The 72089-nt window shown below is 45.9% G+C and overlaps 1 protein-coding gene across 1 annotated transcript; it reads right to left on the reverse strand.

Moving 5' to 3' along the window:
* Positions 1-23596: 23596 nt before the first annotated feature.
* LOC146188211 (uncharacterized) lies at positions 23597-58444 on the reverse strand. The gene is made up of 5 exons (XM_084603688.1): positions 58089-58444; positions 45882-46780; positions 30992-32263; positions 28903-29139; positions 23597-23832 (listed from the first exon to the last, which is right to left on the reverse strand). The coding sequence occupies exons 2-5, from the start codon at positions 46482-46484 to the stop codon at positions 23635-23637; spliced, it is 2310 nt and encodes a 769-aa protein (XP_084459814.1). The 5' UTR covers positions 46485-46780; positions 58089-58444; the 3' UTR covers positions 23597-23634.
* Positions 58445-72089: the final 13645 nt, after the last annotated feature.

Raw genomic sequence — 72089 nt, forward strand, 5'->3', positions numbered from 1 at the left:
CCTGCAGTGGCTAGGGGGCCCAGCATTCCTTCCTCAACGCGCCTTAAAAATGTTGCTGTTTGCCGCTTGGTTCGCGATAAACGACTGAGCTATCACTGTTATTGATACGCATGTGACAGATAACGTCCTTGCCTAGGCGCTCTCGATGTAGCCCACCTATGTGACACGCCACGCAAAGCTTCGACAGAGCGTGCAATCTGATCCTTGTAATCTCATGCAGGTGGCGTGAAAACGCCCTGCGAAGACGCCTTACAAGTATTATGGCGCGGTGATCGACGCTGCAAACTTCACTGCAGGCTCCCTGTAATCCGTCACGGTTCTATCCATCAAGGTTACAGGACCCCCATAGGTCCGCTAGGAACTGATAATTCTTATGTGTCGATGTAATACTTTAAAATATTAGGTAAAGCAGTACCAAGTGCGAACGTTTTTTTTTATTTACCTCCTTCAATAACTACATTGCGAACGCACAAGATTGTTAGTCTGGGAGTGTTTCGAGCGTTTGTGCCGGCGCCAAGAATTACTGCAGTCTCGCCAGATGTAGCCAATTCTCCCCATATCCAAAAGAAAGTCGATCGTTGTGGAAAGTGCCAACACTCCGTTTCAAAGGGTACGCTCATATTATGCATCCATCCATCGAGCACTGCGCTGCTGTCGACTCTAAGCCGGCCGTGTAGGGTGCTACGCTCCCACAGGCGCTTGGTTTCTCCGCAACCAAGTCCGCATAAGACGACAGCGTCGCTGCAAACGGCCGAGGAGGTAATAGCGGTGTAATGATTAGAATATGGTGCCTAGGTACAACAGTATAGGGCAAAGCTGCTCCGGTGAGGAAGGGGAAGTTCGCCGAGCGGTGGAGCGCAGTTCGACGCTTGTAACTATGTCTCGGCCATGTGTGTGGGTATGTGGGCACGTGCACGTGCACGGGTTCATCGCATTCTTCGAGCACTTCCTTGTTCTCTGTCTCTCTTTCGCTCTTTTCGGGTTGGAACACCAAACCTCTGTCTACCTGCTGCTACTATTATAACCCTTGGGAACAATGAGCGCGTCGAGAATTACACCGGTAATTCTGTAATTTATTGTTATTTGTTCAACATTTTCTCCCCTATGGACATTGTAAGCCAATTAAGACCGAAACACAACAATGTTTGTTTTTTGAGGACCTTTAATACCTTGGGGGCTTGGGCCGGGCGGGGAAGGAGCAGTTTCAGGGAGGCCACCGTCAGAGGCCTGCAACGATGGCAAAGCAGTGCACATTGCATGTTCAACTTTCTAGAGCATCACTTTTATTATAGAGGAAAATGTCAGATGTTCTAACAAACGTTTACGCATAGGCTGACGGGAACAGTCTAATATTGTGGTGAATAGCAAAAAAATTTGTTCACATTTGTCTTGCGCGCTTACGCTGAGCGGACAAAATATAGAAGCCCATTGAGCTAGAACACTGTATAACTGGAAATCATCTGTGAAATATTGTAAGAAGGTGTTAAAAAATCCGATAGAAAATGTCTCTGTTTAAAAAAAAAACAGCAAAACCATAAGCCAGTCGGCGGAGTACGTGCAGATATAACGATTATCAAGCTAGGGTTTCATAATACGAGAAAAAAAATTGTTTTGAAATTGTCTTCCCAGAATTTATTCAAATTTTCTGGGCTTTAACAAAAAGCTACTGGAAGTTAATTCTGCTTAGGAGGAATCAGATTTGGTTTCGTTTCATGGATGTGTGCCGGCTAAAGTCAGCTCTTAAGACGTAATTCGAAGAACTTACGCCGTCCTCCGTCAAATAATGGGTCATCGCAGTCTCTTATGTGACTAATAGCCATAATGAACCACAGCTACTTGCGTTGTTTAAAGGTCAGTCCTTGGTCATAACTGCTGATCGAAGCCGACTTGTGTCAGAATTGTTCTCCCGCTTTAGGTGAGGTTTGATGCTATCTGCTGGACAGCATATTGCGTCAGCAAAGCCCCAGATTGTAAGAAGCCGTCGACGAATTCATAAACAGGAATAGGTTCATTACGCTTAGAAAAGTGTATTTATGGTACTGTTGTGATATTACCAGTAGGTCTTCAAAAGTTTTCCCATGTCAGAATGCAATTATGTCCATGTCATACAGTTCATGTCCACTCCTTTAAAACCCCATTGGGGTTGACAGTATATCAAAATAAAATAAAATAAATAAAATAAATACATTACTGCCCGATCTATCGAATGTTTGTAGAATAGAATAGCTCAGAAAGACAGCCAGGACACGGATTTATTATGACAACACCACGCGCCAGTCTTCGACCCGAGCCTATTTGTTTCGCGTACATTTGTCTTTCCTCTACTGCATTATTCAGATGCGCGCAGCGACTATTTATAAAAAAAAAATGTGCAGTGACAAGCAGTTGATCTGTTGACAAAACGTAATACCGCTTTGCTGGAAAATACCGACTTCAGTACTATCGACGTCCAGTCTCACATGTCAAGAAGAGAAAAACCTGTTTGTTTGGAAATTTGTGTTGCAAACCACAGCACTGTCAAAAGCATTATTCAAATTGCAGCCATTTTGTTGAACACCTATCTACGATCAAATGCATTAACCCAAGACGCTCAGAAAGCAACCAAACAACGTCTATTAAACTTACTAACCGTTGTTTTATTCATAACGGGACCTCTAATTGCTCTTATAACTTCTTCTGTTGGGCGAAGTTTACTCTTATCTTTACTGATACTTCGTGGCGACCTAGAGTCAAATCCTGGCCTCACTAAGAAGGAACTACTGCATTAAATCTGCTCAAAAAAACGCTAGCCTAATTTTTGCTAAGAACTAGAAAATGCTGATGTTGCCTATTACATCAACCTTATAATGCTGATGAAGAAGAACATTATGCTTAAGTCGCCTATCCTCAAAACCAAAGGTAAAAGTCTTAGGTTTTGGGCCCTAGCAAGCACCTTTGGAAATTAAATAACCTTATCAAAATAAGTCACCCGACCTTCGAAATAACTGTCCTATAAAAGAAGATTTATTGGCGGTGCTGTCCATTACCACTCTTGCAATGGTGTAATCGTGATATTTATTAAGCCATAATATGTTTGCTAGTGGCATTGCTCAAGGTACGGCCGCTACAGGGGTGACGCATTTCACCGGGTGTTTTATTTTGCAAACAGCAATTCAAGTACGAATGTTTTATAGTCTATATTTGGTATTCCGGTTCGGTAGCATGCTTTGCTGTTTCGCTTAGCGCTGGAATGCAGACATATAAATGCGTAGAATTTGGATCAATCTTACGTTAGTGCATTTGGACGTAATATATTTCATTTCGTGCACTGACATTTCCATCGGTGTTCATCGTCAAGCTGAGCGACACCGTAACCCAATCCGTAAACAAATTTTCATGAGTGCACCGATCAATACTATATATTCTCGGCTAAGTTGTGCTACGCAACCGCTAGGAACTGGGAGCTACTGCCCCAAGAGGCTTGTCGAGAGCACTAGTCGTCAGTACCTTATTGCAGACTTGGTACATATTCATAGGTTACCTCCAACCCTCTCTATCTTCCTTGGTGGTGTCTTTTGGCCGTAAGAAAGTGCTACTAAAGATTTGTGCAAATAAGGCTGTAGGCTCGAACGGTAGAGAAGAATATTGGTACTAATAGCGTGCCGAGCACTGGCGAGGTACACGATTTAAGAATCTGTGGCGATACAAGTTGTGTCAAAATCGCATGCGCATTATCGCCGGTTTATTTGCAACCCTTGTAGAAGGTGTTATTTTCCCCTAGAAGTCTAACGAATAGTAAATATAGTAAAACAATGCTAATTACTAGACGTTTTGACATTTATTAAAGGAGATGTGAGCCTCCTCCTGGGGATGGAACATTTCTTTTACACATGCTCCTTCGTTGCCGCTCCCTCTGCAGAGGAGACGGTAGACCATTTCTTGGCACTTTGCTTCGAACTTCGGATAGCACGGAAGCTGTGCCTCGGCATCAAGCACTGCCGACCACCGGACGCAGTAGTCACGACACACTGCCTCAACACAGGACCGTGTACGAATTCATAGCCGGCATAGGTCTGCATTTGTACATCTAACCAATTTCAACTTTTATCCATTTGCTTACTGAAAATAGAGTGCAGTCGCTGCTTCCTTGGCTGGTTAAAGAATTTAAGAAACCACTAATAAACCGGCAGATTAAGGAAAATACGGGAACGGCCCTTTGTTACACTGAGCTTACAAAAACGACGCACACACGTTCTATCTTACAAGAGCACACGTGCAGTTCAGACACCACAGCCTCAGTCGAAGACTCTCGAATCGCCGCAACACAAAAACGGTGCCCTCTGAAGCCGGGTAGATGTAAAGTCACTCACGAGAATAAAGAATTAAAGACACAACCGGGCTAACGATATGAAGAATATATTTGCGCAATTAAATTAAACACAAATCACAGACTAACTATAGTCCGTGAGGATAACGATTATCAAAAATTTATTTTTACATTCTTCTTGCGTACTTACGCATGCAGAGTGGAAACAATGTAGACGTACATGGACAGCAAACTAAAAACAAAGAAACACGTGATTTCTCAATGCATCGCCGTAATGTCAGTGGTTCGTGCAACCTTCCCTTATTATAAAGAGCGAATGCTTCTCCGAACAAATAAATAGACCGTTTGCGAGTCTTGCGAATACGAAGAAAGAGTTATAGCACATCCTGTAATGAAAATATCGAGTCTCTCACCGAGAAATATTGGTAGCATGTAAATTTGATAAGCGATGAAGGACCGGTGGTGAGAGCGTTACAGAGGCGATGAGTAGTGGCACTTCCTTTTTTTGCGTGTGTCGTTGGTAGGACGAAGTTTTGCATAACGGTTTTTCAGGGGCTGTTCCAAGACGTATCGTCTACATACATCTTGCTTCCCGGTTAACATGCAAGTTGTAGACATTTTCCACACCGATGCATTTTACGAATCAACAACGCGCCTAAGTGTTTGTTGTCCTCGGCTTTAACAAGCGGTGCTAGAACACACGCAGCAGAGATAATAATTCCACGTTACCAAAGAGGAACTGTTGTATGAGGACTGTGCCCCCTCAAATTAGACAGATTAGCAATAAGGGATGGTGCCGTGAAGGGCTCTGATGACAACCCAGGCCTCTAAATTGCGTCGTTATTGTATTTTACCTCTATATCGGGCTACCGCGAAGGCGATTCTATCCCACTAGCCTGACATTAGAAGCCGAAAGCCAAATTTGCTCATTCACTGAAACAGGAGAGTGCTCAACCACTGAAGCCAGTGCTTTGACTACGCTTCTAAACTATAATAAACTAAAGGCATCTTGCATCATCAGAAGGTTGCGTGTCAATCCAAATCTAAATAATTTTATACTTCTCAGCGAAACAACGAGTTTTCGATTTGATGATGGATCAGCTCCAGACTAGCACTCTTGACGTGACGGCCCAGAAGAGTATATAATGGTACAGAGAATGATTTCATCTGTGACATTCCAGTGATACTCCTGGATCATATGCAGTGCATGAAGGTGCTGCGGTGCACATAGAAGGCAAGCTGAAGGGTGGCGTGGGAAAAGAAAATTACCAGAGAAGGGATTTGGGCACACAGCCAGATCTATTTATTTTAGCCCCTGCTCCCCCCCTCCCTCCCCCTCCCTGGTATTATTTTTCGGTAGGCCGCACATAGAGGACGATGTTTACTCAGAAAAAAAGAGCGAACACTCCCATGGCCTCAAAGACAAAAATAGCTCAAGTGGGCAGCTCTTTTCTAGGAGCGTACTGTTCAATCTAGACAAAATGTGCTGCATGGGCCTCATTTTTGCAAGTGGCTAATAATTGGCCCAGTGTATGAGCGCATGTTAACAGCTAACATTTGAGTATTTATTTATTTGTTAATTTATTTATCTAATATGTTACTATCAGGGCCGTTGAGGCGTTACAGATAGGAGTCGTAACTACCTATACAAAACTCAAAATAAGGAGAATATTTAACGTAGGTGATGAAGAAGCGCAGAATTGAATGCTTCGAGTTCAGAAATGAAGACGATACAGGCTGGCAGGTGTTTCCAGTCTGAGCTGGTCCTAGGGAGAAAGGAGTAGATATATTGGTTAGTCCTGCAATTTGGAACATCAACTTTGAAACGATGCTCAATGTGGGATGATACGTAACTCGGAGCAGTGAAAAGACTTAATTTCAAAGATTCATTTGTGTAATATATTTTGGGGAATGTGGAAAGTCTAGAAAAATGACGAAGCATGGAAAGATCTGGGAGATCTATGGTGATTTTCATGAGTGTTACACTAGATAAATGGGAGTATTTATTCAAAATAAAAGAAGCTGAAGGATTCTGGACAGATTCTAAAATAATAAGATATTTGATGTTAGAATCCCATACAGAAAACGCGTATTCCATCTTACTACGAACGACTGTTTTGTACGGAAGTAGTTTTAAAGCAACCGGAGTAAGTGAAAAGTTACGGCGAAGGAAGCCAAGCATGCGATTATCGTTGTTATTTACATGTTCGATATGAATTTTCCATTAGAGGTCACTGCTGATGTATACGCCAAGATACTTATATACTGAAACAAACTCTAAAGCAGAGCCATTAGGAACGAATGGATGTGGGGTAGCCTTGTTACGAAGTCGTGTTACTGTGTTTTACATGTCGATACGTTAAGTTTCATTAGCAAGTTTCACACCATACAGAAATGTTATTAATGTCGTGCGACAGAACAACAGTATCAGATGAGCTAGAAAGTTTCCTATATATAACACAGTCATCAGCGAAGAGCCAGACAGATGAATTTACAAGATCAAGAAGGTCATTAATATAGATTAGAAAGAGGAGAGGTCGTGATCCTTGAAGAACGCCCGATGTTACTGATGAAAGATTGGAGTTATGGTATTTAGCTGTCATGTATTGGGTGCGACCCCCCAAATATTGTCGCGTAAACAGCGACCTTTACAGTTGCGTCCGAGGTCCAAGGCGTGGCAAAGGTTCTACGAACAGCGTCAGAGTTCAGGCTAGAGGTTAGCACACTTCTTCCTCTCACACTTCTGCGCTTCTTTGTCGTCAACGCATGCTACATTAGCCCCCCCCCTCCCCCCCCGTGCGAAAAGCATCGTCCCGATGCTATATTGAAAGAGGGACAGAGTAAAAGGGGCCGCTATCTGGCATGAAAAGGCTTCAAGCGGACCACGTGGACCACTTCAGAACGCTTGGGACGCCGGGGCTCTGGTTCCTCGTGCGGAACGACTTCATAGTCCAGTTCACTGACGCGTCGAAGAACGCAGTAGGGGCCGAAATAACGGCGCAAGAGTTTTTCGCTGAGTCCGCGTCGTCGAATGGGGTACCAAACCCAGACAAGGTCACCTGGCAGATAGTCTGCAGTCCGCCGCCGCAGGTTGTAGCGTTGTGCATCTCGGCCTTGCTGCTGCTGTATTCGCACCCGTGCAAGTTGACGGGCCTCTTCGGCACGCTGTAGAAAAGAGGCGACATCATCATTTGGACCTTCGTCTATGTGGGGCAGCATGGCGTCGAGCGTGGTCGTCACTTGTCGGCCGTAAACTAGGCTGAATGGAGTCATGTTGGTAGTTTCCTGAACGGCGGTATTGTATGCAAATGTTACATACGGCAATACTTCGTCTCATGTCTTGTGATGGACGTTCACATACATTGACAACATATCGGCAATGGTCTTGTTCAAACGTTCTGTCAGGCCGTTTGTTTGCGGGTGGTATGCAGTCGTGCGACGATGATTGGTGCGACTAAGAAGAAGGATATGCTGGATGAGCTCTGCAGAAAATGCAGCTCCTCTGTCAGTAATGAGTACTTCTGGTGCGCCATGTCTCAGGACAACTTGAAGAACGAAAAATTTCGCAACTTCAAAAGCGGTAGCACAAAGAAGAGCAGCGGTTTCTGCGTAGCGAGTCAGGTAGTCAGTAGCTACTATAATACACCTGTTCCCACAGGTGGAAGTAGGGAACGGTCCGAGCAAGTCCATCCCTATTAGCTGGAATGGACTGGACGGTGGCGTAATGGGCTTTAAAAGACCGGCTGGCCTCAGAGGCGGAACCTTTCGACGTTGGCAGTCACGGCAAGTTCGAACATAATGCGTTACATCGCTTGGCAAACGAGGCCAGTAATACCGTTCTTTAATTCTGGATATCGTCCGAGTGACTCCCAGGTGGCCGGATGTGGGTTCGTCGTGGCAGGCTTGAAAAATCTCATCCCTTAAGCTTGCTGGTACAACGAGGAGGTATTGGCGACTGTTGGCTGTAAAATTCTTCTTGACGAGAACGCCATCACGGAGACACAGAGAAGACAAAGTACGACGGAAAGGGCTAGGGACCATGCTGCCGGCACCTTGAAGAAAGTCGATTACCTGGCGAAGTTCGGGATCATTCCGTTGGGCATCGGCAAAATTGTCTGAACTAATTGCACTCAGAAATGCGTCGTCGTCACCTGAGGCGTCCGAAGCTGGTTGTACAGGAGCACGAGACAGGCAGTCAGCGTCTAAATGCTTACGACCTGACTTGTAGGTTACAGTGATGTCGTATTCTTGAAGTCGTAGGCTCCACCTGGCGAGACGTGCAGAAGGATCTTTAAGGCTTGTCAGCCAACAAAGCGCGTGATGGTCGGTCACTACTTTGAAGGGTCTGCCGTACAGGTATGGTCGAAACTTCGAAATAGACCACACGATGGCCAGGCATTCCTTTTCAGTGGCAGAGTAGTTTGTCTCAGCCCTAGACAAAGCCCGTCTAGCGTAGGCGATCACACGTTGTTCACTGTTCCGTATCTGTACTAGGACAGCGCCCAAACCGACATTGCTTGCATCCGTGTGGAGTTCGGTGTCTGCGGTTTCATCGAAATGTGCTAGAACTGGAGGTGACTGCAGGCGACGTTGAAGCTCCTGAAATGCGTCCATTTGCTGGTCGCCCCATGTGAACGGCATATCAGCCTTAGTAAGAAGTGTAAGGGGGGCGGCTATTTTAGAAAAGTTTTTCACGAAACGTCGATAATATGCACATAGCCCAAGAAAGCGTCGCACCTCTTTCTGGTCCCGCGGCGTCGGAAAATTGGCGATGGCAACTGTTTTTTCAGGATCCGGCAGAACTCCCGCTTGGTTCACGACATGGCCCAAAAACTTCAGCTCTTCATAAGCAAAATGGCATTTTTCGGCTTTCAGAGTGAGGCCCGACGTTTGGATGGCGTCTAGTACTGCGTCTAGGCGACGGAGGTGCTCCTCGAAATTCGGGGCAAACACAATTACGTCGTCCAAGTATACAAGACATGTCGTCCACTTCAGATCTCCAAGAACGCTGTCCATGAGTCTCTGAAAGGTTGCGGGCGCGGAGCAAAGGCCGAAGGGCATGACTTGGAATTCGTATAGCCCGTCAGGTGTAATGAAAGCAGTCTTTTCGCGGTCCCTTTCATCGACCTCTATCTGCCAGTATCCAGACTTGAGATCCATGGAGGAGAAGTATCTTGTGTTGCACAGACGATCTAAGGCGTCATCTATTCTGGGCAAAGGGTAAACATCTTTTTTCGTAACGTTGTTCAGTCGGCGATAGTCTACGCAGAAACGAAGTGTGCCATCTTTTTTCTTCACAAGTACCACAGGTGCAGCCCAGGGGCTGCGGGAAGGGCGAATGACATCGTTATCGAGCATTTCCTTCACTTGGTCTCGGATGGCAGTACGTTCTTTAGGGGAAACTAGATAAGGCGACTGGCGGAGTGGTCGAACAGTTTCGTCTGTAATGACGCGGTGCTTTGCAAGGTGGGTTCGACCGATGCGTGATGATCTGGCAAATGCATTAGAGTAGCGATGGAGAAGGTGCCGTAGTTTCTCTCGATACTTTCGAGGTAAGGCCGGGTTTATATCGTACAGAGGTTCAGTGTTGTCGGAGGGTTCTGTTGCTGAAGCGCTGGTGAAATTGCATTCATAACTAGTGTCAGTTATGGCGTCGAGATATGCGACAGTTGTCCCTCTGTTCAGATGTTGATGTTCATTGCTGAAGTTCGTGAGAAGGACATCAACTTTGCCATTTTCAACAAAAACAACTGCCCTGGCAACGGCGATGCCTCTTTCAATAAGCAGTTTCTGTTTTGTCTTGACGACACCTTCTGTATCTTGGATTGGGAGGGAACCCACGGAGACCATAATGCTTGAACGTGGGGGCACACTAACATGGTCATCAATAATGTGGAGTGCAGCGGGGAGCAGGCTGTTGGATTCGATAGCATTCTCAACAGAAAATCTCACGGACTTATTCTGCAGATCGATAATGGCGCCATTTTCGGTTAAAAAGTCCATACCGAGGATGACGTCACGGGAACACTGAGCCAATACGATGAACGTCGCAAGAAAAGTTTGCCCTTGTGCAGTGATCCTCGACGTGCACACTCCCGTGGTCATAATTAAATGTCCGCCAGCTGTGCGTATTTGCGGGCCACCCCATGATGTTGTGACCTTTCTGAGAGCTTTGGCGAAGTGTGCGCTTAGAATTGAATAATCAGCGCCAGTGTCGACTAGAGCAGTGACGTCTACGCCATCAACGGAGATCTGCAGGTCGGCAGTTTGTTGTGTCGGACGGCGACAGCTTCGTGGGGTTCGGTCTCGACTTCGATGCTCTGAAGGAGTGGTGGGGCGAATGTCGGCGTCGTGGTTACGTTGAGGATCAGCGGAATTTCGTAGCGGCGTCGATTCTGCTGGTGGCCGTATGTAACGAACTGTAGTTTGCAGTGAAGAACTGTCGTGGGTCTGTGGAGGATCTTGAAATTTTCGCACTGTAGCAGCCGCACCTCCAGAGGCTGCTGCATCTAGTTTCCCCTATGGGGACTTTGGAGTTGCTCCTGGCGTCCAGGAGAGCTGTAACGGCGAGGCGACGACGATCGGAGGCGGCTTGGGCCTGTGTTGGAACGCGAAATGTATTCTGCGATTTCGCGTGGCTGCTGACCAGGCAACGGACGACGGGCATCAAAAGGAAACCCACGGAGGCCGAGTTCCCTGTAGGGGCAGCGGCGACACAGGTGTCCAGCTTCGCCGCAATGGTAGCACAACGGTTGGTGATCGGACGTTCGCCAGATATCGGTCCTTCGGCGGCGTACGCTCGGCCGTGAAGACACATGGGCGACCGGTGCGCGAGGCTCGTAGGATGCTGTCGAAGGCGGCAGGTAGCGGCTGGTGACCGCGGCGTAGCTCAGGGTCTGGGGCAGCGGTGTAGCTACGACGGGTTCAGGCGCGGCGACGGGTGCGGGCCCGGTGACGGGTGCGTGCACGGTGACGGGTGCGGGAACACCCAGCGCCTGTTGTACTTCCTCACGGATGATATCGGAAACTGTGGCAACCTGTGGCTGTGGAGGAATCCGCAGGTATTTGGCTACCTCTTCCCGGACTATCGCCCGGATCGTATCACGCAGCGATTCTGACGAAAACTGTACAGCTTCACCTGCACTCGCGGCGTTCATAGACATTGTAGTGCGCTGGTATTGCCGGGCGCGCATGTCAAGTGCCTTCTCAATGGTAGACGCCTCACTTATGAATTCGGCGACAGTTGTTGGTGGACTTCGCACCAGGCCTGCAAATAACTGCTCTTTAACACCTTGCATCAAAAAGCGCACTTTTTTCTCTTCCGACATGGTTGGGTCCGCGCGTCGAAAGAGTCGCTTCATCTCTTCGGCGTAGGCCGTAACAGTTTCATTCGGATGTTCTATACGGCTATTTAAAAGCAATTGCGCTTTTTACTTGCGAAGCGAGTTGGTAAACATACGCAAGAATTCTGCCTTGAATGTATCCCACGTTCGGAGTCCGGTTTCTTGATTTTCGAACCATGTCCTCGCAGAATCCTCCAGTGCGAAGTAGACATGGCGAAGCTTCGAGTCAGCGTTCCAGGCGTTGAAGGCAGCCACCCGGTCGAACTGCTCCAGCCAGTCTTCAGCATCCTCATGTGGCAGGCCGTGGAAATGTGGTGGATCCCGCTGGTGGTTGAGCAGGACAGGAGTTGTCGATACCGGGGGATTCATCGCGCTGAGAGAAACGCTCCTTGTTGGTCTGTGGTCAGGGAGAGGACCACACTCGGGAGGCAGACCTTGCAGTCGGCGGCTGCTCTGGTGTACTGGAGTCTCCACCTTAGGGGTGCGTCCTGGGCTTGTAGGGGGCGTCCGGCTCATGAAAATCGTACCCGGCACCTCCACCAGATGTCGCGTAAACAGCGACCTTTACAGTTGCGTCCGAGGTCCAAGGCGTGGCAAAGGTTCTACGAACAGCGTCAGAGTTCAGGCTCGAGGTTAGCACACTTCTTCCTCTCACACTTCTGCGCTTCTTTGTCGTCAACGCATGCTACAATATTATTCAATCTATTTTAACATGCTATTATCTATATTTACGAAGTTTTAGGAGTATAACAACTACTGAAGCCATCGCCTTAACGGTTTCTTTCCAATATCGAGCTCTCACTTATGCTACTTTTAAACTTCATTCGACGTAGCGACAGTGCTTGCTAGTATCATCATTTTAATGCTGGCTGCCATGTTTGATAATCTCGCATATGTCGGACCGTACTTATTTCTGCTTAAAGGTGCTGCTTGAGAAAACCTGCTTTCTAAACGAAAAAGGTATTCAAGCCACTCGATGCTGGCGAAAATGAATATCGGGCGTTAGCTGATGAAACAACATCGTTTAGAGCCCACCCCGATGGTAGCATTGTTGCGTAAATTGATACTCTACATATTTCAGAAATAAGGGCACGACACGTTTGTAGTACGTTTACGTAATTGTTAGTGATGTCGCTGAATCGATGTGAAGACCAAGCGGTGATCGGTGAACTGTTTGGCTGTGGTTTCTATGGCGATCACCTCGACATTACTTCATGATGCATACGATTTCTTTTTGTGCGAAAAATATTTCTTGAGGCGGACTTGGCGTTCCTCCTCCATTTCGTTACAAAATAATGGGCGTTTACTACCCATAGTCCTAGTCACTTCCGCTTTGTGCAGCTACGTGGGGTGCTGATCGTCAGAAGCTTCCCGGCGGCTACGTTACAGCGTAGATGCACTCGGTACATTACGTGTCTCTCCTTCCGTGGCTACGACTGCACGGGTTCCGGTACAAACGTCCGCGGAAAAATGTACCCGGAGTAAATGTCCCAGAAAGAAAATGGTCGCGAAAAGTAGGAAAAAAAGCCCCCAAGCGGGGACTGCGTTTTCTGTGTAATGATGTATGCTAGAGCACTTCCACCTGTCGGCTTAAACCGAACATCCAACTGATGCGGGGCGTTCGTAATAAAAAAAAAATCATAGCAGCGGTAACACAATGGCAGCGCTTCGTCTTATTTGCGGGAAAATGCGAGTTTATCATCGGCATTATTGCACCTGTAGCCTAGAGCGATGCGTTAGGGTGGCAATAATCAACGACTGGCTAAACCAAAGCCTGGAGGCCTTCCCCAACACAGCATCGCCATCACCACTTAAGTACAGCAAAGATACTACACAGTCTTCAGAGGGAAGGTTGAACCTTGCCACCGGAAGGTATTCGAGGTAGTTCTAAGAGAAGCCTTCCGCTTTAGGCGCTTCCACAATACAACTACTCTCCGAGCCGCTTGTAACTTTTGAGCGGGTAATATTACCGAGCTGATTACACCTGTGCTAATGATTACTGAATGAACTGCCGAACTCGAAACAACACAACTTATAAAGAGTCAGATGGCTCTTTCGCAAAGCTTTTTCGCATTGCATCTAAACACGGCAGACGTCCAGAGGACCAAGGTCTCAAATGATGATTATATTTATCTCAAAACAAAAAAAAAAAAAAAGAGTGGAATCGAATGTGCATTGGTTACGGTGTGAAGTCCGGAAGGATTAATTCTTAGGTTGCATTGTTACCCTTCCGGGGACATTTTTTTCGGGGCCGGACAAGCACAAGACAAGGTTGAATTAGGAAAATAAGTAAACATCAATGACGCTCAGGATATAGCATACAGTCAGCATCCTCAATAAAAGCAAGAAAAAAACACATATGACGTCCCGTGTAACTCGTAACGTTATCGTCGGTAAGACAAATTACACAGTCTAACCTGCAAGACATGTGGCTCAAATTACTTATTGGCAATCAACGTTGTTGCACAGTACACACAGCTTGCTTCTGAAGTCCTTGACATTGTCGGAAGCACCAGTGTACCAGGCAGGCACTTCCACTCCGGTGCTGTTTCAGCTATAAAGGAATATAAGATGAAGTTCGAAAATGAGGTATTCCCACTATAGAAAAATTATTGATACGTGATGCGACATATGCCAGTGGCGTGAAAAGTGCATTTTTAAGGTTGTATTATTGTGATAAATTTCAAAAGCATAAACGGGAGAAGTTTCAGCGTCGCCACAAAGGTGCTAGTGACACTGTCTTTCATGAGTATTTCGTACTATAAACGACCATAGTCCCCAAGGATGAAACGTTATTAACATAGCCTTTGCGTCATGCCCACAAGTTGTGTTCGCTGAATACCGGTGAAAAGAAATACAATTGAAAACATCCGCGTTCTCTATTCCAGAAACTCGTGCCTACATTATTATCCGAACGAATGTCACAAAAAAGCTTTATATAGCCATGTGGTTAACGCCACGAGTTCACACCAGCCATATCACAGTGGCATGCTGCGCCCATGTATGAGCATCCACTTGACATGTATGAGCATCCACGCACGGCTCATGCGCCTAAACAACACAACACGAGGTCATAGAAAGTTGTCGCCAAGTATAGTAAGCATGTAGTATACCTACCGCAATCAGGTGCGCATGGTTCGAGGCTAAAGTCGCTGCACCTCCGTGACGGCCCGAGCCTCGAGACCGTCTTTCCAGCGCTCAAAACAGAATGGCAGGGCGACACAAACAAGCAAGCCTTCGATTGAAAAAAAAACAAACACCGAAGTGGCCAAGGAGCAGCAGCTGCAACTTCTTCGCAATCAAGGCAGCAGGGATGGCAGTGAATTGACTGTAGCGATTGCACGTCGGCTCATGCCGCGGTTGCCGTGCCGCTAGAAGAGGCCTTGCCCGATGGGCAAGAGCGGCCACTTTTGCATCTGAACAAGTTTCTCTGGTGAAAAGCACCCAAACTCCTCCTCCCCGCCATCTGTCGCCTTTCCTTCGCCTCGTCCACTTGCAGGCCTGCCAAATGCAGGGATGCCCACTAAAAGGGGTAATTGTGCTCCTATGCACCTTTCGTCAAAGGGCACAATAATAGGCACTTATGCTCCCACCCCCTGCCAATTCCCGGGACGAGGAGCACGACTGAGCACAATTACCTATTTTCGTGACAATTATCATGAACAGGCCAGAGTTCCCCTGCCTTTCCCGTGCTGCAAACATTGTATGCATTATTTGTCCATCGAGCCAGAAACAGGTTATCTGCACCATGAACGAGCGACGAGAGGCGGGAAGAGAGATGGATGATAGGCTAGGGATCAAGTGAACAGTTAGTCTTCCCTTTCCTCCTCTATTAGTCTTTTTCGAGCAAGGACTAAACATAAGTGCTCCGAATTTGTACATGGCACGCTTCTCGCCTCAGGTGCTCCCCTTGCAGAGTAACAGCTCGATTTAAGGACCAAAGTGGACAATACTCCCCGCTTCAGCCGGTTTTTTTCTGTCTCGACCCTGAGGGAATCACCTGCTGCTGTTGTTATTTTATTTATTCATAGCAATATAATGCAAAATACAAAGCAGTTGTGACGGTGATGTCAAGGATCGATTTCGGCATCATCCTAAACTCGCTGAATGTGTCGAGTAGTATTCGCTTTCTCAAACAGCATTGCTCTACCAATCGCCCTGTAACACTTTCCTCGCCGTCCCTTCCGCCATCTTTGCGGATTTACTAACAAAGGAAGCTAAATGTTTCATGAGAATGCCCTGGCCGATAGCGTATCCTGTACGCGCGAGGTGGCACTTCCCGTTTGCAAAATCCAGTGCCACTGGGTCCCAGCGCCCCAGCGCCATACCTGATTATGGTCCCAGTATGACGCTGGAAACTGGGAGCACTGGGACGCGGCATACTGGGACGCTCTGCACTGGCGGCACTGTTCGCCCGGAGAAAAAAAGGCGTGGGATAAAAATTAAAAATTAAATAGTAACGGAACAAGTTAGGCACATAAAAAACCCTTAAAAACTAAAAAAAAAAGAAAAAAAAAATGAGCGCACCAAGCGTGCTTCGAACTCAGTCCCTAGGGACATATCATTCATTAGCTCACCACGCTAACCACTCGGCCAAGCTTTTTTTTTTTTCTTTATTTCCTGGCCTTGGTGAACTGAATTCTTTGAAACATTTCTGCATTTTATGTCATGACCCGCATTTATAAGATTGGGACTTCATGTTTCGCAGTCTAGAGGCCCCCCATTGCTACCGCTCTAACAATTACAACTTCTTGATCATTGGAGCTTGCTGTCTGCTCTCACGACTTGCAACTAATGTTCTGGGTGCCAATGCGCGCTATTTTTCGCACTGAAATCATTTTAACACGTGGAGTTTGACATCGCTGGCAAATTTAGCAACGATGGCTCTTCGGTAGTGCTCTGCTACCGTGGGCGTAATTTTCGCTGAACACGGAGCTTTAGTACAAACCTTCAAGGAAAAAAGTGCGACCGAGCTTCAGTACCGGCAAGCGAAGCAGCGATGACCCTATATTGCGTGTAACTAAATCTTATTTTTATGTAAACATTTGGGGAAGCGTTGCGATGACCGAGGGCTCGGCTGCTTCATACGCAGAGTAAGAAGGAGCGCAAAAGCTTGAGAAACACGCCAAATATTATGCATTACAATTGCTGTATGTTGTTGTTTTTTCTCTCATGGGCCCATCGCTCGGTAAACAACTCTATTCCTCGTTTTAGTTTTTCATTTTGCTGTTTATACTGGGCCGTGGTGCAGGCTACGCTCGCCTGCGATTGAGCCCGCATTGAACATTTTGGCAGTAATCAATGTGTTAGAGTGCCCTTAAGATCAGCTGTGAAGTTGGTTATGCATGGTAGCCCACATTATTCAATTCTAGCTTTAGTTGTGCGTTAATCGCCAGTGTGTCATGAGATAGAGGCGCGGCGGTCTTTGTCTCTCTCGAAACGCTCGAAACGACCTATCGAAACGTGGAAACTCTAGAAAAAAGATACTGCCTTTGTTTTCTTGCAAATGCGCAACAACTTCGCAGCAAAAAGCGCTTGCTTGAACCATATTTTTTATATGACCCCCGATGGTCGATTGAAAGTGCGCTGTAGCCCTGTTGGCTCCTGAGGAATGCTACTCCGGCTGACGCCGTCGTCCGCACCGGCTATACTGGGGCACTGGGACCAGTGCGGCACCAGCGCACATACAGCGCTTCTCCCAGTGCATCGCGACACACCGAGCGTCAAAAGTCTAATCCCAGCGTTTTTCTCCCATCGCACCAGTGCAGCCAGTGTCCTCCCGTTACTGCTCCAGTGAATATCGCAGACCTCCAGCGTGCCCAGCAGATCCAATGCAAAACCAGCGCAAAAATCTTACTGGTTTCACACTGGAGACATTGGTTTTTGCAATAGGGTTGTCGGTGAATGCTTTTTCATTTTGTTGCAGCAGCATATTGCATAGGCGTATATTCGCATGGTTACCGACGGCTCACTCGTTCCTTCGGTGTGCTCTGTGCATTCGTTCTTTCATCCAAACCACTTTTCAGGCCACAAAAATTGAGAAACATTATACTGTATGCAACTGAGGATTTTTGTTACTTCGCTCACTGCAGTTAGAGGTAGGAAAACGTTCACCAATGAAATGCGCCTTACCGTAAGTGGCGCTATTTGATGGTGCTCCTCTCTACCTACAAATGCACATGAAATATTTGCAGAAAAATGAATAACTTTAAATGTATTACACATTATTTGAGAATTGGCCCTATTAACGCGTCGTGAAAAATATGATTATCCTCGCAATCAGGTCGCGTGCAGTATGGAGCAAAGTCACCTGCTTATCAGTTCAGTTCAGCCGTTCAGTCGTGTCCGACTCTTCGTGACCCTATGGACCATATTACGCCACGCTTTCCGGTCTCTCACTATCTTCCTAACATCACATAACTTCATCTGCAGTGCCTCGAGGATGCCATCTAACCATCGCGTTCCCTGCATACCCCTTCTCCGGTGACCCTCAACCTTTCCCAACATCAAATCTTTCTCCAGCGAATCCTCTCTTCTCATCAGATGACCAAAGTAGCTGAGCTTTAACTTTAGAATTTGACCCTCGAATGAGCAGTCAGCGTTTATGGTCGACAATATCGACTGATTTGATCTTCTGGCCGTCCAAGGAACTCTCAAAATCTATATATATATAATATATATAAGCAGGTCATCTTTTATATGTTGAAACTTTGGTTCGATTTCGCACAAATTCCCTGTAGAAGAGAGGAGTCGCTGGAGAAAGATTTGATGTTGGGAAAGGTTGAGGGTCGGCGGAAAAGGGGTAGGCAGCGAAGGTGGTGGTTAGATGGCATCCTCGAGGCACTGCAGATGACGTTATGTGATGTTAGGAAGATAGTGAGAGACCGGAAAGCGTGGCGTGACATGGTCCATAGGGTCACGAAGTGTCGGACACGACGGAACGATTGAACTGAACTGATGCTATGTGTATGTCTTGAGTAGAACGAGAGAAAGGGCTACGCAGTATTATGAAAGAGCGCTTAACAAGGATTCACAGTACGTGTATACCCCTCCCCCCCACCCTCGTTTGCGAAATAGTAGAAGCTGCAAGTGTTTTTCAAAACAAGGGTTTTTTTCTTATCGCTTCTTGCTTTAGTTCCCCCTTGGATCTTTTTCTCAGATAACACCACCCGTGGCAGGTATGCTTCACATTATTTGTTTTTATTCGATTTCTTTGCCCTTCTCCTCTCCTTGCGGAAAGCTCATAATAATTATTCCCCTGCAGCTGTTTTCTTTATTAGTGCCGTTTGGAAAGGCTCTTCTCTTTTAAAAAAAGACTTGTAAGCTCCCAACCTGCTTTGGGTGCTGACTCATCATCCACCCCGCATTGCAGTTTTTTCTGCTGCTGCTGCAGCTTTTTATTTTCTCCTTCAGGCAATGGGACCACCGGTTATAAGTTCCTAACTTCATACCAAAGGAAATAGTCTTTCACTTGTTGCCCTGCTTCTTTCTCTCCCACTATGACTGTCTTTTCTTCCTCGGAAGCACAAAATTTAATATTGAAACCCTCGGCAGTGGTGATCGCGCTGCCTAGACGAAGACAAATCCATTTGTCGAAACGTTGGTCCGGCTTGGGAACTGAGGCTAGTCCTCAATCGTTGTTCAGTGCTCTTTCGCAATATGTATCCCTTGAAATTTAAAAAATAAAGGAACCGAACAGTTTTTACCCTACCTAAACGGATATAGCGAGTGGGCTGCGCAGGTGCAGTGACGAAACCAAACGAGAGATCGTTGAAGCCGCAAACATTGCACACCTTAAAGAGCGTTGTGTCAGCACGTGTACATCCCTTATAAAAACTGCGGTTCTTATCTGGAGCTCGATGATCTTAATTCTCCTGTGTGATTTCTGTTTGCGATGACTGTTTTTCAGACTCGGTTGCTCTTATTTTCTTGATGCTGGTGTATATATACCGAAGTGTCTGAAAAATAAAACTTCAGTTCTACGTCAGCGCTGTGTGTGTCTCGTCTTCCTTTCTTTTCCCAGTTTAGCTTGCACCTTTTGGCCTTTGGTCTTTTCGCTCGGTATAACGTTTTTTTTTTTTTTTTTACTTCCTTCGATTTGAAATCACAGACATCTCAAAGAACAGCCTTGGTCACCCCCGATCCAAAGTCATTCTGACAATGGTCACGCAGGTTGATTACTTTACTGAAGGCCATGATAAGCATAGCAGTGCATGTGTATGAGATGCGGACGTATCACGCGCGCTGCCTTTGCGGGGTTTCTAATGTAACTAGGTAGTCGCGCACCATTTCTCAAGCATTTGCTACCATTTCAGATTCTGTATTTTGTCCATGGGGGATGTTCACAATGGTTATGGTTACTCGAAACGCGATTGCTCAATGAGCTAACATATGGTTTCTTAGCCGCGCAAGTTCAGATCCGTGGCTGTTTCTGACAGGCTAGGCAAGATACCTTTTCTACTGCTGGATAGCCTCTGGTTTCAAGCGACTACTTCATACCAAGAATATTCCTGGGCTAATCCGTAAGGCAAAGTTTGAAGAGAGGAAGTTTGCGCGAAAACTGAAATTCTATGCCGCCGGCGATATGTGTTTCGTTTGTGTGCTTGCAGAGACATAAGTCAGCAGACGCAGCTCCAAGCTCGCCTAGCGAAAGTTAGGTTGTTTTAAACACGAAAGGCTCTAATACTTCCCTCCAGACCTTCGTCGTGTGCTCGTGTTGTCCTTGAACCGAGGAGAAATCATGTGACAGCTATGACGTCACTCAACCTCCGCCGAAATTGAAGTACAGTAATAATCGAGGTAACCGCGCGCTCACTTCTGCCAACTCAGGTGACAGCCAGACGTTCCTTAACCGCGGCTACGCTGGAGCAGTGGCGCTCGCTAGGTCTAGATAGCCTCCGCTGCCTCTTAGCCGGTGCCAAAGGATAGCAGCCGCTCTATGCTGCTAGACAGGCACGTCACTGAAGCAGGAAGGACTGTGAGCAATATGTCAAAGGTGCAATAGGGAGATATGTAAGCACCGCTTTTAAGCCATTGCTAGATAGGGGCCCACGGATCTTCTTTAATTACACACACATACTAATTCACATAAAGTAGCAAGGCGTACATATTAACGTCTAGTACTACATGAACGATATATAAACAGCCTTTTGTTTGCTGTCAGCAGTCAAAAGGAGGTGGAAATGAGTATAAAACACACAAGGGAGCCAATTGCCACTGACACAGGAATTCATAGGGATTCGTTTATTGAGGTTAGTCAGTGTGAAGTAATAATGCAGACTGTAGGTTCAGATCCCACAGCTTGCATGTGGTTGTTTTGTCACCTACTTTTTAATTAACTATCGCCACAACTAAATAAATTACTCACAGTAATCCTCACAAAGAAATTCTCAATGCTTTCCTATGTGTGAGCGGCTGTGGACTCCTTTTTTACTCTTGCTTATGCTTACTGAAAGACTCGCCAATGAACTGTAACAGCCCACCCCTCATGTAATACGCCATAGGGGCATTTGAGGTATAATTAAATAAATAATACCGACGAACCTACCACGGCCTAGTCGGCAGCACCTCTTTCTCGCGAATCATAGGTTCTGTCTTCGAATCCCATCTGAGAGAAAAAATTCATAAGAATTTTTTTTAGACGAGTTTTGTTTCCTTATAGCGCTCAGTTATTTTCTACTTGCGGCGACATTTCATCCGATTGCATATATTTCAGCCACTTTCGCTCCACGCGTGACGTCATGTATCACGTGAGCATTGTGCGGGCACTGAAATTTCAACTCGAGGGCATGTGGCAGGGACGTATCATTCTGTCGACAGGACGTCAAGTGCTAACAGGAAAACGGTAATTATTTTCGCTGAATAAGAGCCCTCAAGCTGTCGATACGGCACAGTAATGACAATTTCTTTTCTGCCCTAGACCTATGGAGGAGCCCGCCGGGCTTCCTTTAGGCAGCTGGTTTATTTCGTCGCTTCCGGTCGCACCAAACTGGCCACCTCTGGTCATGTCCAGCGTGAAGGGAAATGTTTATAGGCGGTCCACGCTTTTCTTTTATATTATGGGGTTCGCCCTTGGGCTCCGAAAGGACCAGTCATAGCTGTCGAGGCAGGAACGACGGCGTCTCCGTAGAATCGCTGCTGCTTTTTGTATATACCGAGCCAGGTATATACAGGTAGACCAACAGCCTTCAATAGCGAAAGTGCTCCGCGCGCCTCGCTTCTTAGCAATCATGACATTTCAGCAGTGAGTCAACCATTCGGTTTCAGCAGTCAGTCACACCATGCAGCACTTTCCGAGCCGGTAGTTACCGCCAGGAATATTACAGGACCGGATTCTATGATATACATGGCGAGTGAGCCGGCGGGGGCTAATTTCCAGAGTGGGGCCGAATCCCTGGGTCATCCTGGTTTGAATGCGTAGTGCCATTCATGAAACAACTCAGGCTCACGGCGTTTCAGCAGCCGACGCAGGGTGGCCCCGGGTGGCTACTGTGGCTGTGTCCTGATGATGGTTTCGGAACTCCTTTTTTGGATAGTTACAGCTCTGTGCTAGAGCGAAGCAGCACACGACGCTGCTGTGCCGGGCGGCGGCACTGCATGTCGGCTGCTTACGCTGCCCTATAGCATACAACAAACCCCAGCCTCGGATTAAGCAAGGGCCAACAAAATGTCGTGGCTTTTGTTTACTGCAATTCCAGCTCATATTATGATCCATTGTTATAAATACATAAATTACCGCGTACCCTACGTCTCTTATTGTCTGGTTTGTTTATTTATTTACCGATGCCCTCATGGTTAAAGCATTTTGGAGGGGAGCATTAGGCCAATAGAGCATTATTCTGACCCCCTAAAAGCCTGACGCTCGCGTGGCGCGCCCGTATGATGTGGCATTCTCATCGATTGACCGGTGTCTTTTTCATCCTCGTTACGAGGAGCCGACTCCATCAAGGCTGATATAAAAGTGGCATAAACCTAAATGAGAACGGTTCGCCAAGGAAACCGCCGCTGCATCTGCAGCCTATTGCATACGCGTGACGCGCAGAATGTCAGGCTCGACTGCTACACAGCCTCATATGCGAAAAAAAAATCAACGTGGTGCCACTCTACTCAGGCCGCTTAGCTCATGACACGCCATTTTGAACCAAACTGTTCTGCCCAGTACGATGCATATTTGGACCTTAGTGCAACTGTTACTTCGAAAACACAGGTTACGTGTGAACCCAGTAATGAGGGAACTCATCCACCGAGAGCGTAGTTCACGTCTAGACCCTTGGTGCAATATAAAGAGCAATGCCGCAAAAGTCATGGTATGTATTAGTCAAATGCTTTGACCCCAGTGTGATATCAGATGATGCTCAAAAGCTTCTTCGAAAGTTCATTGAAACTGAACGCCGCACTTCTACTGCTACATTTAGGATCCATGCCCTGTCACTAATATACTATGGTTGCGGTCTTTACTGACACCGATGATATGGTTAGAATTATGAATCATATGTTCGAAGCCGCATGCTGAGGCCATTGACATAGAAGTTCAACGTTAAGACAAAGAAGCTTATGAGGCTTCATTTAAGGTGGCATTCTATAAGTAGCTTCAGCGCTGTTACTGTTATTTTTTCAACACAAGGACAAAGAACACGAAACGCCTAGCGCTGATTTGTCGCGTTTAATAGCGCAGTGTATAATATTATGTTGCGTTATTTCTAGCCGATGTAAGCGGTTTTGCCATTCAAGAAGCCTTGCCATCAACTCCGCAACAGCTAGCCTAATTATTGCCCACATTGACCCTTTTATTAAAACAAACCTTGAGACAAAACTAATATGTATACACCAATTAAGCTATTCAAAAATTATTTCCCACCTTTCTGAATAACCATTTTCATGTACAGCCGCAGCTTTGCCTGCCAAAGCTTGTAAGGCAGATTTGTTGAGCTATGTGAACGCCTGTCTCAGGTATTCCCACTTGTTTATTCGTATGCCAAACATATTTTACGTCCGTCGCAGCAATGGTTTCTGGGTCTCCTTCAGGCTTGAAGCTGGGGCAGGTGGGGCCCGACCTCTCAGTAACGAAGCACGTGCAGATGAAGACGTGGACAGCGTCGAATGGAGCTCCGTGTTGAGGGTAGACGACCTGCTGCGTACACTTCGTCCCCGATCATCTCGGCTTCCGGAGATTCTCTCCTTTGCCTGCAAAGAGAACATCAAAAGCATAGATGAACCACAGCTTTCCTAGAGACGACTAACTTGTATCATCTCTCGACAATCATTTGTAAACGCTGGGATCCTCAACGAGAATTTAGTTCACTTGGCACAAAAGTGTAGAATGCTATTGGATCCTTGGTAAATATATAGTGATATTTTTGCGCACAGCAAATTATCATTAGTGAAATAGTCGTTGAGAAAATAAGAATATTTCTAAAAGCCAAAGCAGTTCAATATAGCATACCGAACGTTGACCTTTTTTTCCAGAAAATAAAAAAGTTAAAGGACATGTGGCGCAGACTGAGTTCGTTCGCCAAGGTTTTCTTGGCGTTTTTTCATCGACAGCCATACTGCTCGCGCCCGGCGAAAATTAGAGCTGGAACTTCTAGATTTCTCGCAAAGGCTTGTCACATGAACACCGATACCTAAAGAATGGCGTTTCTTATTTTAACACTCTGCTTATTTGGAATACGTTTTCAGTGCGTTTCCAGGTGGAATTATTGTGAGTGAGGACAGTTAGTTGACAGTTTCAAGAACCGCACTGCAGTGTTCAGTCTTTTAGTGGGACTTCTGATGGTCAAGCACGCTGAATGCCGCAGAACGTGCGTTGCGTGTCGCAATGAATACGGCATATGTGAAGATGCTTTTTGTACATACCACCTTCACCGGTTCAGTGCTGTCGCAAGTGATGCGCTCCACCCGTTGCCTTCTTCCCGCAGTGAGAACAGGGTAAGAGCATTAAACTACGGAAGGTTTCTAATATACGGCTTTGTAGGCTCACAAATGCACATTTGTGCCAATTGTTGATTGAGTTGGTGATGCAGGTTTGTAGTAAACGCGATCCTGTGAGCGCTTTCCTGGTGTGACCGCTGTGAACGTAGAACCCTTCCGTGCAGTTTTGAACAGTAATACTCTAAGAGCAGAACTTTCAATTAATTTTCACTCAACCTTTTGCCATACTGCTGGCGATTTCGCTGACAGCATGTGTGTTTGCACGAACAGAAGACGGTTGTACTCGCTGCAGCTGGTGTACTAACACTGCTAGGCGCCTGCCTGGCATAAATTTATGCTTTCCTAATGTGTCCAAGTGAACCGCCAACAAACATACCACCGAGCACTATGCTAGTTTTGGACAGGCTACACGTGATTACAGCTTACTAAGGTATTGATCTTTATTGAATATCGTGTTTTATTATGTGCAAATGCTCTAGCCTAAACCCCGGCGCACTGTATAATAGGCACAGCAGTGAAGCGAATAAGCCCAAATATATCAAAATACGTATACCTAATATTACAATCAAAACCAGGTAAACAAGAAAAGGAAATGCGGACATGTACGAAGTAGAAGTTATACTCTTTTTCTCTCAGGATGTGTTCGGATATCGAAGTGGAATGGTCTAATTCATTTGAATACGTTATTGATTCAAAGCTCTCATCATATTGTCAGTAAATTAATACAAGGTCCAGCATGTCGTGATTATCAGACGGCAGCTTAGAGCGTAAAGTAGCTACCTAACAGTAGCTAATTTTCGTCTGCCGCGAAATTATTCATTTCGCTGATTTCGAACATTTAAAAATTTTTCCCACAGACAGTCACGAGCCCATGAATTAGGGAATCAGGCGTGGCAGATATTAATTAAAGTATAAGTTATATTTCAACTGCTTTCAAGTTGGGTGCAGTTATTGAGGCTATTATCACTACTATAATACAGGTTTTAAATAAAAAAAATGTAACGCGACTAAGAGTACATGTCATTTTTGTGTGCAGATAAGGGAAGACATGCAGTGTTTTCATTGAGTTCGAGTACTGAGTAAAATCTATTGCCAACAGAAATAAATGCTCTTCAGTTTGCAACGTGGTTGATATTTATTTTTGCTTTTTATTGTAGGGAGAAAAACAGAGCGACTAAGAGCTACGCGTGTGTGTTTAAGTCGAATTCGCTTTGTTACTTTGAGTAGCTTTGGCTTAATTTCTCAGGAGTTTGCAGGAAGGTAAATTTTAATTTCGAGCCTCTTTGGAAAGGCCCTAAGTAAGCACAACTGTAGAAACGAAACTACATCGCTTTATTTTCAGACATAGGACTCTAATGCATAAAATAAAGAATGTGAGTAATCTTGCGTTTATGCAAGAATGGCTGAAAGTGATACATCATAGTGGAGAAAATATACGCCGTTGAAGAGTGTGTAGACCCTAGAGTCATGAATATTTGTCAGGTCATCCAATTTATTAGCTCGGCTGTAGAAGGCGCCCTAACAGCTTTATATTATAAATAAGCCCTGTAGAGTTTCAGCCTTGAAATAAGTCCTTTAGCAATAATTTCCACCAAGCAGTTCTCAAGACGTACTATGCATAAAAGTGAAACAAGTTGTTATAAGCAGATATCAACTGCGAAATACTGCCATGCCTGAGTTCCACAGCCGTAAACGTCTAAAGCGTGACACTGGGATCGTACTGAGCATTTCTACAAACAGAACTTTTTGACAATTGAGTTTAGACCATGCCGCATTCACCATGTATACCGCGTCTTAAACTCATAAAGGAAAACTCGAATCTTTTGAACTGCTCATTGATTAGTTAATTATGGCTAGCAGACTAGCTGCTGCTGCTGCCATTTTACAAGCATGATGTTTTGTAGCGTACAACAAAAGTTCAGCCGAGAGTTTCAATATGTTTGAGTAACTACTCGCTGGCGGCACAGTGCGGTTTTATTACAGTGTGCTCTTTTCACACGGCCGCTTTGCGTATGCGAGTTTCTTCTTTGCCAGCTGCGCTGGTTCAAAACGAACTGCCAGCACCAATCCCGCGTGCGCAGCTTGCCTTAGCGGCAGTCGCATGCAACAGGAGGCGAGCGCTGTCAAGCACCCAGTTTTCACTTCAAGGAGCAGTTGATTAGGCCCCTCATATACCTTGATCACGGGTTAGCGTTTCAAATACGTTCGTTCTGATGCAGTAGCAGAGGTATTTTCACTACTCCTCAGACTATGCCACGTCGCAACCATATTTTCCCAGCTTCCCAGATAGCGCAACAGCTGTGAAAAATGCGGTAAGGAAAAAAATGTAATATGTAATTCACACAGTGCTCGCTTCTGAAAGAAAATAGGAAGCGCTGTGTTGTTAGTAAGAGCATGGCAAGCTGGGCTCGATAAGCGTAGATTTCACCCACGCTTGTCTGGCGGTTTCTTTAAGAGGGCTGATAAGATTTTACGCAATGCGGATACACCTCGTTCGGCCGCAACGCAGCCTCCGTTGTCGTAATTCGAATTGAGATGAACTTTGTCGGAGAAACACGCACGAGATTTTTTATCAAAGCTGTGACGCAGCCGTATTTTGCCTACCGTTCAGGGTGACGTCATATCAATCAGCTTCCACCTAAGATCAATGTGTTGGTCAAGTAGGAGACCTGTTTGCGAAAGTAATTCGAGCAGACGCAATAAGTACCTCAGACTAGTTCAGGTGTCTAATGAGAAGTGAGACATACATCCTGCCTTCCTTTCACTAAAAAAGAAAAAGAACAAACAAAAATGCACAAGCATTCGCAGAATGAAAAGGCGGTGTCAATGACGCTATTGCGTCCACTCTTAAAACCAAGCTTGAGCGTCCCCCAATCCACACCGTCAAACCCTGTATACACTCTTGCTAAACCATCTGAAAGAATGCTTAAAAGAACTTTCACTCGTGTAACAAGACACAAAAGCATGCTTAAGCTTCCACATTTTTTTTCTTGCTATTGCACTATCTAGAAACGTGAGACATATATAGGGTCTTGAATATTTGAGGCCCCGGTTTTAAAAAATCCTATGCAAAATCAACTCCACTATTCGAGCGGCAATAACGTTCACAAAGTAGCAAAATATAGTCTACTTTACTTGATAAGTGATTCAACATCGGTAATTGCTTAGATTTTCCGGATTTGACGGAAAACTGCTCTCTGCGGCGTGCACAATTTTCGCAGAAGAGAAAAAAAGCTGCTTTGACATGGTGCGCCATCTGTCGAGCAGCGAGGCAAGCGCCATCCCGCCCGTTGACGCGCTCCTACAACAGCTCACTGATTTATTTCTAATATCGACCTACCTCTCTCTGTCTTTAGTTCAAAAACCTCATTCCCGAAAGTATGCTTAGGGGCCATAATCATTTCCAAATACCCCTGAGTACCTCGTACCTGTTGCATCTTCACAATTTCCTACGTTTCATTATCCCAGCATATTTTCATTATTTTGTGACAGCGCACTGTCCGTGTTTTTCCGTGCAGGCAAGTCCTTCGTTTATCCATACACCGAGGTATTTATGTTCAGTCCTTCTGAGCATGTCAGGGCTTCGAATTTAGGACCTGATCGGTTGTACCATTGAGGATCCCCACACTCGACTTTATTGCGCTAAACCTGAGCCTAGATTGTCCGCTTCGTCTCCACAAGAATAAACTAGAGTTTGTAAATTTTTCTGACTATCTGCTGATGGTATAATATCGTCCGAATACTTAAACCCGGGAGGCGCTAATCTGCGACTTTTAATCCTAATCTATATACGACAGATTAAAACGCAGAATACTCTATTGAGGCCTTCTTAATCCTTTGCATATCTCGACAGTCCCCCTAATTATTATGCCTTCCCAGGTAATATCTACTTTATTATTCCTGTATATTTCCTGTAAGAAATTTTTTAAATCATGACCTATACCTTCACCGTTTAGTATGTTCCATAGGGGTGCTCTGTTTACAGTGTCGTATGGTCTGTTTTCTAGGAGGGCTGAATAGAAAGTTTTGTACAAACGAACAGCCTAATAGCTAATTGCCTAAAATTTGTAAACCCATTCCCAAGTTCTTCGAGTATGCTATTATTTACACTCATGACTGCGTTTTTAATTTCACCGCCTGTGCATTGCCAGGAAGTTACGATTGTTCAGTGCCACACGGCGGCCTCTCAACGGCACGCAACAGTCATAATAGAGGCATTCGTGCATAGTTTGCCTAGATATTCTGGGGTTCAGTGTGTTCAGTTTTTTATGCTTTTGTTCCATGTGAAGCATACTGCTGAGAAATTTTCGATTAGTCGCTTACCATGGCAAGCACGTTCCTCTTGAAGGTAAATGCGAGGAATATGAAGGCACCTTGAAGTCCACAGAGAATGATGAACGGGTACCAGAGGGCGCGCAGGCCGGTGAGGGCAGCCGCGAAGCCGAACACCCACGTAAGCCCGAACACCACGGCCAGCTTGACATAGAGCGCCAATCGGCTGCGCTCACTCGTAGCGCTGCCGACGCGGCCGTTTGACATCGAGTGGCGGGCCACCTTCGTCTGCGAGTGGAGGCAAGTGTAAGAGCATTTGCACGGCACTGTACATTTGTGAACAACCTGCTGCGAGTTTTCTTTTACCTTTAAGCCCCTCTCAACTGCTCCAAAACCTAGGGAAGTGGAGGAGCCCGGAACTGGTGCTCTTGGGGTGTTTCGACGATTCGCTGACACGCCAAGAGTTGTCATCGAGTAAAGAAATGTTAGGTTTTGCCACTCTGTTTCCGAGCGAATAAATTGACGACATGCTCCATATATCTCGTGTGGATATACTTCGCGCTCTTTTTTTTTACATTAATTAAAATCAGGAGTAGATGCATTATAAAATTTCGGCTCCTTATGTTTGATTTTTGATGGAGGTGTTTGTTTCAGCCCCCTGAACGTCTGCCTATATGATGCTCACAACGAGGGCTCTAAATCATAAATAAATAAAATATTATTTTCTTGGGGCCGCAAGTGTGCTTATACTATTTAGACCTCGACTCTGAATTTCTCTGATTTTGTCTCTCGCGCCAGTATGCACGTAAGGAATATACCGCACGTCCCTTTTGCGATATTTTACGTTATGAAGATCAGGAAACACTAGAAAATTATTTTTTTTTTGCGCTTTAACAGCGCTTGTACTGCGCCATAGAACATTAAACTTTAGCGAACTTGCGCCCTCTTCAACTTCGAAGGAAATAAAAAAGACTGATTCTTTTCTATAAGATCATCATCAACATAGTGCCCATCGATAAGAAACAATACATAAGCAAGACCACTTCACGTATCACTCGGGGTAAACATAGCAGGTATGTAAACGAACAACAGTTTTCTAAGCACTGCTACCAGCATTCCTTCTTCCTATGCACAATGAAAGACTGGAAGAAACTACCAGAACATGTAGTGCTCGCATCAAGTGTGGATATGTTCTCTGCTGGTGGTCTTGAATTCTTAGTATAGTGCCTAATATAATACGATTTGCATTTGCCCTAAACATGGCCATTCTACATTGTTCTCTGTTTGGTTGCATCGGGAATTTTGCGCATGGTTGTTTGTAGCAAACAGATCAGTTCCTTGTTTCAAAGTGCTAAAATGTGGCACCGACTGGACGGTGCTTGTGCTTTGTTTATTGTGTTCTCGCTTTGTGGTCTGTAATACCATTATATCACTCCTATCTTGGCCTTGACAGGACTGAGACTGTCTCAAATAAATAAATGAGTAATGAATTTTCCAAACTAATCCATTCGAGACAAATTTATATGGATTTATTATATAATGAGACAAAACAAAATGCTTATTTTACAGCCTACATTGAAATTGTGCTCACATTACAGTGCGCAGAAATATCTGGAGAAGCCTTTTATGTAGCTCAATTGTCAATATATGTCCGAAATAACTTGCTGTGACTTGCCATTAGTTTTTCCTAAATGTGTTGCAATACATGAAGTGATAGTAGGATAGTTCTAAACTAGTAGCAGCTCCTGACTGCTAAATGAAAATGTCTCAAGACTATCTTTTTTGTATCAACGTACTATTCACCAGCTGTAAGAGGGGAAAAGGGCTATAGACACTTTTGAGCTCATCATTTCTGAGTTATATCTTGTTCCTCAATATGCTATTCCGCGTCAACTGTATTTGAATGCAGGAAAAAAATTACCACACATACCTGTTTTTTATTTTAATTAGTTTAGGGATAGATGAAGAAACAAAGAAGTCCGAACACTAATTTTTACCGGCAACGAACTATTTTCCATACAAAATCCTTTATATAAATTTCACAGAATATATGATGCGACAAACATGCGGATGACACCTTCTACAAAGTTTTATGGGAGTAACGCGCAATATTTAACTCGGTAGAAAGGCGTTTTCCTACCTGTAGGGTAGTTTGGTGAATGCTGCGTGCCGTCAGGAGAAAGAAAACGGTATTTGCTAGTAGCAAGAGCAGCACGGGAGCGCCAAAAAAAGCCACAAGACTGAGTGGTCGATTGATCCAGCAGAAAGGCGAACCGTACGAAGGGCTCCACGGCGAGTCTGGATTCACATACTGCAGCGTTGACGCAGCAGCCACTAATATCGCCGGCGAGAACCAAGCATACGCTGAGTATTTTAAGAACGCACTCACAGCTCGCGAACTGCCACTGATACCCTTACGAAAAGTACGCTGGACGTCCATTGCCATGACGTTCATCCAGAAGAAAGCTGCAAGGTGGGCGCCGTGGGAGATGACCGCGCACGTGCTGCAAAAGGCCGAGCCGGAGGAAAGGAACAGACCACCGGCCACAAAACTGCCCTGGGCAACAAGCACGGAGAGTGCGAGGCAGAGCACCAGTCTTGATGGCCCCGTCCGCAGTTTGGGTATTAGCGCGTATGCACCAACGTGTAACGCAAGGCACAACACCGAAATTAGCAGTAGTACAGTGGACAAGACATCTTCGAAGCCGATTGGCCGCAAGGCTGCTTCATAGTCGGGTGCTGGCATGCAAGCCATTACTGTGCCGGTATCATCGCGGTACCAGTGGTCTGGCTTCAGCGGCTCAGAGCCAGGCGCTGCCAGAAGAGTACCGTCATCTTGCACGACCACCTTGTTGCGTTCAAGGCGTGTCCACTGGCAATCATCCCGTTGGACACACACATTGGCAGGGCAGCCGGACCACACGCAGCGGTTTATAACAGGGTCGTAGATCTCCTCCCGTCTACAGATGTGTTCAGCCGGTGCGCTCGACAGGGCCTGCCAATTGCTGAAGTCCATCACCACTGCGTACGACACACCTGCAGCAGAGAAGACGGTGTGCTGTGGTCCTTGTTGGGCCTTGAGATGACAGCTCAGGGTTTCTGCAGAGCGTCCGTTGCAGATAGCGCAGTGGAAATTTCTGTACACCTTGAAATTGGCTGTATCTTCAACCATGCTGGCGTAGCTATGGCATTTTTCCCGAATCTTTGAATGAGGATAACCTGGCGGGCACGACATTTCCAAGGGATTCGATCTGCAAGGCGTGATCTTGAGCTCCTGTGCGTAACCTTTAGTAGACAGCTCCTTGATAGCTACGCTGCAGGCTGCCTTTCGTGGGGAACTGCTCCAACGGAATGTCATTTTTCGAATTTGTTCGGAATATCTTATGGCTGTGGCTGATCCATTCTTTAGGGCCTGCAAAGATGAAACAAACCATTCATAAATTGTTGTTTTGCCTGTTAGATGACATTTTACAGGTTAATTACACAGAATGTTCATACTATCAAGAAATACTAATAAGAGATATAACATTTAGAATAAGTGCTCTATTACACTAAGTTAGCTTTGTTTTTGTGATGCTTGTTCGTTGCGTATATTATCGAATTTATGTTTTGGTAACATCCTCAACCAATTGAAACGTTTTTGCAACTTTTCCTAATCGAAATATCTGTTCTTAAATTAGAGCGTTATGAAAAACTAATACAAGAGAATACAAAAAAGTGATCAAAAATATAGCGAAACACAGCGCGGAATCGATATTCTTCTTTCTTACAGAATCAATAAATGACGAACCAAATGTCTTCACTACACGTTTCTGAACAGTTTGAGAGCTAATTTGTAAAATATTCAAAAACGAAAACAGCGCTATACATAATTCTCTACTGCAGTCTTGAAGTTTGAAAAACATAATTTTCGTGTATGAGAGCAAATGCAGCGGTTTGAATTATACATCGTTTTGTAGATGATTTAGCATAAAGCGTAAGGTGTTCTCAAACCATTAAGTTCATATTTTTCCTCTGTTAGATCCTTTCAATGCAACAAGGTCTCTGCATGGCATATTTACAATACTTAAAAAAAAAGACAAAATTTTCTGAAGGCTTCGCTATCAACTTGTCACGTTACATGATAAAATTAAAATTGCGTCCATTTTTCAGCCGCCCCGGCGATATTGCTACGGGGATGTACTCAATGTAACTGGTGCTGCGATGGATTGAACTCGACGCAAAGACTTCAGTAGCCGCGCAGAATCCACTCTGTCAGCGTCGTCGTCTTTCTGAACGCTTCGTCGTGAACGGGTTCCTCGGTCGTCGTCTTTGTCTGTGAGCACATCACTTTGGTCATGCGTTTCCCGGTAACACTATATACCCCTCGGAGAAAAACAATGTCGCGATGCGTATTAGGCGTGCGGCGTGGAGGGGGAGTAATATGGCTTGAGGCGGACGACATGTGCGATTTTGGAAGTGGGTGTAGCAGTCGGTGACTTTGAGCGGAGCGGTGCAGTCTCATAGGTCACGTTGGTCACTGGGCGTAGTACACGGTAAGGACTTGTGTATTGGAGCAGAAGGTTTTCACACAACCCCACATGACGGCACGGAAACCAGACCAACAGCAGGGGTTCGGGAGGATAGTGAACGTCGCGGTGGTGAGCGTCGTAAGGGCATTTTTGAGCTTCTTGAGAAATGGTGAGATTGTGACGAGCAATCTGGCGAGAAGCTTCGGCTCGGGTGATGGTATCGCGGGCATAGGTTGTGACGGGGCCAGCGGCGGGAAGCAAAGTTACGAAGGGCAGTAAGAGGTCTCTTCCAAAGAGAAGGTAGACTGAAGAGTACCCAGCAGTGTCATGACGCGAAAAGCTATATGCAAAGGTGACGAATGGCAGACTAATATTCCAGTCGCGATGACTGTCGGATATATACATGGCGAGTATGTCGGAGAGTGCGCGGTTAAGACATTGCGTGAGGCCGTTCGTCTGAGGGTGATTCGCAGTGGTGAACGTGTGGAACGGAGCAAGAACGAAGTATTTCCTCAACAACTCGGGAAAGGAAACAGCGGCCACGGTCGTTAGTAGTTGACGGAGAGCACCATGGTGAAGTATGACGTCCTACAAAGGATTTCAGCAACGTCTGTGGCGCAGCTAGTTGGAATGGCGCGAGTGATCACGTACCGCGTTGCATAATCGGTGGCCACAGCGGTCCATTTGTTACCTGACAAGGACTCGGGGAAGGGCCCTAGGAGGTCAAGGCCAACACGAGAAAACGGTTCAGTAGGGATAGCAATCGGCTACAGGTGTCCGGGTGGTAGCACAGGGGGTTTCCGGCATTGACAAAGGTCGCAAGCGGCCACATAACGTTGGACGGAGCGGCAGAGTCCAGGCTAGAAGAAACGCCAGCGGACGCGGTCGTATGTGCGTGAGTGGCCAGGATGACCAGCTGTAGGGTCGTCATGCAAATGTTCGAGAACGGCAGAGCATATGTTTTGGGGAACGACCAGCAAGTTCTCAGCGCCATCAGGTCGCATTTTGCGGCGGCACAGCGTGTTTCCATGAAGGAAGAACAGGGCTAAGGAAAAATCACGACTGTTTGTGCCAAGACGGTTGATAAGAGAACTTAGGTTGGGTCCAAGCGCTGTTCGTCGGCTATGTGGGATAAGTCGGATATAGAGAAGACACAGGGGTCCGACTCTTGGTTAGTAGGGGAAGGGGGATCGACAGGATAATGGGACAGACAGTCTGCATCCTAGAGAAGCCGACCGGATTTGTATACAACGGAAAAGGTATACTCCTGCAAGTGCAGTGCCCAGCGTCCGAGGCGGCGAGCAGGATCCTTGAAGGAAGGGAGCCAACATAAAGTGTGGTTATCGATAATAACAGTGAAGGGTCGACCAAACAGGTAGGGTCGGAATTTCCCAATGACCCAAATGCGAGCTAGGCACTCCCGTTCCGTAATAGAGTAGTTCCGCTCCACTGATGATAGGAGACGACTGGCGTAGGCAATCACGAAATGTTGGCAGCGTTGTCGCTGTGCAAGAATGGCACCAATCCCGGGGCGACTGGCATCGGTGCGAAGTTTCGTCGGGGCAGACGGGTTTAAATGGGCCAACACAGGAGGATTGGTGAGAACAGCGACGAGGGTGGAGAATGCGTTAGCCTTCTCTGGTCCTCAAGAGAAAGGAACGCCTTTCTTCAGAAAATTGGTGAGAGGAGGAGCAATGGCGGCAAAGTTTGGGAGCAACCGGCGAAAATAAGAGCACGGTCCTACAAAGCTATGGACATCACGGGGAATACCACTGAGAGCGCAAACTTCGTCGGGATCGGGTTGCACGCCGGTGGCATTCACCAAATGGCCAAGCACTTTAAGTTCGCGGCGACCAAAACTGTACTTCTTTGAGTTCATGTAAGCCTGGCACGGCGGAAAAGTGCCAAGATGAAAGAAAGGCGACGAAGGTGGTTTTAGAGCGACGGCGAGAAGACAATCATGTCATCAAAGTAACATAGACAAGTCGTTCATTTGAAGCCGCGAAGTAAAGAGTCCATCATCCGTTGAATGGTGGCAGGGGCGTTGCAAAGTCCAAAAGGCCTAACCTTAAATTGGTAAAGTCCATTGGGCCTGATGAAACCTGTCTTTTCGCAGTCTTTTTCGTCAACAGAGGTTTCCCCAGTAGCCGCAACGAAGGTTGATGGAGGAAAAGTTGCGGGCTCGATGTAAACAATCCAAGGAATCGTGTATTCGCGGAAGAAGGTAAACATTTTTCCTTATAACCTTGTTCATATATCTATAGTCCACGCAAAAGCGCCAAATGTCTTTCTTTCTAACGAGCACGACAGGAGAGGCCCAGGGGCTTTTCGAAGGCTCGATGATAACGTTGGCCAACATCTTGTCGACCTTTTGCTGGATGACTTGGCGCTCAGAAAGGGACACACGATAAGGCCTCCGATGTACAGGTTTTGCATCGCCGGGGTCAATGCGGTGAGTCACAACTGATGTTTGGCCCAAATAGCCGGTAGCAAAGTATGAAATTTGGAGACGCCTGCTTTCATAACTCGTGCTATGGTCTTTCCAATTGTGATGTATGGATGCGAGAGGTGGACTGTGAAAAAGGCTGACCGCCGAAGAATTGACGCGTTTGAATTGTGGTGCTGGCGAAGACTCTTGAGAGTTCCTTGGACTGCCAGAAGATCAATCAGTCGATATTGTCGACCATAAACCCTGACTGCTCATTGGAGGGACAAATTCTAAAGTTAAAGCTCAGCTACTTTGGTCATCTGATGAGAAGAGAGGAGTCGCTGGAGAAAGATTTGATGTTGGGAAAGGTTGAGGGTCACCTGAGAAGGGGCAGGCAGCGAACGCGATGGTTAAATGGCATCCTCGAGGCACTGCAGATGAAGTTATGTGATGTTAGGAAGATAGTGAGAGACCGGAAAGCGTGGCGTGACAAGGTCCATAGGGTCACGAAGAGTCGGACACGACTGAACGACTGAACTGAACTGAAGGTAATAAATGTCGTTGAAGGACAACAAAAGGCTGCGCCGGTCATGAGCGTGTTCGGGGCTAAGGTGAGAGGCAATCATCGCGGAAATAGGGTTGGTAATTGTGGCGGGGAATACGGGTGTTTGAAGGATGCTTGAAGGTGGGCCAGGAGTGAGTGCACAAATGATGCCGTCTGTGAGAGGGGACAAGGTAGAGAGGGATATTCTTTTCGGGAGAACTTGGGGCTATAGACTGAAGTAAAGGATAGAAAGGTAGGTGCTGTTCTCGGTAACGCTTACGATGAGATGAGGGAGAACGACGTTGCGGTCAAGAAAAACCTCGCTGATAGGGCAAGCAACACAGTCACCATCAGGCACAGGCGGAAAAGGTGACAGAGGTAGGTAAACAGCAGAGTCAGGGGGCAGGCGAGCAAACTTGATGGAATGAAGGCGGGTGTAGATTGAGGATATTCTGAGCAGACAGGTAGGTCCAAATTAAGAAGGCCGCTGGAGCAGTCGATTAAACCAGAGTGGGCCATTGAAACGTCAAGGCCGAGGATCACGTTGTGAAGGCATTGGTTGAGGACGGTGAACAAAAAAGGGATGCGATGCCCGGCAAGGGTAACACGGGCAGTGCACAGGCCAGTGACGGCAGCAGTACTGCCATCGGCAACACGAACGGTGGGAAAAGCGGCAGTGGTCTGTACTCTCTTGAGGCGGCGGCAAAACGATGAGCTCATGATTGAGACTTGGGCACCAGTGTCAATGAGGTCAGAGACGGGAACACCATCCACGAACCAGGAGAGGAGGTTACAGGGCGAAGAAATGGGCAGTAGAGTATTTTCAGGTCGGGGTACCAATGCAGCGTCACCTCCGGGAGCTGCATTGGCTAGCTTCCCATGACAAAGCCGGCAGAGGACGGTGAGGAAATGCGGCGAGGAAGAGTGAACGGGAACGGCGGGCAGCTGGGGAAGGAGAGCGACTGGACATAGGAGGAGGCAAAGTGGTATCTGTGCGGGGCGGCTCATAGCGAGGAGAGAAACGGCGGTGACCGTAATCGGAGTAGCGGTCAACGTAAGTGAAACGTCGTGGTGGTGAAGACCAGCGGCAGGGGCGAGAGATGTGGCCAATACGCGAGCATGTGAAACTGATCAGTCTAACGTCAGGGGTGCGCCCCTTATCAGGATTGCGGTATCGGTAGCGTGGCGTGTAGTTGCTGGGGGGCGTAGCGGTGGCAACCATGCGAGGGACGGGGCTCGAACTCTGGTGTTCCACGGTGCGGCTATAGGGGACGCCCAAGTTGGCAACCTCTTGACGGACTACGGTTTGAATGAGAGATATCGTCGCTAGGTTGCTGTCCGAGGAAGGCGGGTTGGATGCGGCAGGAGCGAGCGCTTCCAGTTCACGACGCACGATGCGGGTCACGTTTTCAGTGTTGGAAGGCTGCCTTAGGGTTGGCAGATCCTCGCACGTGGAGCTAGGGGCGGTGTTAGGATGCCGGGCGAAGCGATGTGCAATGCGTCTATATTTAGCCTGCTCTAAACGTCGACAAACCCGCAGAACGGAGTCAACCGTAGTACAGTCCTGACAGAGTAGAAGCTTGAAGACATCGTCCACTATGCCTTTGAGGATGTGTCCCACCTCATCAGTTTCTGCCATGTCTTTATCAAGTTTTTGACAGAGGGCCAGAACGTCTTGTATATAGGTGATATAAGGCTCGTTAGATGTCTGGGCCCATGTGGCGAGGTCTCTCTTGGCATCGAGTTGACGGTCAACCGGTTTTCCGAACAGCTCACGGAGTGTTTGTTTGAAAACATCCCAGGAGGGAATACCTGCCTCGTGCGCTTCGAACCACACGTGTGCCGTGCCAGTAACATAGAAGAGGACATTGGCCAGCATCACCGAGGCGTCCCTCCTGTTGTGCTGGCTAACACGCGCATAAAACGAAAGCCACTCCTTGGAATCGACCTCATCTGTACTGCAGACCGCAGAATGGGCAAGGGTCACGGGGGTGGGCTACGACGACAGTTGGTGTTGCGGAGGTAGACAGAGCATCGTCGGTTGTCATCGTGACAGTTTCGAGGTGACGGCCACTGCTGAGATCGAGCTTCAGATTGCGTCGAACCCTCGACTTCCATCAAGATGTTACGAAGATATACTTAATGTAACTGGCCCTGCGATGGGTTGAACTCGACGCAAATACTTCAGTAGCCATGCAGCATCATCTCTGTCAGCGTCGTCGTCTTTCTGAACGCTTCGTATTTCACGCGTTCCTCGTTCGTTGTCTTTGTGAGCACATCACTTTGGTCACGCGTTTCCCGGTAACAAAATAATTCAAGCTTAGCGCAACTAGTGCCGGTATAAATAGGCGACTGCGGAAGTTACGTTATTAATTCGTTTTTATCAGAAATGTTTTTGATTCTGGAGTTTTTCTCACCAAAAATATTCGACGTTCCGGCATTGTCATGCTACCCAGATATGTCATATTAACCTATCAGGTAGATGTCCGAGTCTCAACATGCAATTTACCACGATATCGCTAAAAATAACGGTACTGGACAGCAGGAGAGTGTAAACAGAGCCTATGTGACGGCTGGCCCGAGCAAAAACAATTGAGTCAGATGTATTTTTATTGCCGAAGGAAAATATTGCGAGAGCACTACAAAATCTGCACTGAAGAAATACGAAACACTGAGCGTTGCTGCTGCACGCGTTATACTGCGCGTTCTTTGAAGAGCTTTTGCTAGCAAGGTCAGGGCTCATGTCGTACAGTGGAAATGTTTTTCCTTGACGAGAGCTAGTTGTAGTGCTGTATAACAACTATAATTGGTTTACAAGAAAGCAAAGCGCTGTATCTGTCGCACTTTCTCCTGCAAGTGTGAGATAGCAACTGTACACCAGCACTCCTGTCGCGTGACGTTGCTTGGCGCACGTTCATTCCAGTGCTCATTCAAGTGTGCGATTGGCGGTACGTTATTGCTCCTATCGCGCCTCCTATCGCACGGCGTACTCAGCCACTCGACATTCCTACATAAGCCGGAAGCACCTGAAGCGGTGGCGATTCGCACAAAAGATCGCGACACCACTTTCTTCCCGCGACTTCATCGTGCCGCCGCCCTCTCCCATGGCGTCACGCTATTGTTAAGATGCGCAATGACGCCAGCGGTGGCGGTCACCATGGGCAAATACTTTTTTGACGTTTTTCGAAAAATTGTGTCTATATTGTCGTTTATTGAATAATTTAATACTAATTCATCAGTTTTTCATCTATTCCAAACCTATATAAGTCTTTTTTTTTAATTGTGATTTTCGGCAATACTTTGACGACTTCCGCACAATTTCGATGTCGCTGCAAATCTGCACATCTATACACTTTATGCCCGTCCAAGGATATTTTGACGTGTAATTAAGGTTTGACCTGTAATAATTAACTAATTTCTCGAAATCTACAAAATTTGAGCGTAGCAACGTTTTGTTTTTCGCTACACACCCATTCCTTTACTCCTCTCTATTAAACAACACGATGCCTGCGGACATGTTTTGCGTCCATTGCCATCTGACACAAAATCGTGAACTTAGTCAAGCAAGGCTTTCGTTTAAAATCAGGTTGTTAGGCCCATGGTAGTGCAGAGCTACCGATATGGATCACCATATGACGTCTGCTAGCTTTACATTTCTAACTGCTGTGCACTAGAATTTGCGCGTGTTTGCCGTTCATGAGAATGCAGTTAATGCGAGAGTTATAGAAAGAGTTGGCTTAGATATAAATGATGCTACAGGGACGCTGAAGGCAAACCTAATGCGACATGGTGAGTTTTAGTGATTTGACACTAAAAGTGATCTTTAGAAACAAAAGCATCGCTTATTCTGCAAACAGGGCATTTCATGATAAATAAATGGTGTTACCACCAAGTCAAGCACTCCTTGGACGAGAAATGTTAGAACATCTGCTTTGAAACAGATTTTTGAAGCGAAAAGCTTCACTACGAGGGTTAGAGTCGAGCTTCGCGTATGCCGTATGCAGTGTGCCGTATGCGGTATGCCGCGACCACGACGCCACAGCCAAGGCCAGCTGAGCAGCCCCCTCGCAAAGCTCCGCCGGCGTTGCAGATGCCCATAGGAGCCCATGCATTTGGATGTCACCATAACTATCACTATCACTTACTAGTTAAGGGGTATTTGACTAACACCAGTCAGTCATAACTAGTACTCAGAAAGCGCTATTCATGGTTGGCTATCACTAACCAATAGTAATGGTTAGACATTTCGAGACGTCCATAGTCGTCACATTGTGACGTCATCGGCAGTGACGTCATGACCGGATGTGACATCATGGCGTCACATCCAATCACGTATAATAACCAGAACTGATACAAACTATACTGTTCGTTATTTAGCTCCTTGGCCTCCCCCCTCTGGTCGGTTTTCTATCCCGCAACAAACGTCTTCACTTAGGACACGCTCGCGGGAACGACTTGACGCGAATGCCCGGCTGCGGCATCGGGTTTCGGGTTTCGGGAGAGCGCGTCTGGCCGACGGCTCTTTCGTCGCCGCGGCGGCGCGCTGCCCTGGCTCCGATCGCTGGCGCGTTGCGGGGTGGAACAACTTCGTCTAGAACACAGAACTCTTATCCCAACGGCCTTTTGAACACCTGCACCGCTGGGGAGCGCGCCGTCCTGGTATGCATGCTCGCGTTGTCTGTTTTTCACTTTTTTTTCTAATGTTATTCTGAACCTTTGCTCAATTTCTGGCTTCCTTCGAGAGAGACTTGTCTTGCTTTTAGTGTCGTCTTCGTGGAAGCACGGCGCGTATGTAACTTTCGTCGGCTCTCCACTTTCTCGTTTTGCCCCTCTCTCCCCTTCCCCTTTTTTTTCTTTCCTTCTCCCTCCGTCTTCGTTGCATCACCAGCCAATAATCAACGGGAGCTTTTCGCCCTTTCTATCTATTCAGTAATGTTTGCTTCTCCAAAGACGGAGAGCGAGAATTCCTTCTCCCTCTCCTAACAGTGGCGTAATGTGTGGACTTATTCTCCATTCTCAATTCTACCTTGAACAAGGACGGTCCACCGTCCGAAACTGTTGGAATAAAATAGATAATCGGGAAAGTTGTGTGACATTCGGTTTGAATCTAACTTTGGCCCATTAGTAACAAGCAAACCATGTCTATTTCCACTGCTATGGCTGCCAGCTTCAACACAACTGAACAATTGTCAATTCCCTTGCCCAGAAGACCCATCCGCACAGCTATTACTGGTGACGAAATTCTCAAGCACTTATATCAACACTTCGACCCGGACCATCCTGACACACCTGGCTTCATTAACTATAAGGAGCAACATTCTCCGATGTTCCAGCCCTTCTGGAGTACCTTCCTACGACCATCCAGAAAGTGATTTTACATGTCGCACAAGCGGACATCGCAGCAGCCGGAGCTTCGGATGCCTTGTCATCTATGAGCGAGCTCGTGAAGAGGATAGGCCGTGAGCGGCCCTCGATCAGGCTCTGCATGAGCCTCCCTCTCCCCCGTGCACAGAACCGCCGACTCCACGGAGCCAACCGGTGGTTCGTCACCTGGTTCAATGGACAAATACACCGTTATGTGTCACCAACGACAGGTCAAAAGAGGTGTGGTTTACTTGAACCACGCAATCGAGGAGCTGCCTCCGTGGAGGGTCCTCGCGGCTGACGGGTTCCACCTGAGCTTCGAGGGCGTGGCTATCGTGTGCGAACACGTGAAACGCACGCTTGGCGCCTCGACCCCGACGACAGGGTGGAACTCCCGTCAAAATCCGACGCCAAGGACTTCAGGTGGCTGCAGGACCGTAGTGAATTCAACTGGGGACTCGCCCGCTGTCTCAGGAACCCGAAACACCCCCCGTGCCACCCCGCCGCCGATACATGACGAGGAAGGCCTGCAGCGAGGCGGCACGGCACGGCCACCGCAGCGATTGACTCGCTACCGCCACAGGTACGGCCCGCTCCCCAAATACGCATTCACGTTCATTCCTAAAAATTCGTAAGATTACAGAAAAACGCATCCGATACCGCGCTCACGTTACAACACTAGCGCAGTACTGCGAATCGCAAACAATACCAAAAGGTTTGCGGCTACAGCTATCCCCGGCTATGAAAACTCTGAACGACGATGAAGAGGCGGAGTGGAATGGCATTCTACATGACAGCTCACTGCGCCTTATGGACCTAATCATAAGACACAGCCATCGAAAAGTTCTCGACCTTGAACATATGGAAGAATGCTGTCGCCGTGAACAATCATTCACAGAAAATGATATAATTGAGCTCCGCGAATTTGAAAATCGCAAAACAACAGAAGTCAACAAAAAGAAAATAAAAACCTCAGCCGGGATGGTGTGGTCCCTACGCCTAGCTATCCTTTAACACCGCCTGTGGCCAAGGATAAACCAGCCCCACCTGTGGCTAAAGATAAAGTAGCTCCTCGCCAGCCTTGCGGGCCTGCTGGAAACCAGTTTACCATGGCTACCGATAATGTAGTGAATGTGTCGAGTCTGCCGCTCTCACCTTCAGAACGAACGTTGCTCTCTAGGGGTCTAACATTCTGCCCTACGACAGGAAAATTCAATGAATTTCAGTTATTTCAAGATTTAGATAACTTTGCAAGGAGTCTGCGTCTCCGTGAATACTTCAGTAACCACGAAACGAAGCGTGAAATTAACATACCTGGGATATCTGATAAATCATGGAAACCAAGGGAATACAGAGACAAACATTTAGATATGTACATGCTGTTCAAAAAGATATTCTGGCTGCGTATACAAAATCAAAATCTAATGCAGTTCGTGACAACCTGTCACCCGAAGAGCAGCAAGCCTTGACGCTTTGAATCACCGATTCGACATCATCATCAAACCTGCGGACAAAGGCGGCGCTATTGTTGTTATGGACAAGGCAGAATATTTAACAGAAGGCTTCCGACAATTGGAAGATAAACGTTTCTACACTAAATTGGATAGCGATCCCACAAGAAATTTTGAAACCAAAATCAACAATCAATTAGAATCTCTTATTCAAAAACAAAAGATATCCCAGGATATGTTTAAAGCAATAAAGCCCATCAAACCGGTTCCCGGGCGATTCTACCTCCTCCCGAAAATTCACAAACCCAACCGTCCCGGCCGCCCAATTGTGTCAAGTAACAGTACACTCACCTAAAATATTTCCGCAGTCCTTGACTTCCTCTTTAAGGACATTATACCAACTATCCCTGCCTACATTAAGGACACAAATTATTTCCTGAGGGTCGTGTCAAACCTCGAAATTCCGACGGAAAGCTTTTTAGTCACAATGGACGTAACATCTCTACACGAATATCCCCCATTCCGACGGCATACGCGTGGTAGTGGATGCATACCTTAAGACGGACCCCTCGGTGAACCTGGATGAGTAAACCCTCTCCACTACTCTTACTTAGCCTGGTACCTTATCACAATAACTTCGAATTTGAGAGAAAATACTACCTTTAGGTTAACGGTACGGCGATGGGAACTAAGGTGGCACCGGCCTATGCCAATATATTCATGGCAGCCCTCGAGAAGCAATTCCTGGACACTCAGTCTCTGAAACCCCTCCTCTATAAACGTTTTCTTGACGATATTTTCCTCATTTGGCCCCACGACGAAGCCAGCCTGTTAACATTTATACGAAATTACAATTCATTTCACCCATCAATATCGTTCACTCACAGCATTTCTAAATCCTTAATTAACTTCTTGGACGTTACAATACATAGAAAAGGCAACGTTCTTAAGACTACCCTATACCGGAAACCTACCGACCGCCAGCAGTGCCTACATGTCAAAAGCAGCCACCCACACCACTGTAAAACCAGCATACCCTACTCACAGGCCCATAGATTCCGACGGATTTGCTCTGAGCTAGAGGACTTTGACCGCCATGCGGAGCAACTAAAAACAAATCTTCTGCAAAAGGAATAACCCCCCCCCCTCCCCTTCATTGTTGATGATGCTATTGGGAAAGCTCGAGGCTTAGACAAAAATGAAAGCATCAACTTTGAAAAATCACAGCAGAACGACAGGCCAACAAACCTCGTTCTTACACATTCCTCAAACATGCCACGGGTTAATAACATCCTCTCGAAACATTTCAATATAATCCAGCAAAGCAGTCATTTGTCTTTCATTTTCAAACAGCCACCGAGAGCAGTGTATCGGCGCTCTAGAAACCTAAAGGACATGTTAGTTAAATCTAAAACGACCGCCAATACTAACCCTAACCCCGGATGTAAACCGTGCGGAAAACCACGCTCTAAGGTTTGCAGTCATGGGCAGGTGACAAATATCGTAAAAGGCAACTTCTCTGATTTCACCTTTAAGATCAAAGTATCCTTGAACAGCGACAGTGTCAATGTGGTATACATGCTAAGCTGCGGTGTGTGCGGCATGGAATACGTCGGCCAGACCGAAACACCATTCAGGTTTCGTTTTAATAACCACAACGCCCACGTCCACACACTGCCAAATCTCCCTTTTTCTAAGCACCTGTGCCTTCCAAACCACACTTTCGAAAGCATTCGGGTCATTCTCCTTCAGTCAGGCTTCCAACGACAAAGAGAACAAAGAGAATCGTACTTCATACACAACTGTCACACTCTAACCCATGGAATTAATGAAACGTTGGGCAACTTTGCCTTTCTGAAACGCCTACATAACTAATAGACGAGGCCTTTATCTCCATTTGCCCACTCCTAAGAATTTCCATCTTCTCACGCAAACTATACTGTTCGTTATTTAGCTCCTTGGCCTCCCCCCTCTGGTCGGTTTTCTATCCCGCAACAAACGTTTTCACTTAGGACACGCTCGCGGGAACGACTTGACGCGAATGCCCGGCTGCGGCATCGGGTTTCGGGTTTCGGGAGAGCGCGTCTGGCCGACGGCTCTTTCGTCGCCGCGGCGGCGCGCTGCCCTGGCTCCGATCGCTGGCGCGTTGCGGGGTGGAACAACTTCGTCTAGAACACAGAACTCTTATCCCAACGGCTTTTTGAACACCTGCACCGCTGGGGAGCGGGCCGTCCTGGTATGCATGCTCGCGTTGTCTGTTTTTCACTTTTTTTTTCTAATATTATTCTGAACCTTTGCTCAATTTCTGGCTTCCTTCGAGAGAGACTTGTCTTGCTTTTAGTGTCGTCTTCGTGAAAGCACGGCGCGTATGTAACATTCGTTGGATCTCTACTTTCTCTTTTTGCCCCTCTCTCCCCCCCCCCTTTTTTTTATTCCTTCTCCATCCGTCTCCAACCAATCATCAACGGGAGCTTTTCGCCCTTTCTATCTATTCAGTAGTGTTTGCTTCTCCAAAGACGGAGAGCGAGAATTCCTTCTCCCTCTCCTAACAGTGGCGTACTGTACGGACTTATTCTCCATTATCAATTCTACCTTGAATAAGGACGGTCCACCGTCCGAAACTGTTGGAATAAAATAGATAATCGGGAAAGTTGTGTGGCATCCTGTTTGAATCTAACTCTGGCCCATTAGTAACAAGCATACCATGTCTATATATATATGTTTATATTTACCTCGGACGCTTCGTTGGGGTTGCAGTCGATCCGAAGCTCCCAGTTTCGAAGGCCCCTGGTGTCACTGTTGCAGGATGCACAGTATATATTCCTGTACAGCAGTCCGGAATGGCGATTCAGCACGGGCAGATCATCGAGGTAGGACAGCTTCATCCCACCACGTTTTAAGGTCTCAGTCTCACATCGGGCCTTTGTATCATCGCTGTCGCTGGCAGGGACCCACTCCTTTGGGCACCGTACGACGGCCACTAAGTCGCGTCCGAATCCGGCGGGAACGCAGGCTCGGCGAGGGTACGCGACTTCCTCCAGGAATTGGTCTGCGCAGCAGTCCCCCATCTGGAAACACTCCTGCCTGCTTCGACACGTGCACATGTTTGGTTTCTGCCCAGTGGGCACATTGCAACTGTCCAAGCAATCTGTTTGGTTCAGACCCGCCTTGATCCGCTCAGAGCGCAAGTACTTCGGTGTCATCGCCAGCGACAACGCCTCATCGACCAATGACTCCACAGCATGCGACGGAGGATAAATGATTACGAGAAGTAGAACGTAGCCGCTCACAGTGGCCACCGTGAGCGGCCTTGGGCAGCACTGAGTGGTGGCCATGCGTACGGCTGAGGTCCTCCCTGCGTGTCTCAGATCTGCGCGGAAGCCTCCAAATAGCGGTTTTCTCGTAGTACAGCCCCGCTCTTGCTTTTCCAGCGTTTGAATGGGTAGCTGTGTGTTTACTTTCCCGCTTACGAATGCGATTGGCAACAACGGTGTTTGCGCTGTCGACTGCAGAGTGGCACCTGGTAAGCGTCAGTGGCACCAACATGGTGAGCGGAGATACTACGCCGGCGTTGCAACAGTGGCTTCATTTGAGTCCTGGGCCGCTTCCTGCTCCGGCCTTTGGATAAGGTCTGAAAATAAATAAAAAAACGATGAAGTGGTGATGGAGAGGGGGTTATCTAGAACGGCCACGAAGATTCCAACAGAAATACAATGAAAATTACAAGAAGCCTGAATTATGAACGCGCCCTTTTTCTTTACTTTGCGCGCCTTGGCGAGTATTTACTGCTATCTGATGCCACAGAACAGCGCTAAAGAAGATTCGCCGCATATATGTATATATAATACGGCGCGCGCGTAAAGCAACGTTAGATCGCAAAAAAAGCAAAATAAAGCTTTGAAGGCTCTGCAGGCAGTGATACGGGTGGTTCGTTGCTCGAGTGCTATGCTGCGGCAGCCTTTCTTTTTGGTGGTGGTCAGGTTGGCCAGAGAAGTGCCCTTGTAATTATCGCATACCAACATGGAGAGCAACCGATTCGGATTTCCGTAGCTGCGGATTCCTTGCTAATGAAATGGTAAAATGTATTTGAAGCAACAATGCAAAAGAGGATGAAGCTCAGACAGCGCTAAGAAACTTCCATAGATACCATTGCTTGCCATTTAAGAAGTCAGCGATAATTTGCTCAATAGCGGCTGTTGGAAAGCCTACTGAAGGGTTGAAAAGACCTTCGTCGTCATGCGCGATTTGAACCATCACCGGCCAAAAAGGAACGCTTGCGATGCTTTAGACAACTCGGCCACCGTCGTATATTGCACCGCATGCGTGCACAGGAAATCATTCCTTTATCAACATCACTTTCCTTTAGCCACCTGAAGTAGATGAAAACAGAACCAGCGAGAGTTTCCTTACTATTGCATTCAGCCTCCAGAACATCGTTAGTATCGTGCCTTTTTTAACCTTCTTTTCACTGACGCAATTTTACGTTTTTTTTAGCAAATTAAACGTATATTTTGCTTTCATATTGTGGAGGTATGATGAATTTACAACTCAAATTTGACAGGCATATTTTCTTCCAGTAAGAAAGATTTGATATATATAAGCACACGGTCGTCCAGGGCACTCAGTCGGGCGGGCAAAAAATCTTCCATATTTTTTATATGCTGGAAACAATAAGCTTGGTTTGTGAAATGCCAGAAACATAAGCTTCCGTAGGACTGCTATTGTTAGAAGCTTCCTGTTCTGTCTTTGTGCATGTCTTTGTGCGATGCGATTTTGGTACTCTCATGAATTTAAATTCGGTCGAATTTAGTTTTTAACTATCTTTTTGTCTCCTACATTTAAAACGTATACCTCAATAATTGGTGACCCTTTATTGTACGTGATTACATTTAACTTTATGATACAGCAGTTCGACACCATAACTATTCGATCCAACAATTCTGGCTTCGTTAAAACACAAGAGAAGAAAGTCGCCCATTTTCAATGTTGCCATATACCAATGAAAAAGCCCGCAAATTCCATCTCTTTTACGATGCTGAAAAAGATTGAGTATTTTTAAATCAGACTTTTAATGGGCAAGTTTCGATAAGGGTGTCATATTATTTAAGCACGTTTCACTCCCTCCCTGTTTGCTTTGCGTCTATCATCCACGATTTCCGTTCCTGGTTAGTCGTCCCAAGTGCCTTCATGATATGGACATCAATTTAACTAATGATTTGTAACTTGGGCGAAAATATCGACAGAGAACTAGTTCCACGGAGTATTGTCGCAGCGATCGGTAGCTTTGAGGGAGTACGCACAGTCCTTTTCGATTCATAGCACTGAGCGAAAGGGTGGGACTTCAGTACGCTTGTCTTGCGCCCTTCTTTTAACTCAGATCCGTTTGCGTTCTTTTTGATTTACATCCTCTTTTCTTTACTCCGTTGGACAGCATCCAACCGGAACACTCTCCTGGTGAACCTGCCTATTTTCGTTTTTTTAATCTCCATTCCCTGGATTTTCGTAACTGCAGAACTTTAAGAAATACCTATTAGGTGCTAGCTACACCTAGCTCATCTTTCATAAGGCGCCCTATGGACCGAGATAGGTAAGCTACACGATGTGGGCTTTTCCTCAATGTCGCAATCTCAGTAGGGGAAATTATGTGCCTTAATGGCGTTCGTAAATTTTGCACTTCCCGTTCTGCGAGGAGGGTGCGCAGCTAGATAGTAAAGCAAGAAATGCCTAGTGCAATGCTATCAGATCACCGAGCGCTAAGGGTAAAGGCGGCCTGCTTCCGCTCACTGATCAAGGCCGTCGCAAGCATTTTGGCGTCGACGCGTCAAACATTTCGCACGTTTACACTTCGCTCGATGCTGCGCATGAACCCTAGACCAGAAGACTACAACAGCTCTTTGTTCGCGCGCTTGCCGGATTCAACATGTGCTAGCTAGTCAGCAGCGGATACTGTTTATAGCATAACTTACAATGCATTCTTCAGGCTAGATAGCTCGCTATCCGACTTTAACAAGGAGCTCAATATATATGTGCCGTTTTGGCTGCAGCGAGAAATTGGGATTGATTCGGTTCATACCACTGCACCTTGTGTAAATAAGCATCCACATATGTTCTCGTTCAGTTTCCTGCCGTGTTCCTTAGTTAGGTGCGGTTTTCAGTGTACACCGCCCTTCCATGCTCTGGAAATGGAAGCTTCCACAGTGCAACTCAAGAATCCGTTCTCCCTTTTGGGACACGTGACATGTCCCTCAATTTTCTATTTTTTTTTACTTTGTAAGCAATGCCTCCTATTCATTACTGCCAACGTTTTTATGCTGTTTGGGAAGACACTAGTGATGCAATAACATCAGCAAACTGAATATCGACCGTATCGACAAGTTTATGAAGATATAGACGGTACTATCGACAGTACAATCAATAGTGTTACTCTCAAGAATATTCTGCAGTACTACCACTTATAGCGCTATGAATAGTATTGCAGTTTTGGCCAGCGATACTGTTAAATCATTCGCGATAACCTATAATCAGAAATATTCAGTCCTTGTAACTTATGAAGAAATTTTTGCTGACTGTATTTATTTTCGCAATGAAGCTCTTGATTGTGCACGTGATCAAGCTCCTGGAAAGAGACTGCGGTGTAACATTTTAAGTGCATATGCCTCGCATGACGTTTCTTGCCGATAGATAAAGTAGAATAAGAAAGAAAGGTCTGTTTGGCACCACCTATGCATCGATGACCATAATGCCTGTTATGATTCTCTTCACGTTACATATAGACAGAGTAAAATGACAAAAAAGGTCTTTCCCGCACCACCTATGTAAGAATGGTGCCTCTATATAAAGTACGCCCAGGCTCCAAGAATAAATAAAATGAAAAATATAGCACTACTGCGCCGTATCGAGTTTTTCTATCAACACACACACACACACACACACACACACACACACACACACACACACACACACACACACACACACACACACACACACACACACACACACACACACACACACACACACACACACACACACACACACACACACACACACACACACACACACACACACACACACACACACACACACACACACACACACACACACACACACACACACACACACACACACACACACACACACACACACACACACACACACACACACACACACACACACACATTCTGTTTCATTATATATATATATATATATATATATATATATATATATATATATATCTTTGTGTTTTATGGGGTTTAACGTCCCAAAGCAACTCAGCCTATGAGAGACGCCGTAGTGGGGGACTCCGGAAATTTCGACCACTTGGGGTTCTTTAACGTGCACTGACATCGCACACACACGGGCACCTTGCTTTTCGCCTCCATGGAAAAGCTGCCGCCGAGGCTTGGCTTCGATCCCGCGTCCTTGGGAACAGTAGTCGAGCGCCGTAACCACTATATTTACATATATATATATATAGGGAGGGGGTTGAAGTTCGAATAGGTCCGGTAGTTCATACACGGTGGACAAACGGTAAACTTTATTCCGACGTTTCGGCCGCGGTCCGTACTTTGTCGAGGAGTGCATGTTTCTCAAGGAATGTATATATATAAATATATATATATATATATATATATATATATATATATATATGATTTTGGAGAGCAAAATGGTAGGTGTAACATTAGGAATGGAAAGCGTGAAAAGTGAGTCACAGAAATAACTCGAGTTAATGATATTCTAGTGGAAATCAAGAAGATAAGGGCATGGGCAGGGCATGTAGTGCGAAGAGAGAATAATTGATGGTAGCTTAGGGTAACAAACTGGATTCCAAGGGAAGCAAAGCGCAGCAGGGTCAGCAGAAAGTTAGGTGGGCGGATGAGGTCAAGAAGTTCGCAAGAGTCCACTGGATGACGGGGTAATTATATATATATATATATATATATATATATATATATATATTTGCTTACTTCACACGATTGGAAATAACATGAGTGAGCCAAGCCAACAGCAAAGTCCAGTGACAACCGAAAAATTTACTCGCAATATAGATTACTTTGTTTTGAGGAATCTCATAAGGTTGAAAAGCCCTAGTACAACACATGCTAAAATTTCAGCTCAGAAATTAAAATCGGCTTTGAACAATGCTGCTGCTCCTAAGAGTTCCGAAGAGGTTTAAATTATTGGACTATTGTAATCTACATCGTGTGCGTCCTGACGGTGAATGCCCTATGCAAGCTTAGCCGGCCCAACCAGCCGTAGCTATTTTTTTGAAAGCAGCAGGTGTACTTCAGATAACAGAAATCTCGTTAAGCATACCCGTTGAAGCGTTAATTTAAACCAATTTCGGCTCAGAAGCAAATGCGCAAAACGGTTCGTTTTTGATAGCTGTTCCCAGCACAAATAGGACATTTGCGTCACTTAGCACTTTATCCAGCCCCTCTACCTAAGTTGCCGTTGTGTTAAAAAAAGATTAAATCAATATTTCCGGAGCGGCGAAAATTGCACCGCGTGGCTGGCGCCGCTTCGTGCTCTGCGAGCAGGGCTGGAAATTTTATCGGCGCGTTCGTACCCGCTGCGCCGAGCGTTGTTGTCGGCCGCTCCGGAAACACGTCAATGGTGCTAATCTTTTTAGAACATGAGTGTACATATGCAGGTCTCGGTTACGCGTAGACAGAGATAATGGAGAGTCCTGTCATGCCACCTACTCAGGGAACCAAGTTGATGCTGCTTTGAGATCGCACGGTTCATTTGCTGTTATCGATACCAGCATACCGATAGTGCTATCGGTGGCGCTGTCGATAGAATATCGAAATTAGCGTCGATTGTAGTGTCGATAATGGTGTAGATAGTACTATCGACAGTTTAATTTGGCGTCGATAGTTCGATAGCGACACAGATACCGACAGTATCGATCGTACTACCTATAGTTGTGTATCACTACAGGCACAAGAGCACGAAAAGAAACGCACGTAGAAAGGGACAGACCAAGACCAGGGCTACAAGAGCGTTTATTACCATCGCTTTAGGCATGCGCCAAAGCATGAATCATAAACCTTATAAGCGTTATAGGCCAAATAAAGGCGGTTGAAAACGTTATATCTTCCTGCGTTCGTGTTCGTTTTTGTGCTCCTGCGCCTTCTCAGTGAGTACTACTGAGAAGCTGGTTGCTTCAGTGACAATATTTCTTACCCGTCGCAGAATAGTTATCCCATACTAAAAGGCTTTAAGTGAATAATCCCACAGAAAAATGGAGAAGAAAAAAATAGATCCGATGCACGCTATCCTTAGGATAGGGCACTGGTGTAATTCGTCTAACTCGGTTTCTTTTTTCGTTCTTCATGAGCTCTCAAAAGAATGCATTTCCAGAGGCTTATTATAGGTAAATGCTATTTTTTTTTATTTATTGTTTCCTCAAGGGTCCACAGGGGACATTACATGAGGGGTGGGCAAACAAAAAGTTAATACGAACACAGATGGTCTTCAATGGCGGTTTTGAATAGATCACGATTGATGATGGCCGCCACTTCGGATGGAAGGTCATTCCAGTCATTGGCTGTTCGAAGAAAAAATGACATTTTATATGTTTCGGTGCGGGCCCGTTCAGGGTAGACGGCGTTAGGGTGACTATGACGAGAAAAGCGATGAGCGCGTGTTATCGGGGCAGTTTCATGATAGGAAGTGTGATAAAATTTATGATACAGCGAAAGACGGGCGATTTTACGCCGACAGGCCAGTGTTGGGAGATTAAGCTGAGATTTTAGTGCTGTAACGCTAGTATAGCGAGAGTAGTCTGAGCAAATGAATCTGGCGGCGCGGTTTTGGACTGCTTCGAGCGTGGTGATTAGGTTAGTATAGTGGGGATCATATGCAGCACATGCGTAATCAAGTTTAGGACGTATGAAAGTTATATAAGCAAGAAGCTTAATGGGAGGGGGAGCTAGTGATAGGTTACGGCGCAAATACCCTAGAACTTGATTGGCTGAATTGGTGATGTGGTGAATATGATGCGACCAGGTTAAATCTTTACTTAAATGGATACCAAGATACTTGTATGAGTCAACGGATGAAATTTTTGGTAAATGAATAGAGAGGACACAGGGACACTATCAGTGTCTTGTTTCCAAAGATCACTGGAACATGTAGCTGGCGAAAATTCCAGCCCGTCACAAAACATTTTAGTAAAAGGTGTAGGTGGTTCTGCGTAAGCAAACCTTGCTATCAGCAACGTCAGAACTTTCTCACGGGTAGCTTGCATTTTCGCTGAAAGACGTTCACTTGAACACTAAAATCATGGCGAAACAATTCATGCGCAGCTTTAGCACTGTAAAGCCTTGGTGTATCGAATGAAGCACGAAACCTGCTGCGTCAGAGCCCCGCACATACAAAAAGAAAGTAAATCCCCTGCGTAGCCTGTCTCTGATGTGTCGACATTAATCAATTATGAGCCCCATGGCCTGCTTGATTTGTCGCCCGTATCTCGTGCATAGCAAGCTTTTTTGCATCAAAATAAGGATAAGTTACCAAAATTAGAGAAGATAACTGAAAACAGTTTTTGACTCCTGCTTGAATAAGTGAGTTGACCACGAATTGCTTTTACTTTGTCGTGATGTTGCTTTTAGTTTCACTAGACCCTTTTTAACTTGTAACTGTAAGCTCGCGTCGAAAAATATCGCTTTGTGTCTGGATCACTAAGCATGGATAGTGCTGCGTCTATAATTTGAGGATAAAATGTTGTTTCAGTGTTCCTTGTACAGCGGGTAAAGCGTACGGTGTCCAACGGAAAACGCATTGCGTGCAGATAAGGTTTGAACATCACAATGTATACATGTCTGGCGTATAGCACTATGCAAGCTTACGCTGTTTTATCTACGATAGCCAAGGAAATACGGTTATTAAAAAGTTTAATTTATGTGAGGATTACTGTTATATGAACTACCTGCCAGGCTAACTTTAAAGTCTAGACCACTCTACCGAGGTTAAACCGATTGTGTCAGCAACACTTGCCCCGCCTGGTGCATCACGTAGAACATTATTGTTTCCTCGCGATAGTTTGCAATGTTTTATTGCTTTTCCGGAAGCCGTAGCTATTTCCCATTAATGCGGAGGAAACTCTGAACCGATGCTCTCTTTCATTTACTTATTTATTCTAATCAGCCACATTCCCTTGCGCGGCATTACGTGGAATGAGTAAAGGAAACTAACACTAGCTACAACATGAACAAAAAGTCATCGCATATAAGGGCATCACATTGAAATCACTTAAACTACATGAGCGCACGAAAAGAATATAACGAACGAACATCGCAATCACAAGCGTCTGAGAAAAGATTTCTTAGATGGGTATGATACTTCCTGTGGAAAAGGGTTCAATAATGTTACTGGCACAGGGAGGAGGAATATTTTCATTATGCATTTCTGTCATTCAATTTGAATGATCCCTCTTATCTGAAAGTTAATGGGGTTATAATGTTTTATTAAGCGCAATTACCAATCACTGAAAAAAAATTCAGGCTAATGTTATACCTGCCTACCTTGTAAAGTGTCTACCTGTCCAAAGAACTATTGCCGGTCGATACATTGATATCTATATGGTGATTGTACAATACGCAACAAATACTTAATTTATAGTCATTTTCTAATTTACTTCGGCTGGACTTCACACTGCGCACGTGCATTTAGTGTCAGGTTCTTGCTGAAGTAAAATGACGTGTTTTTTAATTCTTTAGTCAAAACATATACAATTACTGCATAAAAGGGGCCAATCTTGGCCTGCCTTGGCAGCTGTACTGGTTACGTACACAGATGAATATTTCTACTAGCTGAGGGAACTCAAATTATCTGGGCTAATTTTTACAACCAAAACTTTGATCCCTTATTTTCTTAGTGAAACAAAAGAAACAATTTTGCGTAGAAAAGCAGTATTTCAAAACTACCACACCAGTCAGCCATTGCCTTCAGTTTTCAGAATAAAGAACCACAGTAGGCATGATTAGTAACAGTTAGGTACTAAATGAATCATTGCAAGGTAATTTCAACAAGAAAGGCACCTCAAAAATCATTTATAGAAACGGTTGACAAAGTGGACCTGGAACTCGACGGAAAGAAAACCGAGGAGAAAGTTTCCTTCGATACTCACCCCCAAAGAAGGAACCTTCGATTTGCTAGAGGTAGTGGAGCGAAGTAGCCCACACCAGTCTAAGGCACATGAAATACGCCTTAGTTTGCGACTTTTCTGTAATTTTGCGCGTCTTCTTTCCCCTCATTTTGTTTAGCGCCGGGCTAAAAATGCCGTGTTATGACCTTATCGAGTACTTAACACGGAACTGTCACTTCAGTTGCGGAAGCTGTTAAAACGCAGCGGCTCGGTTTTTATCAATTCCGCAATCGAAATCGCTCTCACCTTACAACACTGGAGTAAGGAAGAATCTTGAAGTTACAAATCAGTTCAGATATTCTGTTCTTCTTACTGTTCTAAAAAAATTGACGGCCTCAAATAGCGAAGTGAAAAAAAAAAAAAAAAAAAACCATCCGCGTCCACAACGCGCCCCTCCTCGAAGCTAGGGCTCTGGCTACCCATCGACAGCACATTGCTGAATATTGTTGCACTGCAAGAAAGCTTAGAGCTCAGTTATTTATTATATGTGTGGCCTGAATTTAGGCCCTTAAAGTAGTTTACGTGGCAGCCCAGAAAATAGTGCTTTGAATTGATCAGAAGGGTATCAGAAACACGTGGATAGTCGTTCCAGTATTTATATTTGCCTGGCAACCCATTTTTCGCGCATAATATTATTTATTAAGTCTAAAATCTTACCTTTCACATCAACAGCGTCAGCTTAAAGAGTTAGCAGGAAGTAATAAAACACATCTCACATGATTTCGCGTCAGAAATTGTGATGTATTTGTTCGTTGTGCAGAGTTAACAACTGTGTCGTAGTATTTAACTTCGCGTTTAGCAGCTATGTCATTCTCGAGTTGGAGGCTAGCTTGAGATGGAGATTCGAGCCGAAAACATATCTATCCCAAATCATATGCCGGTAATTTAATGAAAGCTTTTGAGGTGTCCACCGAGAAGTGCCGTACGCACGGCGCGTTTCCTGTACTCAAAAGCAAATATTCGACTCTTTTCGTTGCCTCGACGCTAAACTGCCAATCAAAGCTTGCAAAACCATGAAAAACTGTGCTGCAGCACGTCTTGATATGTTGCACCAGACATTTGAGCGCATTTTTTTTGCTACAATTTTAAACATGTGAAGCAGTTTCATGTATCAATGGTTTAAACATGTTATTTGTGTGTTTTTTTTTTCACTTAATAATATTGCATAATCACCCTTCGCCGACAGCGTTGTGCCCGAATTACTTCGATACAGCCACGTGTTTTGTTTGAATATACCGGCGTTTTCGCGCATTAGAACCTTTGTTTTCTTTTTGTCTTGTAAACACGCTTTTAGACTGCTGTACATCATTATCGTGTCTTGGTCCCTGTCAAGCTGCCTCGCGCAGCGTTTTGGCCCCCAAGCTCCAAGCCTGCATTTGGTAACACGAAATATTTGAATTGCCAAACATTCATTTCACGTGCGCGGAGTTTAGTACACAGCATTGTCAAACGGGACCAGGTTGAAATAACCAGCCTGGGGCACATGCACGTCTTTCATTGCTTGACATGCAATGTTGAAGGAACCACACCAGCGATATCTCTCTGCTCATGCGAACCCGATGCGCCCAGAACTGACAGAGAGTCGTAAAAGATGACGACTTGTCTTGCGTGTGGTTTCGAGCCAGGAAGAAGGTGCTTGTACCTTGGGTTGTTTGCCTGATAGCGCTGGGAAGTGAGTCACTTTGTTTTCTTCGTCCTCTTCGTGCAAAATGTTCCGTCACCGGGGAGCTTTCACGAATGGATGGAAGGCCAAAGCCCACAAGAGAATGACTCATTACAGTGCAGCTAACGTCATAGAAAGGATTTAAGACGTTCCTCTGAAGGCACCTTGGTGGCGAATACCTGACGCATTCTGGGCGATGCAACGCGAGTACTACAAAACACCAGGAACAAGTAATTTTTCTTCGTATGCGACCTTCTACAAGAGAGCAAAGAGCCGATTGAAAGGGCTGTAAAACATGGCGATGCATTGCCACTTGAGTACGATTTGATGAAGCTGATTTGTAAGGAAGATCTATATATCTGAACTCAATTGGGCGACTTACATACTGTAGAAAAATTGTTGCACAGCCGAAAGCTATTGGACTACCGATGTTATACAACTATAATCAGGGGCATCATATTTAAAGGTGATCCCATTGCTGCCACGTAGGCACCGTAAATTGGGCGACTCACTACAGTAAGCTGACATGTATAGGCGTGCCTGCCTTAATAAATAAAGTTGTAAAATAATATTTTTGGGAAGAAGACAATGCCGGGTCGTGGCTCTTTCCACGTGAAATTAATTTTGGTATTCACCAAGGCAACACCGCTGAGGCAATTGCTAAATGGATTGAGGGCTCGGCTGCTCTGTCGGGAGACCTGGGATCAATTGCGGATTAGGTCATTAAATAGCCATTAAATCGCAAAACCAACAAGGGAAGCGTAGCTGCTGCTGAATGCCACGAGTGTCCATGGACATCTTATTCAACTACGCAAATATCGTAATAATGGTTTTGCACTTGGTTTCAGTGGGCCGTTTCGCAGCTACTGCACTGCCCAGCACAGGTCTGTAACTCGATCACCGCTGTGTAGGCGCCATACCTTTAAGCACGCAGCTGTTCAGTCGGCTAGTTTCTATACAGCCTATAAAGCTCAACCTGCTTTCGCGAATGGGTAGATCAGTGTGTAAGCAGAGCTCACTACAAGGTTGCGGTGACACACTTCACGCCACTTGTACATGCTCACCAATCAATTACACTTTCGATTGACCAACATTGTTGCAACTCTGTGAAACGCCCTTACTCACCTTAGGCTCCTCGTTCGTCGCTTTCAGTCCAGCGTCCACCCTATCTTCTTTAGGGCTGCCGGCAAGGTGAGCTGCTCGGTACGCGATACTCCCGGGAGGAATCAGCAAGCCTGCTTATCTCGTGCTTGCCGCCAGGGCAGAATGAGTAGGATAAGAGAAGAAGGAAACAATGAAAGAGGAGAGATTGAGGTGACTTGTACTGGCTGGCTAACACGCTAGAGCTTGCCTACAGCTCCGGTTCGCTATTATCTTTAGGGCCTGCCCCTCTTGACGGAGAGCGCGTAAACGTGGACGTCGCAGTGATATACGGCGCTAGTAAGTCACGCATCGTGCTCCGCACTCTCCTTCCGTCTTCTTTTCTCCCCTTCCTTTCTGCGATGTCTTTCTTTCTTCTTTCTTGCTTCTTTATGGCTTCGGTGCGCTACTTATCGCAGGCCAGCGAGCGCGCACACTTCACAGGAACTATTGCGAAACAGGCGGCGACAATTCTGCTACCAGGGAGCGAGGTTGCCGCATCAGGAGCATGCAGAGTCACCGAGACCGTAGTGCATTTTGCAGCGGATGAGCATTACCCGCGGCCGGTGGTGGTGCGCTATCGATGGAGGAAAGAATGACGTCACACCGTTGTCCCAACGTCTGGAGGATGTGGCTGAGTGTGTGCATAGTAGAGCCCGCGAGGCTTGTTCTTGGGGTGCGGTCTGTGTTTCGTCGGCGGAAGACGCGGGCGGCCGCCGCGAGGTCAGCGCTTGAGGTTTACTTCCGCTGTTCCAGACAGATGAAATCATCTCTTAGGGCAGGGAAGCAAGGGAGAAAGCTTTCTTCCTTTTCATCCCCGTTGTTTGTGCGTGTGTGTATGCTTTCCTAACCCATGCAGTTCGCTAATTAACGGTACCGGAAAGGAAAACAAACTGAGGTCATCGGAACCTATTCAGCTTCGACACGACTGTTCACCATCATCCTCACCCACCTTCTTTCTTTTATGCCAATACAGGCAAGGTACTGTAAACAACCTTGCCGCTCAGCGTCGGATACGAACATTACGCTGTTCACGGAAAACGCGTAATGAGAAAGCGTGCACCCATAGCGGAATACGTCGGGTGGCGGCTGCGTTGTGTTGAGGCAGTAAGATGTAGCGCTGCGTACACCTGGTTACCATGCAAAAATGAAGCTGTCCCACTGCGGCCACTTTTTAGCAAAATAGTCTACTTGCCTTGGTCAAGGAATTAGGGGCTCGATGATGCTCCCTCGGTACGTTTCAAAGGTTTTCCATTGGCGCATGAGAATACCAAGAGAATTCAGAGAATGACAAAAGTTGAAGCCATAAACTTTTTCAGATAGTCAAGAAATGAATTCAAGACTTCGTTCCTCCATCTTACCAGCAGCACCACTTTAGATCGGTCATTGAAATCCAATCTCTTTCAAAGCAGCAGCATGTGGCCGACACCAGTTGGAGACAAAAACAAACGAGTTCCTACCATGAATAATCTCGTAGGAGACGGCAGCTCGAGATGTTGAAAGTCTGCCGTCAAGGTCTCGTTGCCGGCGCTGCTATCGCTGGTGCGACGCGTTCGTCGCCAGCCTTTCCTCAGTTTTGCTACGCTGCTAATCGTGTCTGACAGGAAGGAAAACGGGGTCTTACCAATGCCGACTAGAAAATCTTGTGAGCCACTGTCATCCGCGGAGAAGCTGCTGCCTAAACCAGATATCCATTAAAACATTCACTTGAATATTGTCCACAAGAAGCACACTAAAGAAACCGCACACAGTTGCACACAGCCGCGCCGCTAGGCCTGCACCATGATTTAAAAATATTTCTACCACGTTTTTATTAATTGCGTGTTTACCCCCGTAATAAATCATTGTAAGATTATATTATTTGCTTTTAGACTTTGTTAGACCAGTTCAATATCAACTTTGGCCACTGTTGTTCCAATGCATGCATTCTAATTCAACTCGATAGACCAAAATCGAGATGTTATAGACTCGCGATAGTTTTACCTCACTGTTCATAAACTTGCAGTTGATATTTACTTCATTGTGTACAGACGTCCAGTGAATACTTTTTGTCTGCATATCAGTAAGTTTCAGTTCACATTTAGCAGCTCCTATTTGCCTTACAGGGTTGGTCTGAGGTACATTTGATTCTAATGTGTCTGAGTTGGGCTCATAATTACAAGTTCTTGGTACACACCTGCGTAAGAAAATTGCAAAACATAGGTTAGGATGCTGTGGAAGTCTTCAGTTCAGGAGGTATCTCCATGCAAATCGGACTTAGTGACATTTGCTTGGCAACGACACTAATGTATTGATGCTCCGCGCGACAGGAGCAAAGGGTGCCACTTTTCCCGTCACCACACCTATGTGTTACAACCTAAAGTTGAGTACAAGGAGCAAAATAAGTACAGTTGAAATGTTTACTGGAAGCCAATAAATGCCACATAATGAAAATATTGTTATGGTGCACAGTACAAAGATGACGACGACGCGCTGGTGTGGTGTTGGGAAGAAGACGACGCTCAGGCTAAGCTGGGTTCGTTCTGGTGGTGTCTGCATCTGAGAGTTAACGAGCGTTTACCGCTGTGTACGGTTCCCTTAACAATATAATTATCATTTTTGGATTCGTGTAAAAATATTTATCCAAATACAGTTTTTTTCTTCTTCTGCGGCCAAAAGACACCTTCGAGAAATTTCGGGTGAATTTCCATCCAGAGCTATCCAACGTCTTCGCCAGAGTAAAAGCCACATGTCTCGGAGAGAGAGAGAGATAAAACTTTTAATGAGCATATAATCAGTAAAAATTCGCAGGAGCTGGGTGGTCGGTGCCCCTAGTCCAGGGCTCCGCTGGCAGCAGCTGACTTGCGGACTAGCTGGATAATCCAGGCTTGCTGGCCCAGGTTGTCGCTGGTCAGGGCCGCCTCCCACTGCTCGTGTGTCGGGCATGACACAATTAACGTTGGGTCAGGTTTGTCCTGGCATTCCCAAGAGATGTGATAGAGTGTGGGGCTTGCACCGCACCAAGGACAGTAACTCGTGTATTTTGTTGGGCTTATCTTATTTAAAATTTGAAGATTAGGGAATGTGTTTGTTTGTATTTTTCTCCAGTCTATAGCGTACGAGGAAGGAAGTTGTTTGTGTGGTGGTGAGAAAATTCTTCTTTCTAACCGTAGGTGTTCCAGCCTGTCGCCGTAGGGTCCTAGGAGAGGGGTGAGGTAGGGATGGGGATCCGCCCGGTTTGTGAGAGCTCGGGCTAGATCATTCGCTACCTCATTTCCTTCTAGGCCTTCGTGTCCAGGTGTCCATGTACTTGTGTGCGTCTAGGAGATGGAACGTAATATTATACACGCTCTTTTGTGAGGTTTTCCGGCCAGGTAGTCCCTGCAGGCTGGTTGGGAGTCCGTCACTATGTGTGATGACTTATTTTGGTTGTCTTGTGTTTTTATGGTGATGGCTATTGCCAGTGATTCCGCTTCCGCAGGATCCTTGGCATAGATCGAAGCCTGAATAATTGGCCTCTTCTTGTGGTCAACTGCAGCTATTGTGAACTTGCCAGGTTCGCCGTAAGCCCCTATGTCCACGTAGACCTCTCCCCTCCATTAGATGGTTCCCCTCATAAGGTAAGGTGATATGCATATCACCTCTGCCCTTGGTTCTATAACAACGTGCGATTTTAAAATTATTCGGAAAATGTGATGTATCCAACTGAACTTCATCCAAAGACATCTGGAATAAATAGTGTAAAATACACCTATAAACATAGAGATGGTTGCGCAGTATTGCCTTGGCGAGGTTTTTTCCCTGCTTCTGTATGACCGACTCGATGTAATAAAAAGAAACCCTTATTTGCTTGAAAACACTAAGAAATACGATTGTGAGTTTGGTTTTATAAGTGATGAAATTTATTTATTTATTTATTTGTACATACTGCAGCCTCAATGAGGCGATGGCAGGAGCAGGCAAACAAAGAAAAGTGTATCAAGAAATTACTAACATATAAAATCAAAGAAACAATAAAATAAAAAATGGCACTAGGAAGCAATGGCTATCAAAAATTCTTCAATTTTTAGCGAGCGGACGTTTCCAGGCAGCGAATTCCAGAGTTCAGTGGCCAGAGGAAAGAAGCTCTGTTTGAATGTTCCAGTGCGGGAAAAGAAAGGGATGAGATTCAGGCTATGGGAACTTCTCTCTCTTGGAAGAAGGCAGCAGAGCAGGTAACAACACAAAGCATAAGAAGCACACACACGCACACAAGGATAACGCTGAACTGACAACTGCCTTCGACCCCGCCATCGGACAACAATAAGTCCGCTTCGCGCGGCAAAAGCCCATTCTGTGGCCCTTTTTTCTTTGTGGTGCCATTTCTTTCTCGGCAGCCCGCCGAGTTTTTTTTTTTTTTTTTTCTGTCAACCCGACCTTTTCAGGTCATTAGTTTGTTTGAAACTTTGAGCCCTCGTAGGAGCACAGTAGGGTTAGCAGAGCCTCTTCCAAACGCACACCCGTGGGAGGGCCGGGCGCCGGGCCGGGGGACGCTTGTACCCATTTTACCGGTGGGTGTCCGGCGGCGGGTTTCGAACTGGCCATCTCCCGCAGTTATGGAAGACTTGCTAATGTTCCAAAAATTATTTAGTGATGGAAGGCGCTGAGAGTGAACCAGTATGTGCAAAAACTTCAAAAATTCTATTTGACAGTGAGATGATAGGGCTGTGAGACATAAATCTGTATAATGGGAGAAGGGGAAAAATCTCGGCCGTAGTTGTGAAACATGAAGCGTACTGATTTCTTGTGAACTGATTCTAATTTTTTGATATCGAATTTGGTAGACAAGGTTCCATACCATACAGCCATAATCAAGAATGGGTTGGATAAGTGCTTTATATGTGAGCAGTTTGGTATGCTTTGGGGCTTTACGCAGTGTACGTGGAGGTATCCGAGACGTTTAAATGCTTTGTTACATATGATGTCAATGTGTTTGGACTATGAGATGTCATGAAAGAAATGAAGGCCGAGGTATTTATATTGAAGATGGGCGTCTAGAAAAGGACATAAAAACGGTTTTAAAGAAATTAATATTCATTTGCCATTCCTTGCATCATCTACAAAAATTAGCAAATGAGTCATTAAGTATTTCATGGTCAAGTGGTGTATTATTGTCGTGATATAAGACGCAGTCATCAGCGTAAAGACGACTTTTTGCAGATACGCAACATGGCAGGTCGTTAATATATAATAAGAAAAGAAGCGGGCCTAAAAGCAAGGCGCCCGTGTGCTGTGCGATGTCAGTGCACGTTAAAGAACCCCAGGTGGTCCAAATTTCCGGAGTCCTCCACTACGGCGTCTCTCATAGCCTGAGTTGCTTTGGGACGTTAAACCCCACAAACCAACCAACCAAAACGGAACCTTGCGGAACGCTGGATGAAACACTAACAGAAGTGGAAATAGATGAATTAAAGTGTACAGACTGCGAACGCTGATTTAAGAAACTGGATATCCAAACAACCAGGGAAGGAGTTTTTAGAACAGAGTTAAGTTTGTGGAGGAGTTTAGGGTGTCTGACAGTGTAGAAAGCTTTGAATAAATCAACAAAAATGCTGTAGGCCTGTCTACCTAGATCTAATCACTGAGAAATGTCGTGCGCAAATTCGATTAGTTGGGTAGTGGTGCTCAGGCCCTGACGGAAACCGTGATGGTAATGTTTAGGATGTTGTGGGTTTCAAGAAATTCAATGATATGTTTGAAAATAACATGGTCGAGCAACTTGCATGAATGGGCTGTTAAGGATATAGGTCTGTAGTTCTGCAGTAGTTGAGTGCTACCGGATTTGTACAATGGAATGACCTTGGCAAGCTTCCAGGAGTGGGGAACAGTGCTGGTGGATAATGATTTACTGAAGATAGATTGTGGTAAGATATTGGCTTGTCCAAAGTGAGTAGCGCACAATGAAGGAGTTAGGTATGTCATCTGGGCCGCAGCTCTTTTTAGTATCTAATTGGAATTATATTGAGAACACCTGTACCAGAGACGACCACATCTTTGATGGGGGGGGGGGGGGGTAAGAGTCACAGCTAAAAGAAGGAACGATAGAGTTATCCAGTGTGAATACAGAATGAAAATAGGAAAACCATAGGAAAATAGGAAATAGGGGCTGGGACAGGTAGATCCCCGCCGCTTACGCCTGGGGCTAGCCTGCCACTGAATGTTTATCTGTTGTAGATCGTCATTGCACCCGGCGGACAGGAGCATCCTGATGCAGCGCTTGTCCTGTCCTCACCTCCTCCTTTGTCGTCTTTTTTTTTTTTTGCCTGTTTGCTTTCTATGTGGTCACAGTCCAGGCACCTCAGAACCGAAAAAAGGCCGAGGTTTGTGTTTATGAAAGCGAACAGGCTTTTGCATGATATGATTACATGATGTCAGCTGCTATGGTGTGTTTGCGTTTCTTGCTTCTAATTATTGTTTTTCGGTTACGCTTTCGTACGTTGTATGCCTCACTTTTTCTGCTTTGGCAACGGAAAGGTGGCAGACAGTGTTAAATAAACCAGGAAAACATAGCTACAATTTTAGCTGTCATACGTACTAGTAGCCAGAGAACGACGAACGTTGCATTTTGGGAGATAAATCGAAAAACTAGTTGATGCCGAGCAGTTTATTGTGACGCCGAACAAAGCAGCACTTCGAGAGTTTGCCACATTAGTATGGCCTGGGAATGTTATATAAATTAGTACTTCTCTGAACACATGTAAATAGTGACTTTATGCTGAGACCGCATGCACAGATCTTTTTCTCTTTAAATGTATACGGAGGTAGGGCGAAGCCTCGACTCGGAGATGGTAGCGAGTAACCAATGCGCTTTTGCGTGTCTCTGAATATTGTCTGCATGCCTCTGTTGCAAATTGACGCACACATATGCCCGCACTCGTTACTCTTTTTGCCCAATTTGTTGTTGGTTGGTTCACAGGAAGGGAAAGCCGCAGAATCTGTCACACTTGCTCTGTGGACACTTGAACCACGCCGTAAAGGAAGGTGGGAATGAAAGTGTAAAGAGAGAAAGGGGAGCCATATTGGAGGGCTACGGAGTAATTTCGACCACCTCGGGATCTTTAACGTGCGCTGACATCGCACAGCCCACGGACGCCACTTCGTTTCGCCTCCATTGAAACGCAGCCGCCAGCCCAATTTGCTTGTGCAAGAAATGACTATGAATGTTTGTCTCACGGTTTTCAGGTCATGTCTGCATGCAGTGCCAATCTGAACCAAGAAATCACTAATGTAGTAATCCGCGTGCTAAGCGATTTGGCAGCTTTTCCCTTCCTCCTTGCAGTTAGTGATGCTTTTGTGTGAAGTAAACTCCTTACCAATATCAACGTCGGTTTTTCTCATGGTGATGGCTAAAAGTGGGAGGCTGGTGAAATAATGTCTAGGGTGAAAGCTTTTCTAGTCCCATAAAACGAAATCCCGTACGAGAGAGTTTAGCGCGAGATATGAGCGGCATCTGTGCGTTGACGTGTAACTTGTCAGTCATCCTGATGATGTCCTCAGAAAAATAAAACCCGGTCCCTACGTGGAATTGAGCCGAGCGCTTTAACCAACTGCGCCACCCCCATGATCGCCAAATGCACGTCATAACACTCCGCATCTACCGTGAGGATGATAGCAGCGATGACAATGGCGGTACATTTAGCTGATAATGACAAAGAGAGCAAAACGTGATGCACCGTGTGCAGCAGCAATGCTCCGGCTTTCACATTTCTGCAGTGTAGATTCCACAATGATCTGCAAGTTTTTTACTGTACTGCGTGCCAACATAGTAGAGAGAGAAAGTAGAGAAAAAACAACAAAGAGAGAGAGAAAGACGCGTGCCACAGCAGCCGTCATCCACCACCCAAGCGGTGGCGGGTGCAATGACGGCCTACAACAGATAAAACAATTTGGTGGCTGGCTAGCCCCCGCCGCAAGCGACGTTGACGTACCGTCCCAGCCCCGTAGGGCCAGGAACAGCACGTGTTTCGAATATTGGGGACCACGTCTATATTTTCACCCGGACTGGAACGCGTATCGCGGGCCTCGCAAAGATCCGGCTGCGGAGACTTCGTTTCGGTGGGGCTGAACGAATAAATGAAAAACTTTATTTACACAAAGGGAATTCTCCCGGCGTTGGTGGGGCCCTAAGTCCAGGGCCCTAGTGCCCTTTGCCGTCTTGTGCGCTCTGTCAATCAGCTTGAGCTGGTCGTCAGGCGTCGAGCAGGACAGCGCAGCCTCCCACTGCTCCGGTGTTGGCGTGGTGTTTATTGGTGCTACCTGTGTTTCTTGACAGGCCCATGTAACATGGGAGAGTGTAGGGGGTTCTCCGCATAGTGGGCATTTATTTTCATATGTAGTGGGGGGGATTTTACTGAGTAGACTCAGATTGGGGTATGTGTTAGTCTGTAGCTGTCTCCAGGCAACCGACTGCTCTCTATTGAGGTCTTCGTGGGGAGGTGGATAGATCCTCCTTATGGCTCTTTGATGTTCAAGGATGGCTCCATAGCGTCTAGTGACTGCGTCCGGTTCCCCGTCGTTGTGCGCCCCCCGGTTGGCGTATGCTCGGGCATTGGCGTCGGCACGTTGGTTACCGTTGACAGTCTCATGGCCTGGTGTCCACGTTATGAAGCATCTCGATAAGCTGATTTTTCTTGCCTTGAGTATGCGGACGGCCACCCAGATCGTGATGTCATCAGCGTAGATAGCATGTCTGGCTCCTTCAATTTCTTCGAGTTTTTTTTGCTAAGCCGATAATAATAATGTTAAAGAGCACAGGGGTTATCACTGAGCCTTGCGGTGTTCCCTTTTTGGGGGTCGGGAAGGTGTCTGTCCTGATGCTTCTTGCGAGTCCGTAATTATTGTTGTGGTAGCCTCCTCACCCTGGTGGGTGATAGCGAGAGCGATTGCCGCTTCCTCAGCCTCGAGAATGTTGTTGCTCTTGATCGAGGCGCAGTTGACTTCGTTAAGCTGGTGATCAACCACACTGGCTACCGCTCCGCGTTGTTCTTTGTATGTGGTCGCGTCGACGTACAATATGCTTTTTCCCTGCGAGGCTTCTTTCGTGTGCCTCGGATCTTGCTTCTCTTCTGGCCTTGTGTATTTTCGGATTTTTCGGATGAATCGGGTTGGCCTTAATGATCTCTCTTATTTCTTTCGGTATGCTGCCCATGCTGTTTATTTCTCTGCAAGCATCTCTCATGCCCAGTATATTTAGCGTGTTCCTTCCCGTTTGCGTCTGCATGAGTCTTATTTTCTGCGCGAGAAGGTGGGCCTTGATGTGCTCTTGCACTGTGTTGTTTACGCCCAGTTTATTGAATTTTTCGGTCGAGGTGTTGACCGGTAGTCCAAGAGCGCATTTGTAGGCTTTCCTCAGGGTTGCCTCCAGTTGTTCTTTTTCCTGTTCGAGCGGAATTTGGTAGGGGACGCCATATACAATTCGGCTTACAACGAGGGCCTGTACTAGCCTGCATGTGTCCTCCTCGGACATGCCTCGTCTTCTGTTGGAGATTCTTGCTATCATTCGCGTGATCTGCGCGGTGGTACTTGCTAGCTGCCTGATTGTTTGATCTAAACGGCAGTTGCGTTGTATCCGCATGCCTAGGTTTTTTTATTTGCGACACTTCCGGGATCTTCGTTTCCCCTATGTAGATGTCTATGGAGTTGTGCAGATCGTACCCTCTTCTGTGGACTCTGAGCACCTCAGATTTCTCCGGAGAACATTCAAGGCCGCAATGTCGAGCGTATGCGTTGACAGCGTCTGCTGCTCTCTGCAGACAGTCTTGCTTTTCTCCTAAGGATCCCCTGGTCACCCAGATCGTGATGTCATCAGCATAGATAGCATGTCTGGCTCCTTCAATTTCTTTGAGTTTTTTTTGCTAAGCCGATCATAACAATGTTAAAGAGTATAGGGGATATCACTGAGCCTTGCGGTGTTCCCTTTTTGGGGGTCGGAAAGGTGTCTGTCCTGATGCTGCCTATTCTAATGGTGGCGGTTCTGTTACTCAAGAAGGCTTTCACGTAGCTGTGAAAGTCTTCTTGCCTTCTGCCCGCAATCTAAGTTGCAGAGCCCGTCTAGCACTGCCCTGTGACTGACATTGTCGAATGTCGCTTTGAGGTCGAGCGCGAGCAAGATGTTTTCTCCGTATTTCGGGACCGTGTTAAGCACCTCCTCCTTGATCTGCAGGAGGATGTCTTGTGTTGATAGATGTTTTCGGAATCCGAACATAGTGTGTGGCATGACGTTATTGTCCTCCGGGTGGGTCTGCAACCTCTGAAGCACAATTCTTTCGTATACCTTTCCCAAACATGACGTCAATGAAATGGGTCGTAGATTTTCCAGGCTGAGAGTTTTTCCGGATTTAGGAATCATTACTATTTCCGCATGAGACCAGTCTTTCGGGATGGTCCCCTGCTCCCAGTGTGTGTTGATAAATTCAGTAAATCTGTGGGTTGAATTCTCGTCCAAGTTCCTAATCATGGCGTTGGTAATGCCATCCTTGCCTGGGGTGGTGTGTTTTGTGGCAGACAAAACAGCGTGTCTGACTTCTTCTATAGTAATTGGTTCGTCAAGAGTGGGATTTGCTTCTCCCGTGTATGGCGAGCTGTAGTCGGCGCCCGTTTCGTCACCGATGTATCGCTGCTTGATGTTCTTTAGCAGTTCCCGGTCTGTACCTTGGAATTGGTGCGCGATCCTTTGGGTAGTCTTATGGTTTTCACATTTGGTCTTAGTTGGGTCTATGAGAGCCCTTAGCAATGCCCACGTCTTGGCCAAACCTAGAGTCCCCTGCAGATCGTTGCATTTCTGGTGGGGCTGAAGCAGAGTCTGCGTCCGTGTGCTGTGTAATGTCAGCGCATATACAAGGTGTCCAGGTGGTCGAAATTACTCCGTTGTCCTCCCCTGCGGCACCTCTTTCTCTTTCCGCTTTCACTTCACTCCTTTTTCCCTTCCCTTACAGCGTGGGTCAGGAGTCTCCAGAAAAAGTGACAGACCCTGCGCCTTTACTTTCCAGATACTAATTGTAATCAATATTATCGTCTTTAGCATGCGCTGACATCGCACAAAATACCGACTCATTTGCGTTTTGTCTCCATCGAAACATTGGCCGATACATTGCGTGGGCACTGGCCGCACCCCCATCACCTTCGCCAACTTTAACGTCGACGCTAATCACAATCGCTACCAGTGTTCATTCAAGCACTACGTACCTGAGGTCACAATGTTTGGCTACCACTTCAAGTCTCTAACAAAAGTGCATCTTGTAGTCATTATCTTCCCCCCCCCCCCAAGGTATACTGCGCACACAAAAAACAAGGACGATACAGGTACACATCTTGATTACAAGATTACATCCAGATTGCAAGGATTAGAAGATTACAAGTGATTACATCTTGCAACACACGTAGATGTAACCAGGATGAACTATGTGTCTTTAGTTACCATATGCCGTTACTCGCTGTTCTTGGCGATAGCACGCCTTATGCGTTATTAGACGGCAAATGTTTTTTGCATCCTGCATTTCATATTTAATTAAAACTGTATTTCCATTGTTAAGGGGAATTATTAACACACCTTTTAACAATTTGCGACGAAGACTAAATTTAGCCTGTTCGATTGCGGTATAAAAACCAAGGTTTTTCTAAAACGCTTCGCAGAAATATTACTTCGTTTTTAGATAGGTGTCGCCGCCTGTTGGTGACTGAAGGAAGCACTGCGTTGTTCAAAGGTTATAGACTTTGCATGCTTTCTGCATGTCCACTAGAGCTCATCTTTCTTAGCGTAGCTTGGGGCCAACTGCAATGAAATTTTACTTTGGCTAAAATGGCTCGTATTGCGATCGGTGATGCTTGAAACTAACCGCAAGGAGGTTTCTAACTATCTTGTTACAAACAATTAAAAGAGTGTCATCCTCACCATCAGCTTTATTTATTATCCCTTGAAGCTCCCGTTTAAGACATTATGTTAGGGGGTTGCAGACTATTCTTCAGGCATACATGATAATGTAGAAAGGAAAAAAAGTAACAAAACAATACAGTAAAACCGTGATATGATGTGGTAGAAACACGCAACAAAACAGAAATGGAATTGTAACAGGCTACTTACTCAGTTCGCAGGTGTTGGTGGCTCATACAGCGTATAGAGAAAAGTTTTATGTTTCGTTGAGATTGTCGATTAGGAGCTGTTTGAAGCTGGTAGGATTAGTCTCAACGACAATGCGTTCAGGGAGGGTGTATTCCAGCCTTCTATCGCACTTCCACTTGGAAGAAAACATTTATAGGAATAATTTATGGAACCATGCAAACGTTCCATGCTTAAGGAGTTGAATAAACGACGAGATGATCGTACAGCCGCCCGCAGAATGTTTTCTTAAAGTGTTAGAAATTTGAAGTACAATTTGCGCAAAAAACAAAGAATTGAAATCTTTTTCCGGAGAGATAATGATTTGAGGTCGAGAGATTATTTCATGGTTGTGATGCAGAGCAGAGATTTATACTGGGATTGATGAAGCGAGCTGCCTGATTCTGGATTACTTTGAGTGAATCTTAAACAGGTCTGGTAACTCAGGTAACAGGCTAAGTAACTCAGGGGCTGAACGCAAAGTATGGTTGATGAGCTACACAGGACCAGCAGAAAGGTAGGCTTGAAAATCAACATGCAGAAGACTAATGTAATGTTCAACAGCTTTGGGAAGGAACTGCACTTCACAATAGGTAGCCAAGCACTGGAAGTGGTAGGCGAATATGTCTCCTTCGGACATGTAGTAACCGCAGATCCAGATCATGAAAGGGAAGTAACTAGAAGAATCAGACTGGGATAGAGCGCATTGGGAAATTATTCGCAGATTATAACTAGTAGCTTACCGGTATCGCTCAAGAGGAAAGCGTACAAGTTGCCTCTTTACCTGTACTCACCTATGGGGCGGAAATGCTGCCAACTCCGGCTTCTGCTTTTGAAGGGGAGGATGAGATTGGAATTTAACCAACGGCAAACCTCAATTCTAGAAAATCATGTGAGGCACGGACAATCTTCATCCGTATTACCCGTCACTACGGGATAAATATTCAAGCAATAAGTTTCTCTAGAAAATCTGGCGTTATCGGTGATGTAAGCGAAAAATCGCATGACCATGGCAGATAATATCATCAGTCACTGATTGGTCGATGGGTTTTGACTTCTGCATACATGTTAGGAGCTGCCAACTAACGGTCGCTCATTTGAGATCGAACTGGAACATACCGGGTTAAAATGGGCTACGCGTAGGCCTCGTATGCCCGTTCGTACTGAGTGGTTAAAAGCTGCACAGCTACCTTGAGTTGTCGTTTAGTTCTTAGGTAGGTCAGGAATGTACGTGACGAGATATGTGATGGACGCTTAAATTAAGGTTCTGTGACCAAAGAGTATAAAAACTCCTGTACAAAAACGAGTATACTAATGGTAGCTGCACATGACAGCTTTGAACACTTTCATGCCGTACCCATAAAGGGCTAGCTAATGCTTCATAGAAATATTTCCGTTAACGCGTAAACCACGCGTAACGTGAGCTTTATACGAGGTCCATAATGTAAACAGCATAAACTACAAGGGACGATAAAAGAAAGGACACAGGACGAGCGCTGACTCGCATCCAGGCGTTTATTCACCACAACCTTCATTTATAAAGGAATATCGAAGGAAAGAATACAAATACTATAAAAATACCGCTTTCAAAACACTTCAATGAAATGTTCGCAACACCGTCAAGACATGCTGAGAAAAGTAATCTCCCTATCGCAAAGGAAAACGATGGGTTTGCGGGCGCAGTTCTGTGGGTCCTTTGCGACATGGAAAGGCTTGACAACCTATCGTGTCGCCTGAACTCTCTGGGTATACAGTACACGTGTGTGATTGAATAATGCAGTGCACTCTTCCTTTTTCTCTTCCATCACTTCCATATCCAAATGTGAAAGGCCATTCCCATTATTGAAATAATTCCTGTGCTCCTGTAAGCGCTT

The sequence above is a fragment of the Amblyomma maculatum genome, chromosome 5 (assembly GCF_055883805.1).
Source record: "Amblyomma maculatum isolate TAMU_Amacu chromosome 5, ASM5588380v1, whole genome shotgun sequence".
NCBI classification, from domain to species: domain Eukaryota; kingdom Metazoa; phylum Arthropoda; class Arachnida; order Ixodida; family Ixodidae; genus Amblyomma; species Amblyomma maculatum.

Excerpts from the sequence above, each read along its gene's own strand:
- LOC146188211 (XM_084603688.1), bottom strand. The coding sequence starts at position 46,484 with ATGGCCACCACTCAGTGCTGCCCAAGGCCGCTCACGGTGGCCACTGTG. Across the intron at positions 32,264-45,881 it reads ACCCCAACGAAGCGTCCGAG|GCCCTAAAGAATGGATCAGC; the intron begins GTAAATATAAAC and ends TCATCTTTGCAG. Across the intron at positions 23,833-28,902 it reads AGAGGAACGTGCTTGCCATG|GCAAAGGAGAGAATCTCCGG; the intron begins GTAAGCGACTAA and ends TTCTCTTTGCAG.